Source organism: Schistocerca serialis, chromosome 4 (assembly GCF_023864345.2).
Source record: "Schistocerca serialis cubense isolate TAMUIC-IGC-003099 chromosome 4, iqSchSeri2.2, whole genome shotgun sequence".
NCBI classification, from domain to species: Eukaryota; Metazoa; Arthropoda; class Insecta; order Orthoptera; family Acrididae; genus Schistocerca; species Schistocerca serialis.
Genome location: NC_064641.1, coordinates 314,749,205 through 314,821,293, shown reverse-complemented (window position 1 = coordinate 314,821,293; position 72,089 = coordinate 314,749,205).

The following is a 72,089-nucleotide window of genomic DNA, read 5'->3' as shown; positions in this document are numbered from 1 at the left end:
ACTGAGGAGACCTCACGCCCCACGTGTTGAGCAATTCGGCGGTACGTCCACCCGGCCTCCCGCATGCCCACTATACGCCCTCGCTCAAAGTCCGTCAACTGCACATACGGTTCACGTCCACGCTGTCGCGGCATGCTACCAGTGTTAAAGACTGCGATGGAGCTCCGTATGCCACGGCAAACTGGCTGACACTGACGGCGGCGGTGCACAAATGCTGCGCAGCTAGCGCCATTCGACGGCCAACACCGCGGTTCCTGGTGTGTCCGCTGTGCCGTGCGTGTGATCATTGCTTGTACAGCCCTCTCGCAGTGTCCGGAGCAAGTATGGTGGGTCTGACACACCGGTGTCAATGTGTTCTTTTTTCCATTTCCAGGAGTGTAGATCGTGCCACATCAAAAAACGCCAATGTTGTAATGATTCCCACTCCAACTCCTGTATAATTTCCGCGACACTCTTTCCCCTGTTCCACGATAATACCAAACCAGCTGCCCTTCTTTAGACTCTTTCGACCTCTTCTATCAATCGTACCAGAAAAGGCTCTCCAACTGCGTAGCAATGCTCCAAAAGAGCGTTTTTTCATTAAAACGCCTACAACATTTTCTGTGTGACCATTCCTATTTAACTAGGTCGTAATTGTGATCAGAGGTATTAGGTAGAATCTACAGCCTTTAGATTTGACTGGTTGAACTTGTGAACGAAGTTTAACGGACTTAGTTTAGTACACACACAGATAACCTCGCTCTTTTCATTATTTATTGCCAAATGCTAATTTTCTCACCAAAAATATATACGGTATTTAAATCATCCTGCAGTTAGTTTTGATCTTCGGTTGACTTTATTGGACGATAAAGGATAGCATCATCTAAAAACTATTATAATTTCAACTATGTGTAGTACGATCTTCACATTATTCTGCAAATATTGATTGGAACCTGTATAGTTTCAGTATAAGTGCCCAATCACACCACCCAAGAAACAAATCCAGGGTCGTACAAAATGGCGAAATTTGAGGACTGGCAGAAGAGTCCCCTCTCCTACATGAGGAAGTCAGCAGATACTTGCAATAACACTGTGTGAACGAGGGAGATATTCTACAGTGGTGGAAAAATAGCTCCCAACAACTTCCTCGACTTGCGTGTGTGGCAAGAAAAACATTAAATATACCAGCCACTAGTGCCTCTGGTTAAAGAATTTTTAGTTGCGCTGGAAACCTAATTAGCGAGAATGATCACGTCTTAATGCAGACAGACTTAACGATCTCGTCATAATTAATTCAAACACTAATCAGCAGACACATTTAGAATAAAGTAGAACATTAAACAGGAAACTACGAGTTTGAGTGCAAATTTACTAATGAAGAGTGTAGATTCCTTTCTTGTGCTTTCTGGCGTCAATTTCTGAGATAGAAATTTTTTAATGTATACAGTTCATTTTTATTTCAGACTAAACTTTTACATTTCAATCCTCCCAAGTGACATTTATTATTGTTTGTAAACCATTTTCTGTTACTTGTGTTTGCAAAAGTAGCCAAATATTTTTAGGAGTATCTGGTTTGGCTTAAATAATACTTTCCGGGGGAACTGAAGGAAATTTGTAAATATTTTATATTGAAAAGTGTTCTGCAAAATAAAATATTCATATGTGGATTAAGGCAATACACATTATGAGTTTAAATTACAATTTATTTTGTTGAGTTCCACACACATTGCGGAATGTAATTTTATTCTAGTATTTCTATATTAAGGGGAATCCCACATGCAGGGTCAATATGCTGAAGACCTAGACACTACAAATGCTTTTAAAATGAAGCGCGTCTTTTTCCACGAATGTATTGTAGAAGAATGTAATGGAAACTCTGAGCCACTCTCCACAGCGACTACATCTGCGTCATGAGAATTCAGACTCGTCGTTTAGGTCTGTGTTATGGGGGTCTACAGTCGTCGTTTAGGTATGCATCATGCAAGTAAACACTCGTCGTCTAAGTCTGCATCATGAGCGTCCGAACTATGGTCCCTCATGACGCAGACCTAGACTACAAGTGTGGACTCTCATGACGCAAACGTAGGTGCCGCGAAAAATGGCTTAGGGTCGCCATTGTATTCCCAGTACTATAGCTTAGACGAACTGGATACGAAACAAGTGCTTCGATTTTGTTAAAATGCATTTTGGCAATTTAGAATGATTTTGCCAACTTCGAATGAATTCAAAGAACAAGTAAAATACATCCAATTATATAATTGGTGTCATACTTGGCTGAAACATACTAAAGTTAAAGAATCTAGACTTCCAAAATCTTAATTTGGTTCTAATTGTAACACAGTGGTTATCAGGGGCGTAGATAATTTATTCATCTGGGGAGGGGACCAATCTCCTTTTTGGGGGTGGAGGTTCACTTCTTTAGTACAAATATCTATCCGTTTCAGTATTGAAAATTTCAACACAGACTGCATTGCGTTGCCTGGGCATTTATTTATTCCATACTCGCTTAGTCACTCTTCCCTCCCCTATTTTCTCTCTATCCATTTATTCCTCTCTCACCGTCTGTTCACCTCCCACCCACCCCCTCTCCATCCCTTGGCCGGCCGGAGTGGCCAAGCGGTTCTAGGCGCTATAGTCTGGAACCGCGCGACCGCTACGGTCGCAGGTTCGAAGCCTGCCTCGGGCATGGATGTGTGTGATGGCCTTGGGTTAGTTAGGTTTAAGTAGTTCTAAGTTCTAGGGGACTGATGACCTCAGAAATTAAGTCCCATATTGCTCAGAGCCATTTGAACCATTTTTGAACCCATCCCTTGGCCCATCTCCCCCCCCACCCCTTCCACCCTCTATCCTTCCGCTCGTCCTCTCTATTGGACTCCGCCACCTCAGTTCATATCCTTTTCACCTATGTATGAAAACTTATATATATATATATATATATATATATATATATATATATATATATATATATGTCAACTTTTGTGGTATCAGTGAATCAGTGTCAAAGTTTATTGCTAGGTAGCATTTATTGTAATACATTTTGATACGCAGAATTGATGGTTTTGTTTTCTGGTGTGTAAACAAATGATGTTGCAGGTGTCCCGACAGGGGAATATGCGGCATACAATTGACCAGGAGATAAACGTGATTTTCAAGACTGATGCCACAAACATAACGACTGCCCTTGCGATTTATCTATCGACATGGCAAATGTAAGCTGCACTGGAAATTATAACCGTTTAAAGTCGAATGGCATGTCGGTCGGAATCATAGTGATACGTGGAATCAAACTGTCTTCGCCTTTGTACTTTCCTTTTTAAATTGTGGCTTCGATTACGTTCTTCTTTAATTTCTTCACCGCAAGCCGGGTGCCATTACAAAGACGTGGCTGGTTTACCTTTCGCAACATGATTGCCGATCCGAGTTAATTATAGATTGGGAGGCGGTAATCCGGGGAAATCGAGCGAATTTAAAAATTTCGTAGTATAGTTGACTACATCATCTTGGTTAGTAACAGAATAAACCGACTTGTATGTCATCAATTCGCCAGGTGTCACATTTTGAATCTGAAATTTCATTTCGTTAACATCATGGTTTTTTGCAGCCAATATAACACATTCGCTCAACCAAAAATGGTTTGCAACTGTTAAACGACATTTGCTGTGCGCGAATTGACAAACACGATGACTGTGAATGTGTCAGAAATCTCTCAAATTTCAAAAAGATCATAGACGTTTCGTTTACAAGAAATGTATGTATATATACATGTATATACGTATACATGTATATACGTGTATATACTTATACATGCACATGGAAATATTCAAAAACCTTCACCATGGAAACATGCATACATGAGAACTTTCACGGTAACCCGCAAACGATGTCAAAATCTTTTGTAAGGTACTCTATTCGATGTAATGTCGGAAATATTATGTAGACAGTGATGTTCCTCTTGATGGTCAAGTGTGCCAAATTTCATCAAGATCGGAATAAAAACGTACAATTTGTCGAATTCCGTTAGGTAAAGTAACCTCTGCCATGCACCATACGAAATTTTATGTAGACTTCCTCTTGGTTTCAAGGTATAGTGTGCAAAATGTCATCCAGATTGTATACAATACAAACACACGGACACAATGAAAACGCACTTTCAGTTTTTCTCAAATTTTCCTATTTTTCGGTCGATTTTCCAAAAATTTTATTTCATAAAAACCTTGTCCTGAGAATTACAAACTTAGCAAAAAAAGTTTGCCGAATAAGTCCAGCCGTTCTCGAGTTTTACGCTTATCAACACATTTGGCAATTAATTTTTATTTATATTGGGCTTCTGCCTTTAAAGGTCTATGGTCATATATTCTAAATTTTTAGAAATTGTGGCCCTCAGCGATTTGTATTTCACTCGGGTATGTTGTTTTTCAATTATTTTATTGCTATCTTAATTGGATTTTTATCTTGTTAAGATTTCTTGCTGGAGGACTTCAGCCGTGAAAGAGTTGCTAGATTACAATAAATGACAATTAGAAGCAGAAAATGACCCCAACCCTAGGCCTTTCAACGATCCTATTACTTGTTCTGCCCAACGGGTTTAGTGTGGTGGTGTACATGTTCTGCTTTTAACCCGCCCATGCTTGCCCGGTGGCCAGGCGGGCAGGCCGTCGCTCATTGTCAACAGAACGGGCAGGCTGCTTCACTCCCAGCCAAGCCAAGCAGAACCCAACGGCAGGCTGCGGGAAACTTGCTTGTTGCCCATATTTTAAACCCAAAAGGCAACAACATATGCATGGCTGAGGGCTACAATCAAACTTCAAAATTTCAAAATATATTACAATAATCCTTTAAGGCAGAAGTCCGCAGTGTTTAAGCTTGAAAAATAAATTTAAAAATTAATTTCGTTAAATATTAAGAAACCAATAATCATAAGCCTAAAATTTAAAATAGCTGACACAGATAATGAAACACCGGTGGCACCCAGAAGGCCTCCAGGGAGGTCGGTCTGCCCTCGTTCACTTAGGTGAGTCAGGTGGTGAGCCCAAAGTGAGGACACTCACGGATCGACCGACAAACCGCTTGCTTGCCACGAAAGAGTACATGAGTATTCAGACCAAAAGTTACGAGCGTCACTACCCATAATCAAATACATGTGTGTACTAAGCTGCCAAAACTACACACCTTGTTCGACAGCAGCTCAGGTGAGGAAAGGACACTCCCTAAAATTACGTTAGCGGCCAGGGCAGGTAACCAGAACACTAACGGCCACAAGGCAGAAAGAAATTCTGCTGATGCACTTGAACAATAGTAAATTTAATTCCATCCTATGGCTGCTATTTCGACCACTTCAAACACTCGTTGTTGCTCACAGGAAAACTCCGCAGCAACCGACCGACTAGCCCCAGAATGCCGACAACATCTAAAATAGTCGTCAGGAGAAATAAGGACAACTTCACACACAACCTGACAAACACTTGCACGAAGACCTGAACGATACCCAACAGTAAATAACATACACAAAAACAAATCGGGAGTCGATGCAAACTTGCACGCACGCGCACACACACACACACACACACACACACACACACACACACACACTCTCACACACACAGCCAACTCATGAACGATCGGCGAGCCAAAACGCGTCTCCGGTAGGGCGACCGACCGACGATTCACAAAGACCTAGGCTCGGCTCAAGTAATCCACGGCGGCAATGGTCGGGCGAGCAATGTCGATGCAGACCTCACTGCTGCTCCAACCCGACTGCACTAGTGCCCCATTGCAACTCCCCGACTGGCAGGTCCGGACTGCGCTCCAGACACGATCCAACCGACTAGCAGGAACTCGCCACCCGAACTCCCTATCCGATCTCGTGACGAACCCGTCTACGATAGAATTTTTTCTTTTTTTTTTCCTTTATTGAGTTTCGATTCCCCCTAAAGGTGGCGGGCTGGCAGCAGCTTATTACGCCGCTCTTCAGTCTACAGAATTTGTTTTAAAAAGATGAAGAGAAGAAAAAATAACAGTTGGCAATAAAATCTGTAACTTAAAGGTAAAATGGCAGAAAATTCTGGGACATAAAACATAAAACACAGGCTTGATTATGCTAATAAAATACACAGAAGCAGAAAAATAATATACAGACAATTAAAAAACACGGCGACAGTCTGGTTTCTGTTCGCAAGAGATATAAAATGCACACCCAGCGACAGCATGATTTCTGTTCACAACACTGTGGAAAGACGCACAACACTGAACACTCACTTAAACACTGCACAAAAAGGTGGCACAAATACGACATACCACACCGAGAGCAGGTGGGGGGAAAATGGACAGATGACGGGAAAAAAAGGGGGGGAACGAGAGGAAAAGTGAAAGGGGGGAGGGAGGAAAGGAGCCAATGGAAGATGAGGATCCATAAGAGGGGTGGAGGTTGCTGAGCAGACGTGGCAGGGAGTGGGGAAGGCAGAGGAGGGGAATACAAAAGGACTCAGGGGGGCGGGAGAAAGGAGATATGGAGAGGTTAGGTGGGGAGAAAACACAGGATGGAAGGGGGGAGGAAGAGGGAGCCCAGGGAAAGGACGGAGGAAAGGAGGGGGGTGTGGATCAGAGTTGATAGGAGGGATAAATGCAGGGAGAGAGGGCATCATTTGGGAGGGGGAAGTGATGGAAGCCACCTTGGGAAAGGAGATGTCGGGTGTAGAGATGGTGGGTAGGGGGGATACAACAGTAAAGACGTGGCAGGTGGCGGGGATGGGAGAGGAGAGGAGCAACCAGGGGGTGAGGGGGTTCAAGGCGGCGGGAGGTGTAGAGGATGTGGATATGTTCGAGGAATAGGAGCAGATGGGGAAAGGAATGAGATCATAGAGGATCCGCGTGGCGGACGGGAGGCGTATACGGAAGGTGAGGCGGAGTGCATGACACTCAAGGATCTGGAGGGACTTATAGAATTTGGGGGGGGGGGGGCAGACATCCAGGCTGGACTGGCATATCAGAGGATGGGATGGATTAAGGATTTATAGATGTGGAGGATGGTAGAGGGGTGCAACCCCCATGTCCGTCCAGAGAGGAGTTTGAGGAGTCAGAGGCGGTTGTGGGCTTTGGATTGGATGGAGTGGAGATGAGGGATCCAGGTGAGGTGACGGTCAATGGTGAGGCCAAGGTAGGTGAGGGTGGGGGTGAGGCAGACAGGACGGGCGCAGAGAGTAAGGGAAAAATCCAGGAGCCGGAAGGAGCGAGTGGTACGACCTACAATGATTGCTTGGGTCTTGGAAGGATTGATTTTCAGAAGCCTCTGGTTACACATGCAGCAAAAAGGTCAAGGTGATTCTGGAGAAGGCGCTCGGACCATTGGAGGGTAGGAGCGAGGGCGAGGAATGCGGTGTCATCAGCATATTGCATGAGGTGTTCTGGAGTGGGGGGGGGGGATGTCTGCCGTGTACAGGAGGTAGAGGAGAGGGGTGAGGACAGAGCCCTGGGGCATACCTGCAGAGGGGTAGAAGGTGTGGGAATTGGCATTATGGATGGTAACATAGGAGGGGCGGTGGGAGAGGAAGGAGGCCATCAGATGGATGTAGTTGACAGGAAGGGCGTAGGTTTGGAGTATAAACAGGAGACCGGGATGCCAGACACAGTCTTAGGCCTTTTCGAGGTCAAGGGAGAGAAAAATGGCGGAGCGACGGAGTTAAGCTGGAGGGAGAGGAGATGAGTGAGGCTGATGAGTTGGTCATCAGCAGGGAAGGAAGGTCGAAAGCCAAATTGGGTGTTGGGGAGGAGGTGGTTTTGGCGGAGGTGGTGATGGATGCGCTGGGAAAGGAGGGATTCCAAAAGCTTGCTGAACACCGATGTGAGACATATAGGACGATAGGAAGAGGCATCAGATGGAGGCTTCTTGGGTTTGGAGAACATCAGGATACGGGAGGTTTTCCACAGGTCGGGATAGAAGCCAGTGGCAAGGATGACATTGTAGAGGGTGGCAAGGATTGAAAGGAAGGAGGGAGGGCAGTGTTAGAGGTGGCAGTTGGTAATGCAGTCGTGGCCGGGAGCAGTGTTGCGTTTAGTGTGGAGTGTGTGGCTGATGTCCTGTGTAGTGATGACAGTGTTAAGTTCAGATGGTGGTTTGTGGCCCAATTACTGGAAGCTAGGAGCAAGGGGAGGAACAGAGGTATTCGTGCAGTCCATGATGTCGGGGAAGAGGGAATAATCAAAGTGGGGATCATCTGGAATGGAAAAAACATTGGAGAGGTGAGAGGCAAAGTGGTTGGCCTTACTGAGGTTGTCAGAAAAGTGACGGTCATTATGGAGGAGAGGGTACTGGGGGGTGGGGCGGTTCCCAGTAAGGCGGTGGAAAGCAGACAAATACTTGGAAGAGTTTATGGGGAGTGTGGTGTTGAGTTGTGTACTTATCTGGCGCCAGGCAAGGTGTTTCTTCGCTGTAAGCAGGTTGTGGATGTGTCGTTGTAATTGCCAGTGGCAGGTAAGTGTATCCCGGTCACGAGTGTGGAGAAAAGAGCGGTATAGGCAGTGCGACTCTCGAAGAAGGAGGACAGCCTGTGGAGGCAGGGTGGGGCAGTGAGGGTGGATGGCTTTGGTGGGGTTATGGGTGGCGACGGCGTCAGACAAGGTCTGGTGCAGGAAGGCAGCAGTGCAAGAGACGTCATCAGAAGATTGGAGGGTAAGGTCGTGGCCGGCAACCTGGGTGTGAATGGAGTCCCAGTAGGCATCCCAGTTGGCGCCGGAGTAATCATAGACAAGTTTAGGAGGAACGTCAGGGTGAGGAGCATTGTGGGGATGGCGACCATTAGAGATAGTGAGGAGAACATGTGCATGGTCACTGCCAATGACGTCAAGGACATCTGCAGTGATGCCCCCAAGGAGGTTGGCAGAGGCAAGGACCTCATCGGGAGTGGTGTTGGATTCGGGTCGGGTGTGCTGAGGTGGGGGAACCAGGTCTCCCTGGAGGGTGGTGAGAAACTGATGCCACTGCTGGATGTCGGCAGGATCACGTCTGTGGATATTGAGGTCGGCGGCAATCGCGTAGGTGGAGAAGGTGCAGTCAATAAGGGCTAGGAAATCATACGGGATGGGGGTGCGAGGGCGGACGTAAATGGTGGCACAGGTGATGGTAAGGGTGAGGAAGAAGAGGCTGTGGGTGAGATGCTCAGCAAGATTGTTAAGGAGAGGTTGGGGCCAGACAGGGAGGTGCATGAGGTGGCCTATAGCAACTCCGCCACTTGCCAGAAGGTACGGGTTATCGGTGTGGTGAAGGGTGTAAGGAGTCGTGGAGATGGAGATACGGGGTTGAAGGAAGGTTTCGTTTAGGACGAAGGCATCCATGCGGTGCTGACAGAGGGTGTGGAGGAAGAGGATTTTGTGTGGGCAGGGAGCGAATGTTGTGGTACAGGATATGGTAGGGTTGTTGTACCGTGGGAGGGGAGAGTTAAACGAGGATAGTGAGGGGGTGAAGGTGAAGGGGGCCTGATTGTGGGAGTATGTGGCATAGGTGGTAAGATGGAAGATGGAATGGGCAGCGAGGGCGATTTGGGAAAGGGTGTGGGAGCGCTGGAAGGGATGGATGTTTTGGAGCACAATGGTGATGAAACGGATGATGTCCTCTGCAGTAGGTGGAGGGCAGAGCGAGTTGTTGGGGTGGATGGGGTCATCAACAGGACGGACAGGGACGGTGAGCTCAGGGGTGACTGGAGGAGGTTTAGCTTTACACTTCGAGGAGTAGGTAGAATGTGGTTCGTTGCAAGTGTTGCAGGAGGGGGGAGAGGTGAGGTTGGGGCAATTCTTGAGGAAGTGTGAAGCTTTGCAGTGGGGACAAGTAGGGGGGTTCTTGCAGGCAGAGGTAACATGGTCGTTTTACGTGAGACAGTGTTGGCAGCGGTAGGATTCGACTGGGGAACGAGAGGGGTCCACCTTATGATGGCGATTGTAGATGAGGACTCCCTCGGTGTGCTGGTGGTCAACAGAGGAGGAGGATTAGGTGAATATCCGCATGAGAAAAGTCGGCCCGGCATCATTGAAGATGTGACGGGCCGAGCTGATTTCAATGTCGGGCTGGGAGATGAGTTCCGCCAACACCTCAGCCTCCGTGATCACGGGGCTATGCTTTGTGGTCACAGCAGTGAAGGTTGGCGGACGTCGGCAAGGCTCAGGCTGACAGGAAGAGGACGGGGTGTGGTAGGGGGTGAGGGTTGCACGTCGGCCGAATTGGATACAGGGGATGTGGGAGAGGAGATCAGTGTGGAAGGAAGCATTGGGGGATTTAATGAGGACCAAGTCCTTGCGAGGAATCAGAACGAGATGGGGGCATTGGAGTAGTATTTCCGGATAGCGAGGGTGAGGGAGCGGGGGTCACGGAATTGAGGGTCAGGATTGAAGAGGACAAAGGTGTGGGTGGCTGGCGTGGCGGGGTCGGGGAGCGGGGTCGTGTCCATGGGGGTGGGTGGGTCATGGGGATTGGGGTTCCTTTGGAGGAGATTGCAGGGTAAGGGTCCACATTTGGGCGCTTTGAAGGTTTCGTGGTCACGACTGGGTGAGGAGGGGCTGGGGAACGGGTTGCAGGGGGAGATGGCGAGGGGCAGGACCACCCTGAGCAGCGGATGACGCAGAGGGAGGGGGCGCGGGTGTCACAGAGGCAGTGGAACGTCGAGCCGAAATCGGCGCTGGCTTGGAGCCTGTCGGAGGCGTTGCAGGGAGCGGCGGAAAGTCAGTAGCGGTCGATGGGGCGACAGTGATAGGGGAGGGGGAGTTGGGGGTGGTTACAGCCGAAAGTGGCGCAGGGGTGGGGTGGGCAGGGGGAGAAGGAAGTACGGGAAGAAGGGTGGAGGGTGAGCTCCATGTGATGGTGGTTGGAGCAGCGGAGGGAGAGGTGAAAATGATAGTGGTGGTGGGTTGTGACATGGTGGCGGCGCGCGAGAAGGGCGGCGGCGGCTGCGGCGGCAGTCGGAGGTGGCGGCGGTGGCGTCGGCGAGCACCGGCACGCGGCGACCGAGTGGCGGCGGCGGCGGCGCGGCGGCAGGCGGCGACGATGGCGGCGACCAGGCAGCGGCAGCAGGCAGTGACCGAACGGCGGCGGCGGCGGCGGCGGCGAGGAAGACCGGACGGCGAGCAGTAGTGACGGCGAGCAGACGACACGGCAAGGAAATAATGGGGCTCTTCCACGTCGAAGATACACCCTGAGAGTAGCCCAGGCAGTGCGAGTCCTCGATGAAGAAGTGAGGGAATCCAACCCTCGAATCGTAAGATAGACAACGACCGGGAAGTAAATGGTAGTCGAGCAAAGACACTACGAGTGGGGATATATCGATACCCGCTGCTAACGCCGCTCACGGTCAGGCAAAGCAGCAACTCAGTGACAGTAGTAACTAAAATTAACGTAGTGAGGTGGAAGTACGTTAAAAACAGGGTGTAAAGACACATGACGGCGGGAACACAAGCCGAGCACGGCTCAATCTGCATAGGTCAGTACAGTGTTTTAATATGACAATTTACAGTTCAAGCTGTCCATTCCATTTCCAACTGCCTTGTGGCCACTATGTTATGCAGGTGGAGCACACATACAATACTTGAGTTTTTTCTTAATCAAGTCGCAGGTAATTTTCTTCATAGTATTTCCCGAAGGCATCCAACGCCTCTATCAGTTTCCTTCTGGAAGCAGAGTGACAATCTGCCAACCATACAACATGCCGTGTTGTTTTCAGTCGAGTCTTCAGCTTCTGCCACAATCCCGTGTGGTGGCCAAGCTCGCCGCCACAAGAGTACGCCACGACGCAAACGGTGCTGCTATTACGGGACAATCTCACTTCTCCGAGATCACGAACACATCGAGTACTAGGCCAGTATAGTTGCACCTGCTGAGCAATCAGGTCGCCGCGAATCCCACCATTCCAAATCGTCAAACCTAATGAAGAACGTCGCACCTCACTGTAAAATTCTGAAGCAACCTATCGCTCACTGCCGATCACAGCCTCATGGATTTTGTCCATCTTCGAGCGTCTTACCAATCTCCGCCGACCGCCGCCTCATGGACCTCGTCAGTGGAAAACCAGTCCATTGCAGTCGTCAATTAGTAACTTCTCTGTCCGGAGCCATTTCCCACGAAACAGTGGTACTGTATTCTGTTCATTACACTTAATGAACATAGATTGCTTTTCGCTATCTGGGGGTTCATTTTATAGTGCAGCGTTTCCCCTATGGACGCCGGCCGCTGTGGTCGAGCGGTTCTAGGCGCTTCAGTCCGGAACCGCGCTGCTGCTACGGTCGCAGGTTCGAATCCTACCTCGGGCATGGATGAGTGTGATATCCTTAGGTTAGTTAGGTTTAAGTAGTTCTAAGTTCTAGGGGACTGATGAACACAAATGTTATTCCCATAGTGCTCAGAATCATCTGAACCACTTTTTACTCCCAATGCTGTAGATCTCTTAGCCTGCCTTCCTACTTCTCATATTTTCAAGCTCAGCCCCACACCAAACAATCAACAGCACTCCTTAGGTTCTGGGTGGACCTAATTCCTAATTACCAAGTCACCAACAACGTCGACCACCTGCCCATCCGCGTCCGGATTGTCCGATTCGAGCCTTGCCCAAGCTGCTTGCGACCTCATCCTTGTTGAGAGTCGTCTGCATCATGCTGTGAGATGTTGCATGCCCCTCCTCTCATCTCAATGACGTTCCACCCACAAAGGTAACACCCCTTATTCTTTCACGTTGTTTACAGACGAGCGGCATGGCGGAACACACTACACTTACCATTGGTCTACGCTTTGTGCACCCCTGATTGGTCACCTCTCCAGTAGTGCTCCAGTATGTGGCAGTAGAAATCTCTTGTGCCGCACAGGGTTAAAGTGGTGCACGAAACGTATGTAACTAGCTGGACTTCTCCAGTCCCTAGTTGTGAACTCCTGGAAATTTCAACAGAAACCCCGGCCAACCTAGGTCACACCTTTGTCAGTGCCTCCAGTATGTGTACAGGCCTTTCAAGAAAACGACAGTCTACCTCTGTTACCTCCAGTGGCCCCATCGTCCTTTGTTGATACCGAAAAAACATCTGTTTCAGAATCACCTTCGCTGTCACTGATAATTCACGCAGGAAAAGATTCTCCTATCCTGAGGAGCCTCCTCGCTTCGCCTACCACTTCGAGATGGCTCCGCCATTTCTCCCTTGTGGGGAGGAGGTTGGAGAAATATTGTGTCCCTACCCCAATGCCCCACGACAAATCCACTGACGTTACAATTATGTACCATGAGTTGCTGAAACTCCGGCCCGCAAATGACGCTATTTCTGAACGAAAAGATGCTAATAGTCACAAAAAAGCGTGAGGCTCTTTTCCATCGAATCTCCATCCCCCGTTGTGGTATCGTTTTGCACAAGCCTCGATACTAGTTGCGCGAGCATCACCGCACACACTGCTGCCAACGTGGCACTATCGAACTTCCTTGATTCACGAACCCTCAGAGTGCTGAATGGAGATTTAGGACAGGTACCCAGATCATTGATCGATCACTCTGCAGTCATTTTACACTCCAGGCTTACGGAGGCCGAGCGTAGTAGTCCATCAACCGGAGTTTGCGTCAAGCCAAACGGGGAACGTCACACAATGTCCGTCCTCGAGCACCCTACCGCTCACTGCCGACCAAGGCCTAATGGATTTGGCCCATCCTCTAGCACTGTACTGCTCACTGCCGACATGGCCTCAGGAACTTTGTCCATCCTCAAGCACCCTATTGCTCAGGCCCGAGCATGGCCTCATGGACTTCGTCAGTTCTCGAATAACCAAGCCATAACAGCCGCCCAAGACCTCACCGATCTCATTAGCGTAAGAGCACTCCGACGCAATCGTAAGTATTTGAGCTTTCAGACTCAAACAAGTAGTGCGACTCATGTTCCAAGAAACTTTGCTACTATATTTTTTTCATTAGTCTTAATAACCCTACATTTGATTTTTGCTACCTAGGGATTTTGTGTTGGAGTGTGTTGTTCCCCCGGTCATAAACACCAAAAATTCTTATTCCTCTCTCTTCTCGTTTAAAGGAAAACAACTTATAAAAATATGAGGCACAAATCGATTGCAACCTACCATGCCAAAATCTACACATGATTACTGAATTGATTTACTCTTTTTCAGGGAAGTTTTACCATGCAACATCAGTGAGAGAGCTGGGAAAATAGTGTCACTTTGTACAAGGGCCTATTTTTTCAGCCTGATCTGATTCCTGGAGAAGCTAGTGTAAGCATTCACTGAACGATTTTATGCTGTAAATCATATCAATAAAGATGTAATGCTACATTACATTGTGACTCAAAATACTAACTGTTCTGATGAGTGATTCATCTCAAAGGCTGCAGCGGGAGTGAAAACAATCACGTTTAGTTTTCAGATGAGATAGGATTTGAATAAAACTCCCTGGTGAAGCTGATCTGTGCTTTGTTACCTTATTTTTCTAGTTATGATGAAACGAGGCACAGAAATCGCTGTAGGAGTGCGATATGTCGTGTAATAGTTGACTATGTTAAAACGCAGCACAATGCGATGACATATGTCACAGTGCACAGAAAGAATAATCGGACTTCCATAACGAATTAATTAGACTCCTTGTTCAAAGAGAAAGGATGCAGACGTTATAGCACGCCGATGGCACGTAGTCGTCCCATCACTGAATTTTCGCTTCCCAGTGGTGTTGAACAGCTGTAACATGTACCGAACTTGTACGGGGAATTTATGATATTTAAGGTACGTATTCAACAAGTAGCAAGTCATTTACCTCAGCATTAAGAATATTATTCATATTTAACTTAGGACTAAAGACATGGCGATTTTACATCCACCTAATCAGAGGAAAGGGTGTGTAGCAGATAGGAATTTAAGGAAATTCGTTTTTTCACACAAACAATGACAAAATTCTAGCGCATCGAGTTCAAGGATATACTCTGCATGGTACTTAATCAAAAGATAAAAATTAATTTGTTATAACGTGATAGTTTTCCATTTATACTTGAATGCTTAAACAGGAAATATACTGCTTCATATGCGGGTACCAAATTAACTTATTTAACGTTTAAATAATAACGCAGAATTTCGTGTTCAAGAAGGCAGAAGTAATTTGTAATTAACACAGGCATTGTATTTTCGGTTTTTTAGTAATCTCTACTGTCAGTAATATTTTTTCCTTTATTTCCAACGGTGCAAAAGCTACACCATGCGATGTGTTTTGACTTCCTTCTGAACAAAAATTGTTATGTTTAAAATTTCAAATGTGGATTTTCTTGTTTCTCTGCTTCAAAATTGGTAAACGCCCGAGTATGTTGTCTTTTCTTACAATGTAATTGAATAGACTATTATTCGTTAGTCGCATTCAAAGCGTTTTAACTGTCAAAGATGTGAGGGCGCTGTTAATTTCGAATGCAGCTCTCTCAACATTGCCATTAGTTTCGGAACCAAGAGGACGTTGTCTCACGAATTCAGAGCTACAATAATTATGTCACGAATGCAGTGAACAGCACTGAATTGTCAGTGGAGATACGTAGTATACGTCGGTCCGAACAATGTCGAAGTTCATAACTAAACTCAGATTGAGGAAGCTTATTTTCTACCAGAGCCAAGTGCTTTAACTGTATAACGTGGCCACAACAAACAAAAACCAGATAAACAGATTAAGAAACTTGGAATATACCGAATAAAACGTTTTACGGTGTAAACAGTATCTCTTTAATATGTAATGGGAACAAAAATCCGTAATATCAATGAAAATTACCTCCTGTAAGTGGTGCTTCCGCTACATTCGGTGCATTGACAACATTACAAAATGCGCACTCGGTGTAAGAATATCAGCTCTTTGGTTCTAAAATTACAAGAATTAACCTTGGCAGCTGCATGGTCAGCACAGCGTATTGTCGAGCGAATGGCCCGGTTCCAATATCCAGCAGGGTCGGAGATTTTCTCCGCTCGGGGCCTGGTTGTTGTATTGCCATTACGCTCGTATCGTCATAATTGACATTCCGCTCTTGAGATGGCTGCATGGGCACGTTCCGAAAGACAGAGATAATGAAGCTGAGCGACGAAACTTCGTACCGTGTAAACGGGGTTAGTCTTCTTGTCGTGTGGCTCTCTGATCATTACAGGGTGGGCGACATTTAGCTGCCATATTAAAAATTGTTTACAACTTTTTCTCACTTAACCAGTTTTCATGAAAAATAAATATTTTGCTTCTTACTGGCGGAATTGTTATGCACTACTAAAATTCAACATAAGGAGCACCATTATTCACTTTTTTTTTTCTTTTTTGGTCATCAGTCTACTGACTGGTTTGATGCGGCCCGCCACGTAATCCTTTCCTGTGCTAACCTCTTCATCTCAGAGTAGCACTTGCAACCTACGTCCTCAATTATTTGCTTGACGTTTTCCAATCTCTGTCTTCCTCTACAGTTTTTGCCCTCTACAGCTCCCTCTAGTACCATGGAAGTCATTCCTTCATGTCTTAGCAGAGGTCCTATCATCCTGTCCCTTCTCCAGTGTTTTCCACATATTCCTTTCCTCTCCACTAGTGTTCGTAAACGGATGTGGGTGTTTGCAAATTATTTCTGCATATAATTTAGCGATACTTTTCCATAATTTGGTGAATTCGCTCCTCCAATTCATTAAGAGTTTTTTGATTTTTTGCGATAAACTTCGTCCTTCGCCCACCTGCAGAGAAAAAAAACCAGCAAGGAATTAGGATTCCTTGCTAACAGTTCAAGGATCCAGCTGTCCCAACCAGCGTCCTGGGAAATAGGTGTCTAGCCACTGGCTCACAGGACATGCGAAGTGAGGCTAGGCCCCATCTTACATAAAGATTAGGTCATTGTCCCATTTGGACGCAGTACCCCGGACATAACCTTGAAGCATATCAAGGTACCGTTCTGCGTTCACTGTGTACCGAATGACACATGGACCCACATCTTTCGTTGATATCATGCTGTATCACTTTATGATCGTTGGGTTGATATTGGCTTTGTTCAACAATCACGGTCGGGTCATCTGCTGCTCAAATAACACACTCCCCAACATGAAACACCACTTAACCTGACCATAGGATATTGCCGAAAATATGGGACCAGTCTCCATACCAAGAAAGCATCATTTCCCCATATTCCAACCGATGATCACAATCCTCCGGCGATAATACCTGGAAGTAATGTGCTTTCTGTTACCGAAAGCTGAATCCTTTCTTCAGAATAGTTCGGATTGTGTATCTGGTTAAACCACATCAGTGAGATGCCTGTCCTTTTTATTTCTGGGGACTATGAGAGAATATTTCCTGAATCACAGGAACATTTTCGTCCGTCCTTGGTTATGAGAGCAGATCGCTTCCTTTAACATCTGATACAGAATCTGTGCCCACTATGTTTCGTTGGCAACTGCTAATGTTCTTTGCATCTACCGAGGAACCAGGTCCTTTAACACTTCGCCACCATCTCTATACTTGTACCACCATACTTCACATCGGGGTGCAAGCTGAACCCGCTCAAGTAAGCTTTCACGCAGCGCCATGGCCTGTCTCTGATGTCTGCAATAACATTAATGAGATATAATGTAATAAAGAGAATTTTTTTGTTTCAATAAAACTAGTGAAACATTCAGAAAGCTATAAACAATTTTCAGTTGTGAGTTATCTCGCACATCCTGTATGTCTGCGCGTACACATGTGAGACGACAGTGCAAGTGGAGTGCTCATCACAGCAGATGATCGTTTTCCATTTTGTACGATCTAATTTAGGCCTTTTTTAAACCATGACACCTTAATTTAGGTATGAAATTCGGAATTCAGACAAACTAAGTAGAGATTACTCACCGGTGGTAAATTGTTCTTACCGTGTATTTATTATCCAACACGTGCGTAACTTCCTACAGTAGGGTAGTACTGCTGAGAATTGCTCACCAAATGATTACGTGGGTTGTGTAATTTTACTCTTGTTAGTTATAATTCATCAAATGAAAAATATTTCTGTCTCATGGAATCTTAGACCTGCGACCTTCCCGAAGACTTGCACTTATTTGCACTTTCTTAATATCTACAACTTCACGGAGTAACCAACTTTCTTGTTACTACACATCTCTCCTCGATAAGTCACTGCAATAATTTATGCTCGTTAGTCATCATTGGAAAGTACTGCATTAAAGACACGTAACGTATATCCACAGGACATGCGTCTTGTAATTGAAGAAGTGTCACGATGATCTCTCCATTGGAAAAAGAGTCTGGAATAGTCCCCCATTCGGGTCTCCTTTAGGGGACTACAAAGGAATAGTTGATCGTGAGAAAAAGACGGAAAAGCCAACGATGGGATAGCGTTCTACGAGTCGGGGCGTGGAATGTCAGAAGCTAGAATGTGGCAGGATAGCTAGAAAATCTGAAAATGGAAATGCAAAGGCTCATTCTATATATAATAGGAGTCAGTAAAGTGAAATGGAAAGTTGAGAAGAATTTCTGGTCAAATGAGTATAGGGTAATATCAACAGCAGCAGAAAATTGTATGACGGGAGTAGGATTCGTTCAAAGTAGGAAGGTAGGGCAGAGAGTGTGTTACTGTGAACAATTCAGTGATAGGGTTGTTCTTATCAGAAATTACAACAAACCAACACTGACAACGATGGTTCGGGTATACAGGCCGACGTTACAAGCTGAAGAAGAAGAGATAGAGAAAGTATAAGAGGTTATTAAAGGGTAATACACTACGTAAAGGGAGAAATAAATCTAACAGTAATGGGGGACCGGAATGCAGTTGTAGCGGAAGGTAAAGAAGAAAAGGTTACAGGAGAATATGGCCTTGAGACAAGGAATGAGAGAGGAGAAAGACTGAGTTCTGTAATAAATTTCAGCCAGTCATGGCGGATACTCTGTTCATGAATCACAAGAGGAGGAGATACACTTGGAAAAGGCCGGGTGAAGTAGCAAGATTTCAGTTAGATTACATCATTGTCAGGCAGAGATTCCGAAATTGGATACTGGATTGTAAGGCGTACCGAAGAGCAGATTTAGACTCATATCTCAATTTAGTTGTGATGAAGAATAGGTTGAAGTTTAAGAGAAGAGTCAGGAAGAATCAATACGAAACGAAGTGGGATACGGAAGTACTAAGGAATGATCAGATACGCCTGAAGTTCTCTGAGATTATGGATACATAAATAACCAATAGCTCAGCAAGCAGTACAGTTGAAGAGGAATGGACACTCTAAAAAGGGTGATCACGGAAATTGGAAAGAAAAACATAGGTACACAGAAGGTATCTGCAAAAAAACCATGGGTAACAGAAGAAATACAACAGCTAATCGATGAAAGGAGGAAATACTAAATGTTAAGGAAAATTCTCCTGAATTACAAGTCTCTCAGGAATGAAATATATTGGAAATTCAGGGAAGCTACCGCGAAATGGTTGCAGGAAAAGTGTGAAGAAATCGAAAAAGACATGATTATAAGAAACAATTGACTCAGCATATAGGTAAGCCAAAACACCATTCGGTGAAATTAAAACCAAGGTGGTAACATTAATACCGCAACGAGAATTCCACTGTTAAATGTGGAGGATAGAGCGAATACGCGCAAAGAGTGCATCGAAAGGTGCAATGAGGGGGAAAATTTGTCTAATAGGGTAGAACAAGAAACAGGAGTCGATTTAGAAGAGATAGGGGATCCAGTATTAGAATCCGAATTTAAAAGAGCTTTGAAGGATTTAAAATGAAATAAGACAGAAGGGCTAGATAACATTCCATCGGAATTTTTAAAATACTCCCAGCAAGTGGCAAAAAAAGACTGTTCATGTTGGGGTGTAGATTGTATGAGGCAGGCTTTCGGAAAAACATCATCCACATAGTTCGAAGACCGCAAGAGCAGACATGTGCGAGAACTATCGCAAAATCAGCTTAACAGTTTATGCAAACAAGTTGTTGACAAAAATAAAATACAGAAGAATGGAAAAGAAAACTGAGGATGTGTTACATGGGGGCTAGTTTGGCCCTAGGAAGGCTAAAGCTGACAGAGAGGCAATCCTGACATCGCGGTTGATAATGGAGGCAAGACTAAAGAAAATCAAGACACGTTAATAGGACTTTTCGAATCGGACAAAAGCAAGATGTTCGAAATTCTGAAAAAGTAAGGGGAGAGGTGGCTAATATACTATATGTATAAGAGTAAAAAGGGAATAACAAGAGTGCACAGCCAAGAACGAAGTGGTCGGATTAAAAAGGGTGTAATACAGGAATGTAGTCATTCGCCCCTACTGTTCAATTAATACACTGAAGAAGCCATGATGGATATAAAAAAAGGTTCAGTAGTGGAATTAAAATTCAAGGTGAAAGGATATCAATGACGCGATTCGCTGATTATATTGCTATCCTGAATGAAAGTCAAAAAGAATTACAGGATCTGATGAATGGAATGAGTAGTCTAATAGGTGCAGAATATGGATTGAGAGTAAATCGAAGAGAGACGAAAGTAATGAGAAGTAGAAGAAATGAGAATAGCGAAAAAGTTAACGTCAGGATTGATAGTTACGTAGTAGATGAAGTTCAGGAATTCTGGTTCCAGTTCTAAATTATCTCCTTGCCTCGGCGCTGTACTTCGGTCATAATCTCCGGTAATTTCTTACTAAGGTTCACTCTACCTTCTTCACGTATCAGGCACATTCTACGTCCACTAGCTTTATGAGTATCCCTAACTGTTTAATAATTGAAAACACTCTCCCAGGTACTATAGCCAAATGCCTTATTAGAATCAACGACCAATGCAGGCAAATCCCCATATGGCCTCACGTCTATTCAACAAGCTGCCACACTATATGATCTACAGTGCATTGTTCCTCCCCTAATCCTGAAGTCAGTCCACAGGTCTTGTCGGCCCGTCGGTAGCAACCAGCCGTCGTGACATCCTGCGCCAATAGCGTCGTTGGATGCGATATGGAGGGGCGTGGTTTCAGCAGACCTCTCTCCTGGACGTTGGCAGTTTTTATGATGTGGAGCCGCTACTAATCGGTGAAGTAGCTCCTCAACTGGCCGTACGAGGCTCAGTGCAGCCCGTTCCAACCCACCCACCATGGAAAACTCCCTGACAGTACCGAAAATAAATCCCGGGTCCTTCGCATGACGGTGAGACACGCTCACCACTCAGCTATGGAGGCCCACTCCTCCCAGGAAATCACGTTTAATTTCCTCAGATACACGTTTTGTGGAAGATACACTTTGATAATATCTTGTATTAACCACTGAGGAGAGAAATTCAATGTTAGTAATTGTTTTCGAGAATTCAGCAATCAGTGCAGCCTTCCAATTCTCTGGGATCTTATCCGTAATCCAAATCATTTTAGTGGAGAAATCTTTTGAAGCATTCTTCTTTTTCTTGCATAACTTCCATCGGATTTCCATTCTACCTTGGGTTTTAGGTTTCAATTAGTCACTATATCTGTTTCTCAATGTTTTTAAGATCAGGTTGTATACATTCTGGATTGGAAACACGAACATCTCCTTAGATTTTCACCGTTTGACAAATATCTGAAGCAGTCTCTCCATCTATCACCTATGTTACTGTCATTAGTCAGTATTACTCTAACATTAGTCTTTATATAAATCAGGCGCAGTGTATTTCCGTTCATTTGCAACTACTTCGCTTGAAACACGGTTCATTTCATTCGAATCAGGCGGCTCCTTATGGGTTTCAGGTGAGTCGGCAGTCGGTGTCTAGGCGACTACAAACATACGTGGAAAGCTGATTGATTACATGGCAAAGTCTTTTTCACTGCCATCTATCGCTTATTAGCACTGTGACCATTAAGCCTCTCATACATCTGAACCTCGTCATAGCTTGTAAAAAATTTTACGTTTCGGCTGTTGAATTTTGGACTCTTTGGTCAGTTTTATTCGTTATTCTGACGTGTTGTATAATTTAGCAAGCATATGGCTCCATTTTATACGTTCACAAAGTAATGTTGTGGAACAATAACTTATATCACTGAATACGAAACATTCTATTGTTATCGGATGAGGTGTTTCCCTGTGCAACCATCGTTCTAACTCGTGCAGGAGAATTTTGATCGTTTCATGTAAATCTGATAGCAATTTGGGGGATTGTTCCGACATTGCTGTAAACATATGCCATAAAATACGAGGGAACCAGAACCAGATGCTGTTATCGCAGCGTATCGATTGTTAATCCGCCCATGCGTGGCCCTTCGTATGTGTCACAACGACGAAGAGAAGAAGTTCACACTTTACCGCGTCACTACATATGTGAAATACACGATTGCATGTATGACCCTTTGCATGTGAATTAATAGGAACGTCTAGGAACCAATGTTTTAGGCTGCTTGGCTGCATGGCACGCCATTCACATAGTACCAATAAACAGTACACATCAATTGTAGTAGACGCCAGTAATTACAATTAGCATATTCAGTTAACGTTTTATGGCTATAAAGCGACAACACGCCACTGCACGATAAAATTTTTTGTAGTACTTTAAACGACCTATCTTAACATGATTTTTAAGACACTGAATTTCTAAAGAACGGCCTATGAAAACCATGTATTTTGAGATGCTTAATTTATAAGTAAGTAATTCATTCCTTTACACCAAAATCGAAGCATGATTACGTTACGTAGTACGCAGATTATCTTGTAAGACAGTTACCAGATGGTCTACAGCGTATCGAGACTGAAGTACTCTGTGATGCAGTGATCCTAGCAGACAAGAAAGATGACCTACATAAAGGAATCTACTTGCTGAAACAAGTTAGTGCAAAATGTTACACGGAACTTTCAAAAGAAAAAAAAAAACTAAAGACAAAGGCCTTTCATGGGGAAAGAACCAATCAGAACCAAAATAGTGACAGATCAAAAGCTTTTACAGCAAGTAAACAGTTTCAGTTACCTCGGATGTGAAGTGACATATGGCTACGGAAGAGATGTTGATATTAAGCTTCGTAAATTCAGCCAGGTATGCCAAACAATAAACAGAAACAAAAAAAAAGAACAGGAAATACACTCAAATTAAATTTTACAAAATGTTGAAATTCCCACACTGCTCTATGGAAGTAAGACCTGGGTGATTACCCAGAAGTATGAAAGCCTGATTCAGGCACAAGAAATTAAATTCCTTAGAGATGTTAAAGGTTGCACAACAGAAGACAAGCTAAGAAATCAAGAATTAGAGAAGAACTGCAAATCTTTAGCCTCAATAGTAAAATTCTATATAACAGAAGAAAATGAAACGAACATCTACAAAGAATGGAGAGTGAGAGACTTCCCTTAGAGGCAAAAAATTGTAAGTGCCATAGGAGAAGAGAAAGAGGAAGACCGGCAGAGATGGGTACCCTAACAGGCAATTCCTGCCAAATACCTGAAGAGAAGTCCGCGCCCAGTAGCTGACTTGCCGGCACGGTAGCTCAGCGTGTTCGGTCAGAGAACTGGTTGGCCTCTGTAATAAAAAAACTGAGTGGAAGGATCGACAAACGAACTTGAACGGATGTCATGTGACGTCCGCAAGGATCAAACACAACAACAACAACAACAACAAAAAAGTGGTCAGCGAGACAGAATGTCAATCAAGGGCCCGAGTTCGATTCCCGGCTCCGCTCAGGGACAGGGTGTTGTGTTGTCCTCATCATCATCATTTCATCCCCATCGACGCGCAAGTCGCCGAAGTGGCGTCAAATCGAAAGACTTGCACCCGGCGAATGGTCTGCCCAACGGGAGGCCCTAGTCACACGACAGTTACATTACCTGGAGAGAAGATGAAGTTGAACTAAGGTCACACATTCACAACCTAATGAATTTTTAAAGCTGGAAATATTTTTCATGTGAATAAACGGTTATAAATGTAAAATTAAACAGCGGTAATGTAAGTTTTTGGCTGCAAGAAACGTACCCTGACTGATAACGATTATTTACTTTTGTTTGATATGATCTTCCGTGCCTCAGTGGTGTAAACGGCCATACCGTACGTGCAACAACAACGGAAGGGTATCTATTAAACCAGATAAACGTGTGGTTCCTGTAGAGTGGCAGCAGCCTTTTCAATAGTTCCGCGAGCAATAGGATGATTGACTGACCTCAACTAGTAACATAAGCCAATATGGCCTTGCTGTTGTGGTACTGCGAACAGCTGAAAGCAAGGGGGATGTGCAGCAGTAATTTTTCCCGAGAACATGCAGTTCTATTGTTAGGTTAAATGATGATGGTATCATATTAGATACAAATTGCTACAGAAGAATGCTGAAGATTAGATGGATAGATCACATAACTAATGAGGAGGTACTGAATAGAATTGGGGAGAAGAGGAGCTTGTGGCACAACTTGACTAGAAGAAGGGATCGGCTGGTAGGACATGTTCTGAGACATCGAGGGATCACCAATTTAGTATTGGAGGGCAGCGTGGAGGGTAAAAATCGTAGAGGGAGACCAAGAGATGAATACGCTAAGCAAATTCAGAAGGATGTAGGCTGCAGTAGGTACTGGGAGATGAAGAAGCTTGCACAGGATAGAGTAGCATGGAGAGCTGCATCAAACTAGTCTCAGGACTGAAGACCACAACAACAACAACAACAACAACAACAACAACATCCTATTTTTATTCAGGAGGTAAAGTAGTCCCCTCACTCGGATCTCCAGCAGCGATAACTGAGAAGGATGTTGACATCAGGATGAAAAGAAAACAAAAGAGAACTGACATTTTACGAATCATTATGTGTTGGAGGTATTAATACGGCATAAAACTTTTTGAAGTTAGGTATCGGGGAATTATCGACGTTTGGTGACGAGAGGAACATGTCTTTTGTTCAGGTGACTAAAGGGTTATAAATGTAAAATCAAACAGCGGTAACGTAAGAGGAGATCTAGGACCAGTACTAAAAACATGGATGAGGATAAACTACTGTGAACGCATCATCGTAGCCAAGGTAGATGTGGAGCAAACACCTACTCCAGTAGTACAAGTTCATATGACAACTAGCTCCGCAGAAGATGAAGAGGTTGACGAAATGTGTGTTGAGATACAAGAGATTATTCGGATATTTAAGGTAGAGGGACTGGAATTCGGTTTTAGTAAGAGGTCTCGGAGAAGGAATGAAAGAGACATCCGCCTGGTACAATTTTACACAGAGTGTAATTTAATCGTCGGTAATACTTGGCTTGATAATCATGAAAAAAGGCTGTATACGTGGAAGAGACCTGGAGACACCGGCTATAATGGACATAACTATTGCTGACTGCAGACGGTATGAAACTTCCTGGCAGATTAAAACTGCGTGCCGGACCGAGACCCGAGTTCGAGTCTCGGGCCGGCACACATTTTTAATGTGCCAGGAAGTTTTATATCAGAGCACACGCCGCTGCAGAATGAAAATCTCATTCTGTGGACGGTATGCTCAAAACATTAAGTATTTACGCTATTTGCAGGCTAATAAATATAGCCATTACAAATCGCTTGTTTTAGATTGGCTAGTATCTCCTAGTACACTTCACAAGAGCAAACCATTAATGCATGTTTGCCATGGGCAGCAGGTCAGCAGTTGAAGTGTGAACGCGTGGGCGCAAAACGGGTAGTCTATACTCACAGGAATAGTCCACTTAGTAGTGCAGTGCGACTAGGCAGGAAACATGAGGTTGTAAAGTTTATGACGTGTTTGTGGGAAGTCTGTTGGACGCAAAGAAAGAAACATCGAGCACACTGATGTGTGTACATAATCGGTTACCACAAATAAAAATAATTGCTCCTACATCCTTTGCACCCCATGTAATGGTAAGACACACATTTCTGAACTATATAGGTAATTAAGGAGGTGGAACCTGAGTCAGTTGAAAGCACCAGAGGTTGTTGGGAGTTTCAGAGGGACCATTTGGCAAAGACTGCCTGCAACAGGGGAAAAGAATACAGTAGAAGACGAATTGGCAACTCTGATAGATGAAATGGAGAAAGCAGCAGAGGATCGACTAGATTAAGGAACAAAATCTACTAGAAATTACAGGAGATATTGAGTTTAGTTGATGGAAGGAGAAAATATAAAAATGCAGCAAATGAAACGCGAAAGGGAATTTTCTCTTTTTTTAGTCATCAATCTTCTGAGTGGTTTGTTGCAGCCCGCCATGAATTCCTCTTCTTTACCAACCTCTTCATCTCAGAGTAGAACTTGAAACTACGTCCTCAATCATTTGTGGCTGTATTCCAATCTCCGTCTTCCTACACAGTTTTTAACCTCTACAGCGCCCTCTAATACGATGGAAGTTCTGATATCGCTGGACAAGAGTCGTACAATAAATTTGGAGGAACACACCGCCATTTGACTATTTTATTGTTTATTTAAGTACAACCAAGGATTTCAGGTACTTGATTTTTTGTCTTTAACATATGATCAACTTTGAGCTTGACGACATGTTAGATGCCTGCAATACATGTTACAGACATAAAATCTAATACGTGAAAATGGCATAAAAGGCCAGAACCTGAGTTGTACTTCAATAAACAATAGAACAGTCAAATGTCAGTGTGATCCTTTGAAAAACGATGGAAGTTTTTCCCTGCTGTCTTAACAGATATGCAACCATTTTGTCTCTTCATCTAGTCAGTTTTTACCACACATTCCTTTTCTTGCAGATTCTGCGGATGACCACCTCATTCCTTATCTTATCAGTCCACTTCATTTTCAACATTCCTCTCTAGCACTACTTCTCAAACGCTACGATTCTCTTGTGTTCCGGCTTTCCCACAGTCCATATTCTACTACGATACAACTCTGTACTCCAAATTTACCTTCTCAGAAATTTTTTCGTCACATTAAGGCCTATTTTTGATATCAGTAGATGTCTGTTAGATGGGAAAGTTCTTTATGCCAGTGCTAATGTGCTTCTTACGTCCTCCTCGCTCCGTTCGTCATGGGTTATTTTGCTGGATAGACAGCAGAATTCCTTAATATCATGTATTTCGTCATCGTCTATCCTGATGTAAATCGTGTCTGCTACTTCTCGTTACTTTCGCCTTTCTTCGATTTACATTCAAACCACATTCTTTACTCATTACTGAATTAACCGTTCAGTATCCTTGTATACTTCCGCTGTCTTTACATCAAACGACTTCTGTATGAATACTGGAACTGCTGTTGTCAATGTTGGTCTGGTGTGGATCCTGATGAGAACAACCTTGTCACTGAACTGTTGTCAGTAAATCACTCTCTGCCCCACCTTCCTATTCATAGCGAACAGTACTCCTATTATGCTTTATTCTGATGATGTTGGTATTACCCTATACTTGTCTGAGCAGAAATCCTTATCGTCTTTCCATTTCACTTCACCGTCGTCCACTTTATCTAGATAGAGCCTCATCATTTCCCTTTCTAGATTTTCTATCTTCTCTACCACTTTGACGGCCGGTGTGGCCGAGCGGTTCTAGGCGCTACAGTCTGGAACCGCGCGACCACTACGGTCGCAGGTTCGAATCCTGCCTCGGGCATGAATGTGTGTGATGTCCTTAGGTTATTTAGGTTTAAGTAGTTCTAAGTTCTAGGGGACTGATGACCTCAGATGTTAAGTCCCATAGTGCTCAGAGCCATTTGAACCATCTACCACTTTCAAACATCTGACATTGCACTCCCCGACCCGTAGAAGGTTACCCTTTCGTTGGTTATTCAATCTTCCTCTCGTAGTCATGTTCCCCTTAGCAGACCCCTTCAGGAGATCCGAATGGGGGACTAGTCCGGAATCTTTTTCCTTCGTGACACTTTTTCAATTACAAGCCACATGCCCTGGATGCACATTATGTGGCTTTAATGCTGTGGATTCTATTTTCTTCTGCATCCTCTTGTATCTGACCATTGTTGATTGTTCCGCCTTGTACGGGCAATTTCTTACTTCAAAGACAATAAAGTGCCATGAAATTCTGTCCTTTCCTCCACCCTCCTTCTCAAGGCCGTTTTCGGAAGAAGGAGGACTTCTTACGACAGATGCCTTCCGTCGCTATTGCTGATGACTTTTATTCAAAATTTTAGAAGCTGCAAAATTCTAACCCAGGGTTCAGAGTCAGAGACGCTACCCCTAGACTACAGATACGCTACGGAAATTATAATAAAATACGAGTATAAGTATCGGTGATACCTCTCAGATACACTGTGGATTGTCTCTGCATTTACACTTACATGACTCTTCCAGCCGTAGTATTGATCTAAAGACACGAATGAACCTCTCTTCTTTAGTTAACTATCACGATTTTTACATCGCGTGTATGTCCCAATTTGTTCTCCACACCTCGCTATCCTACCGGTAAATTTAAATGTATCGCTACGGTCGAATAGCAAAACAGCGGTATGCTTTGTAGTGTTAATAAGGAAAACGAATGTGTTACTTTCATGTATACTTGTTTATTTCTGTTCCATCTGTCATTACAATTATTGAGAAGTACACATGGTTTCAAAATTCACGTGATTGCTTTATCTATGAACACAGAAACCTTCGCCATGTTAGGAGAACAACATTTCGCGCATTTTTTATATGTAAGAAACGACCAAGCCTTTTTATCTCTTCATTACACGTTGACCTGCAATCACATAATCGCTTTAGCGCTTGTAGAAAGAGTTTTATGGGTTAAATGATCAATCTTACTTCCTTTCTTGTGTCTGATAAACACGTACATACCATTCAGAGGTTAAACGTTTTTGGTGCTTTTGAAATCGGAACACAGTGGCGTTTTATTGCATTTGGTGTGAAGCGTCATCGCAATGACGTGGAATCAAATAGCATCGACAACGTCATGCAACTGGAATGTAATTACTGATGGCGTCGAACAGGCAAATTCACGCCCACGGCTAAATTTCGCCAGCCACAATTATCACTTTCAAAGCGCTAGGTCCGTTTTTCGGCAAAGAGGTATTAGGCGAATGGAAGTAATCAAACATTTCGAATATGTGAAGGAGACAAGCACTCTGCTTAGATTAAATTACCTCGCTCCTTTGAGTATTTTTGCTCCAAATAGCAATTTCCTTCAACCGTGAGATTTATCAAAATAAACTACACCACGTCAGTCGCACATAATATGTATTACAAGTTTTCAAGGAATCATCATGCTGTTCGCAAAATTGTTATTTTTTAAATATTTAATTTTAATCTAACTTGTTTCTGTCTTGACGATCGTCATCCGTCAATTATATGTATTTGAAATGCAAGTAACATTCTACTTAGAGAGAATCAGGAACAAGGAAGACGTGAATGATAATAACATGTAAAGTTAAAGTTATAATAACGTACAAAAGGATTTACGCCATACGTGGGATGCAGAGACGCCAAAGGACCAACCAACACACCTATATCAAGACACACAGTCATCGAATGCTAATTAGTGCAGGAACGCTATGCGTTAAGTAGGTGAACCTCCACCCATCAACTACTGAATTACATGGCAGGAACCTATAAGACTACTACGACGATAATGTGTTAAAAGGCTCAGAATGTACAGTCTGGGAGCATTACAAAAGAAGAAGAATAAAATAGCAGTTTAAAATAATTCAAAATTACCAGCTGTAAGAATCTGTATATTTTTAAACGGAAACTGTTAAAATTAAATGGACAACCAATAAGAAGAGTTACAGGAATCGTAACTGCAACATGAGTGCAAACCGTGGAAGTAAAAAAAAATATCGTGGAAGCGTGATCGATGCAAAGATGACTGCAGAGGATGCTATCAGTGGTCATGGAGAATGGATACTAGGACCTTGTAGATACATCGCGTCTGTGGTAAGCCAGACGACAAGCCAAAGATATGTCGTTGACGAATGCCGTCGGTCACCGTGGAGGCAGAAAAATCAATGACTCGACAAGTATCTTTGTACTGAGGTGTTTCTGAAATTACTTTCTATCTGTCGATTCCGTTCCTTTAAGTATGAAGCTGTAGAGTTTATCTGCAAGGAAGCCCTGATTTTAGTCATAAATCTAATTATGTACTCGGTAAGCTTGTATTTTGCTCATTAATCAAAGGTGGAGATCTGCATCAAATGCCTTCCTGAAGTCAACTTCGGCGTCTTTGCCTACGACGCATTGGATCTCATGGACGAACAGAGCGGACTGAGTTACGTCAGAACTCTGGCTGCACTCTAGATCTGCCTCATTTCTGGTTTTAAATTTGTACGAATGATATTACTATATATAAGTTCACTTCGCAAGCATTACAACGCAATGGCAACATGTGATGTTCTCGTGACCTGCCAATGACAGTTGAGAATGGAGACTAAATGATTTTGTTACAATGGATTGTTTTATAGAATTAGCAGGATAAATATCTATTGTTTTACGGAAGGCATAGGCAGCGGTATATTACATGATCCAACAACTGTAGTCAGATCAGCTTTTTCTCTGTGCAGCGAAATTATTAGTGGATGTATTGGAGGTCCGTGAGATTCAGTCGCTGTTTTTGCTGGTGGTAAGAGAACTTTCATTTGAGAATCGAAATATAAAATAATTATTTTTCTCTAGCAGCACGAGTGGTAGCCTTAAACCCAACAGAGATTCATCAACAGAGGAAACAGAAAATAATATGCACAAAAGACTTATTGATTAATTTTCTTCAGTCCCTCTCCAAATTGTAGACCAAATTTCACAATATTCAGTTCTGTACAACAGTGTGGACCAAAACCGCTGATGAAATTAAACCAAATTAAACATTTCATGAAAAATCGAAATCGGCACCCTTAGCCGAACGTATTCAATCTATACTGATAATGGAAGAAAATTTATTTTTGCCTTTACACAACTTGAGCCAGTCGCTATTGCACTTGATTGATTCTAAGTCTTGTAAAAAATCAAAAGAAAGTAATAATGTACATTCTCACTTTAATTCAATCATGTTTTTATAGATACAGTTCTGAGGCATATTATTTATTTATTTTATTTATTTATGCATTTATTTTACCTGGCAAGATTAGGGCCTTCAGGCCCTCTCTTACACCTAACCAGGCATACTCAGATTCAACAAATTTCAGTGTCTACAGAAAATTAGGACATATAACATGTTATACAATATTAATGTTAAAGAAAAAAATAGAGATTATAAAAGTAGTACAATGATAATTATAACAATCAAAAAATAATTATAACAATCAAGAATAATAAAAATAATAATAATAATGATAATAATAATAATAATAATGACTATGTATATGAAAGTAAACATGTTTTTCTTTTATGAGTGTCAGTCCTATTGCTACTTGGGAATTTTCTCGTTATATTCTTGCAGCTTGTGAGTTATTCTCATCAAGCAGAGACATAAGACGATGGAATGGGGTGAAAGAGATATAGAAGAGGTAGACAGGTTACAGGAAGAGAAATAGAATGGTAAAATTCGAAGCTATGATGGAGAGGAGAAAGAAAAAGATGAGGGGGGGGCACAACAATGGTGGCTATACCGTCCCTAATATGTAAGTCTTAAGTTCCCTCTTGAATGTTGAGTGGCTTTGGATAAGACGCAGATCACAGGGGAGCGCGTTCCATAGTCGTATGGCTGAGATGGAGAATGACACGGAGAAAGATTTTGTGTTATGTAAAGGTACAGCCAAGATGCTAGACGTATCCGATCTGGTATTGCGGTTGTGGAATGATGATAGGTGTTTAATGTGAGAAGATAAGTATTGGGGGCACCAGTGGCTAAGAAATCGATGAAGTAAGCACATCGTGTGGAGATCGCGTGCCTTATGTGGGCGTATCCAACCAAGCTGGGAGTATGAAGGACTGATATGATCATACAACCGTATGTTGCATACGTATCTAACACAAGCATTCATCACTAGCTCCAGGCATCTCGAATTTTCATTATTTGTGCCATGTTGAACTACATCACAGTAGTAAAGATTAGGCAAGACTAGTGTTTGGACTAATTTTTGTTTAACATGGGTTGGAAATATTTTTCTAAATTTTTGAATTGCATGTAGGGAGGAGAGCGATTTCCGGCAAGCTGTGACTGTTTGTTCTTCCCAGTTTAGGTGTTCATCCAAGATTATTCCAAGGTCTTTTACTGTTTTTTGGTATGGTAGTTGGGTACCATTGAGGAGTATTTGAGGGACTGTTTCGCGAAAGTACCGACTGATTAACTTTGGATGAGATATAAGTATGACCTGGGATTTCTTGGGGTTTAGTTTCAGACCTAGATTCTGTGCCCATCGAGAAACAGAGCAAAGATCTGCGTTCATACTCGCTACTGCGTCAGCAATGTTCTTGGGGCTTGCACTTATGTACAGTTGGATGTCGTCGGCATATAGATGGTAGTTGCAGGAGTGAATCACTGAAGAAATATCATTAATGTACAGTGAGAAGAGTAATGGACCAAGGACGGAGCCTTGGGGAACTCCAGAGCGCACGTTTTTCCATGATGACTTTTCCGACCCACAAATGACTTGTTGACTTCTGTTTTTGAGGTAGCTGTCGAACCAGTGTATTGCGCTGTTTGAGAAATTCAGCTGCTTCATTTTAATTAGTAATATATCAAAGTCAACTGTATCAAAAGCCTTATCAATAATACTTGCATTGCGCCCACGCAAGCAGTAAAAGTGTTATACGGTGTTCTCTCCCGATCGTCGTGCTTGGAGATAGGTATATGAAGAAAATTCTCCCTGCAACTACTATAACTAAGTCATTACAGTCTAGAAAGTATAACCACGTCCAAAGGCAAAATATTAAAAGGCAAAAAGATAGGCGTGCATTGTAGTTAATAGACATAATCTAATATTACTGGTACTCAAATTCTTCGGCACTTGCCTAATGTAAAGAAATAGTTCAGTGATAAAGTGAAATTTAAAGGGATACTAAAAATTTCATTCTGGAAACTACTTCGATTCTACTTTGATCTTATATAGCGTCAAATACTGTTACTAAACTAGATAACATTTCTTTATTGCGTCTACTTATCTACAAACCGTCGGTATTCCATCAACATTAAAAATAGATGTAGTTAGTAATTTGCATCTTAAAAATTAAAGGAATTACAAAAAGGTAGGACATTAAGGAGATGGGACCTGGATAAGTTGAAAGAACCAGTCGTTGTGGGGAGTTTTAGAGTAAGCATTAGGCAATCTTTGACAAGAACCGGGGAAACAAATACAATAGAAGACGATTGGCTAGCTTTGAGAGATGAAATAGTGAAGGCAGCAGAGGATGAAGTAGTTAAAAAGCAGAAATACTTGGATCGTACAGGAAACACTGAATTTAACTGATGAAGGTAGAAGATATAAAAATGCAGTAAATGAATCAGGCCAAAAGAAATACAAACATCTAATAAGTGAGACTGACAGAAAGTGCAAAACGGCTAAGCCAGAATGGCTAGAGGACAAATGTAAGGATTTTGAAGCACATATCACTAGGAGAAAGATGAATACCGCCGGCAGGAGAAAAGAGAAGCAGCTGTATGAACGTCAAGAGCTCAGATGGAAGTTCAGTCCTAACGGAAGAAGGAAAGCTGAAAGGTGGAAGGGCTATATAGAGAGTCTATAGAAGGGAGATGAACTTGTGGGCAAAATTATAGAAACAGAAGAGGACTTAGATGAGGATGAGCTGGGAGAAATGATACTGAAATGATACGAGAAGAATTTGACAAAGCACTGAAAGGCCTAAATCGAAACAAAGCCCCGTGTAGATGACATTCCGTCAGAACAACTCATAGCCTTGGGAGAGCCAGTCAGGTCAAAACTCATTCATCTGGTGTGCAAGAAGTATGACACACAGGCGAAATACCCTCAGACTTAAAGAAAAATGTAAAGTTGCAATTATAAAGGAAGCAAGTGCTGAGAGGTGTGAAATTACCGACCGGAATGGTTAGCGTCTTGAAAAGAGGATATAAGATGAAATCAACAAAAGAAAAACGAAGATAATGGAATGTAGTCGAATTAAATCAGGCGATGCTGAGGGAATTACATTAAAAATGAGACATGTTTTGCTACTTGCGCAGCAGTTAGGATATAAAGAAGAAGAAGAATTTGTTAATGCCGTGTATAGATTTAAGTGTCTGGAAGCCTTTTCTAAAGGTATTTGTACCGATATAGTATTTATGGAAGGGAAACAGTTTAGACAAAGAAAAGAAGCTCTTGAAATAATGTGGTGCTACATAAAAATGCTGAAGATTTCACTGGCAGACAATGTACTGAATAGAATTGGGGCGAAAAAAAACTTGGGCCGCAACCTGACTAGGAGAAGGGATTGGTTGATGGGACACATTCTGACAGTCAAGGGTACACCCGTTTAGAGCTGGAGGGAAGTGTGTGTGGGGGGGGGGGGGGAGCGGGGGGTGATCGTAGAGAGAGACCAAGAGGCAGATGCAGTAAGCTGATTCAGAAGGATGTTGGTTGAGTGGTTATTCGAAGATGAAGAGGCTTGCGCAGGGTAGACTAGAATGGAGAGCTGCATCAAACCAGTCTTAGGAATGAAGACCCCGACAACAACAATCTGCACCTTTACCCTATCCACGTCTTTAAAAAATATCGCTTTAGATAACTCACGAAGTACGTAACTAACTTTGATATTATTACCCAGATTAGCTGCAACATGAAACGTCATTTTTGTGAAACAGTGATGCCCACTCAAGACACCTGTTGCCGCTGTGAATTCATCGTTCCCTTCTATATGAGTAGCTATTTGATTCAGACTTAACTTGGTTTAAAAGTACCATCACTTAAGAATTCACTAGAGGAGTAACACTGGCTGTTTTAATAGAACCTTACCGACTTTGAATGCAAAATATTTGACAAAGCCAGGAATAAAATACATATGAAGACCCCCATGGGGGTTGTAATTCCGCTGTCCTCTCACCCATTACCCACGCGTTCGTTAGTTGTCAAATATCCTCCGGATAACTTGGTAGGTTGATAATAACAGGAAACCTGTATCCTCTGTTTTTATACTGAAACGATGTGCTATTTTATATATAATATTCACCTATATCAATTTGCTTTTTCGTTTCTAACTTCAGTGTTGTATTCCATCTTGGCACAATCTGATAACAGAAGGGTACCAGCTAAACGCCATGCAATTACCTGCCGGCTCATCGAATCTAAATCATGCAAGATGACAGAAAGGGCAATAACGTTCTAAAAATTGTATGTCAGTTACGCGAATTGGCAGAAATGTGGATACGGAACTAAGAGCTTCAGGCAACCTCGACTTGCAGATAGAATATTGAGGCATATACACAATGTTTCCTTTAAAAAAAGGTGTAATGGTTGCAGAATGAAGAAACAATATACAATGATAGTTTTGAAATTAATGGAGAGTACACAGTAGCATCTAAGTAAGCGCTTCATGATAGATAGTCACAGAATAATGTGTTGAATGTATAGTAAAGCTTATAACATTTCTCATCAGCTTTAGAACAGGAGTCTGTAGGCGATGGAGAAATTTCGTTGTACAGCTGAATGCTTTAGCTGCCAGTTTTTCAAATAGCCCACGGCCTTCAGTTCATAAGTAAACACCCGCGATCTGTTCGCCGAATTCTCTGTGTTGATTTAAACTGTATTTTTTAAATTGTCAAACATTTGCTGCTTCCAGTCAGACGTTTTGTTTGTGTAATATATCCTACGCACGAGGCGTTTCGGAAAATAATTTCCGTTATCACAAGCGCTTATTATATATTAATTGCAGTGCTTTCTGACTGACAACCATTCTATAACTGATTAAATTAAGATTTGATCTGTTAGCCTGCAAGGATGGCATTAACGATACCCTCACACGCGAGCTCGCTTCCAGGCATGTAGCCGGCCGGTGTGGCCGAGCGGTTGTAGGCGCTTCAGTCTGGAACCGCGCGATCGCTACGGTCGCAAGTTCGAATCCTACCTCTGGCATGGATGTGCGTGATGTCCTTAGGTTAGTTAGGTTTAAGTAGTTCTAAGTTCTAGGGGACTGATGACCTCAGATGTTAAGTCCCATAGTGCTCAGAGCCATTTGAACTAGGCCTGCGAATATCGTTCCTTTTCTAGAAAATTCTTCTGGCCAATGGCTGTCGTCGTCAGTTGTGTGCTCTGGACGTCGTACAGGTTTCAACCAGGTAGAGTCAGTGATACGAACTTGTCGAGCATAGACACGTATCGTCTGTCAGTAACGCGACGACGTTTTATTTATTTATTTTCTTTTTCGGTCGTCAGTCTTCTGACTGGTTTGACGCGGCCCGCCACGAACTCCTCTCCTGTGCCAACCTCTTCATCTCAGACCAGCACTCGCAACCTACGACCTCAACTGTTTGCTGGAGTATTCCAATCCCTGTCTTCCTGTACTGTGACTGACCTCTACAGCTCCCTCTAGTACCATGGAAGTCATTCCTTGATGTCTTAACAGATGTCCTTTGATTCAGTCCTTTCTTCTTGCCAGTGTTTTCCACATATTCCTTTCCTCTCTGATTCTGCCCAGAACCTCCACAACTTTACCCTATTAATCCATCTAATTTTCAACATTCGTGTGTAGCACCACATCTCAAATGCGTCGATACTCTTCTGTTACGGTTTTCCCACAGTCCATGTTTCACTACTATACAACGCTGTGTTCCAAACGTACATTCTGAGAAATTTATCCTCAAATTAAGGCCAATGTTTGGTACTAGTAAACTTCTCTCGGCCAGGAATTCACTTTTTGCCAATGCTAGTCTGCTTTTGATGTCTTCCTCACTCCGTCCGTCATTGGTTATTTTGATGCCTGAAACCAGCCCTTCCCCGCCCCCTCCCTCCCCCCCCTCCCACCGCCACCCCACGCGGAAGTTTACTGGAACAAGTATAAGGCCTGAAAACAACATGTGCTTCGCATTTCGGGGAATGTGAGCTTATTATCAGGTTGAGATAGTAGGTGACACAAATGAATATAGCTAACAAGATTGGATTTCTGTTAAAGGAAGGAAAGAGTGAATACCTCTTAATCAGACGAGGATAAGACAATGATGTGGGACAACTCTAGACTTGGCTATCGGGAAATGGTCGTATGCAGAACTCTCAGAATAAGAATAACTGAACATGATGTCCAGGAGTGATACAAGACACTAATCAAATCCAAATTGTCGTATGAAATTATTCGAAGAGTGCTTTACAGCTGTTTACTTATTTCATAACGGAATGAAGGGAATTAAACTCTGTGCCATGGAGAATTGTCCTCATCCCATGGTGGCATCATCGGGAGTCGTAAGGGGAAGAACTGCGCAGGCAGTGTGAAGTCGAGAGGTGGAGGGCGGTGAAGCAGCACATGATGTCCCGGTATAAACGAGTACTGCTGACTAGTTAAAATAATTGTCTGGCGAACAGCATGGGTTTGAGTTTTGGACTATGGCAGGGCTTACCTGGATTGGTGGCTTAATGTGCATATGGAGATGTCTTACAGTTGTTAACTAAGACGATGTGGATTGTAGATTACTGGGCTTGTTCATTGGGAAGAATCCGGATTGCATGTTAACATGATGACTCACCACTGCTTTTTTATTTAATATGTTTTAATTTTAGTTAAAGTTCGTCAGTTTATGATATTTTATATCCTGTATTAGCGTATACTTTTTATGACACGTGATGAATAACAGAAATAACAATCTCTAACCACACACGAATACTCAGATAATGACGCTTAATACTAATAATGCGCACCAAGGACCAATATTTCCAGTCATAAGGAGAGTACGTCAGCTTTTAGTCCAGTAATTTGTCTGCCACTACTACAGCCATCAAAGGGTGATGATATCGGCACCTCTACGCAAAAGTCTTAACGAATGTGGAACATGCTAGTGGCGGGTGCCACTAGTTGGACTTTCACCGCTATTGACTGGCTGGAGCGATTAGCAGGCGGCAGAGCAGCACCTGTAAAAGGATTGTAGGTCAATTGCGGACATTTTGCTGTACGGCTTACTGCTCGTTTATTCTCGCAATGGGCAGCTGGAAAGCGTTATCGTGCCTCGTACGTGAAAAGGGGAGGCAGTTAAATTGATGGTACGTCTTTCACTGGCCTCACACTTTCATGTGTTTCCAGGTTTAACTTTGCGTGTTCGTATCAATGGAATTAATTCCCCTTACGCTTATCTACGGCCTTGTATATGATTGTGTATGATTCTTCCCTCCGTGTCACTGTCGATCGATATAACCGCAAATTTCTAAATGTTTACAATATTCAGACGGCTCTATCGGCATCCTGATCCCATAAAACATGTCTGGTGTCAAAACGAGCGAGGTAGCACATTGGTGATAAAGTGATCTCAGATTAGGGGGATCAGGATTGTATTCCTTGCACTGGGGTTAATTGTATATATTCCGTGGGTTTTTTCAACTAAGAGGATTAAGGAGACTACCAAGACGACGGTCGGAATAATTTCCTTCCCTACACCTACCCAATTTTTTTCGTGTTCATTGTTTAATTACTTCGTCATAGAGTAATTATGAGATACTATTTTCATTCCTTCCTTTCCCCAGTAGCCAGTTCATATTCCAGAAAGCATCTTCTTAGAATGCTGACGTCAGAATACAATGCTGGAAAAAACTGATTTGGAATAATGAAATTTTGGGAATATTTCTTTGTGACCTATTTAATTGATTGACATTGCAAAATCCGAGTGCAAGATAAGCTGCTGCAAATGTGAATGCTGGTACGTTAATAACTGTTGTAGAATCCATGAGGTTGAATGTAAGCATGCAAACGTGCGTGCGTTCTGTTGCACACATGCCGGATGTCAGTGTTTGGAATGGAGTTCCATGTATGTTCCTCCTGGTCTGGGCGGTTAATGCTGGCTGTGGATGACGCTGGAGTTATCCGATGATGCATCATACGTGCTCGATTGGAGACAAATCCGGTGATCGAGCAGGCCAAGGCAACATGTGGACACTCTGTAGAGCACGTTGGGCTACAACAGCGGTGTATGGATGGGGGTTATCCTGGTGGAAATCGTTGTCTGGAATGCTGTTCATAAATGATCGTCAACATTGGTAGTGCCACGTACCCATTCAGATTCCCGTTTACTTGCGACCGTACACTCTCGTATGACCGCTGCCAGCTTCATGTACAGGGGCAATGTTCCTGCCAAGTATTTCTGAAATATAGCAGAAGGAACATTCGTTTTCTCGCAGACCTGTTACACGAGCACTTTCAAACTCAGTGAGGTGTTAGTAATGGTGTCTTTATCACTTTAAAAGCATTCTTACTTGCATAAACTCACCACGTCCAATCTCAAAGAAAACTAACGCTCACAGCCATTATAGTATGTACTTTTAACAAGCCTGATTTGCATCCTCTTAAGCTACTGGCGTGAAGTTTGAATGGACATAATGTTCCAGATGTAGAAAACCGCCTAACAACTTTCGTTTATGTCGAAAATCTTGATATTGTAATTTTTTTTCGTTAGTGTAATATAAGTGCATCATGACTGAGATTCGCTTTTTATGGCTTTATAAGTGACTATTATAGACCACATCTTGCATTGCTTTATATGCTACTGAGGTCTATCGAGCTCTCTGTGGTCGTAACCCTCTGTTGGACGAAACTGCCACGTCTACTAATTCTGACTTTATGTTACACATCTAATGTGTCATGTTACCATATCTTGTCACTTTAACTTATTTAGATACTCTAGATTAAAATAGTTAGCGTTCGCATGTCATTGTCGGGGGCATCATGGAAATGGTTTGAAAGAGTGTGAAACCAGGACTAAATATCCCTCACTGTCTAGTGTTCGACTATAATGACTTGTCTGGAAACTAGAAATCTACTCTGTAGGAATCAGCATGGGTTTCGAAAAAGACGATCGTGTGAAACCCAGCTAGCGCTATTCGTCCACGAGACTCAGAGGGCCATAGACACGGGTTCCCAGGTAGATGCCGTGTTTCTTGACTTCCGCAAGACGTTCGATACAGTTCCCCACAGTCGTTTAATGAACAAAGTAAGAGCATATGGACTGTCTGACCAACTGTGTGATTGGATTGAAGAGTTCCTAGATAACAGAACGCAGCATGTCATTCTCAATGGAGAGAAGTCTTCCGAAGTAAGAGTGATTTCAGGTGTGCCGTAGGGGAGTGTCGTAGCACCGTTGCTATTCACAATATACATAAATGACATTGTGAATGACATCGGAAGTTCACTGAGGCTTTTTGCGGTTCATGCTGTGGTATATCGAGAGGTTGTAACAATGGAAAATTGTACTGAAATGCAGGAGGATCTGCAGCGAATTGACGCATGCTGCAGGGAATGGCAATTGAATCTCAATGTAGACAAGTGTAATGTGCTGCGAATACATAGAAAGGAAGATCCCATATCATTTAGCTACAATATAGCAGGTCAGCAACTGGAAGCAGTTACATCTATATCTACATCTACATGATTACCCTGCAATTCAAATTTAAGTGCTTGGCAGAGGGTTCATCGAACCACAATCATACTATCTCTCTACCATTCCACTCCGAAACAGCGGGAGGGGGGGGGGGTGAAAGAACACCTAAGCCTTTCTGTTGGAGCTCTGATTTCTCTTATTTTATTTTGATGATCATTCCTGCCGATGTAGGTCAGGCTCAACAAAATATTTTCGCTTTCGGAAGAGAAAGTTGGTGACTGAAATTTCGTGAATAGATCTCGCCGCGTCGAAAAACGTCTTTGCTTTAATGACTTCCATCCCAACTCGCGTATCATATCTGCTACACACTCTCCCCTATTACGTGATAATACAAAACGAGCTGCCCTTTTTTTCACCCTTTCGATGCCCTCCGTCAATACCACCTGGTAAGGATCCCACCCACACCGCGCAGCAATATTCTAACAGAGGACGAACGGATGTAGTGTAAGCTGTCTCTTTATTGGACTTGTTGCATCTTCTAAGTGTCCTGCCAACGAAACGCAACCTTTGACTCGCCTTCCCCACAGTATTATCTATGTGGTCTTCCCAACTGAAGTTGTTCGTAATTTTAACACCCAGGTACTTAGTTAAATTGAAAGCGTTGAGAACTGTACTATTTATCGAGTAATCGAAATCAAACGGATTTCTTTTGGAACTCATGTGGTCACCTCACACTTTTCGTTATTTAGCGTCAACTGCCACCTGCCACACCATACAGCAATCTTTTCTAAATCGCTTTGCAACTGATACTGGTCTTCGGACGACCTTACTAGACGGTAAATTACAGCATCATCTGCGAACAACCCAAGAGAACTGCTCAGATTGTCACCTAGGTCATTTATATAGATCAGGAACAGCAGAGGTCCCAGGACGCTTCCCTGGGGAACACCTGATATCACTTCAGTTTTACTCGATGATTTGCCGTCTATTACTACGAACTGCGACCTTCCTGACAGAAAATCACGAATCCAGTCGCACAACTGAGACGATACCCCACAGGCCCGCAGCTTGATTAGAAGTCGCTTGTGAGGAACGGTGTCAAAAGCTTTCCGGAAATCTAGAAATACAGAATCAACTTGAGATCCCCTGTCGATAGCGGCCATTACTTCGTGCGAATAAAGAGCTAGCTGCGTTGCACAAGAACGATGTTTTCTGAAACCATGTTGATTACGTATCAATAGATCGTTCCCTTCGAGGTGATTTATAATGTTTGAACACAGTATATGCTCCAAAACCCTACTGCAAACCGACGTCAATGATATAGGTCTGTAGTTCGATCGATTACTCCTACTACCCTTCTTAAACACTGGTGCGACCTGCGCAATTTTCCAATTTGTAGGTACAGATCTATCGGTGAGCGAGCGGTTGTATATGATTGCTAAGTAAGGAGCTATTGTATCAGCGTAATCTGAAAGGAACTAAATCGGTATACAATCTGGACCTGTAGACTTGCCCGTATCAAGCGATTTGAGTTGCTTCGCAAGCCCTAAGGTATCTACTTCTAAGAAACTCCTGCTAGCAGCTGTTCGTGTTTCAAATTCTGGAATATTCCATTCGTCTTCCCTGGTGAAGGAATTTCGGAAAACTGCGTTCAATAACTCCGCTTTAGCGGCACAGTCGTCGGTAACAGTACGATCGGCACTACGCAGCGAAGGTATTGACTGCGTCTTGCCGCTTGTGTACTTTACATACGACCAAATTTCGAGACAATGTTTCGTTGTGGAGCCTATTAAAGGCATCTCACAATGAAGTACGTGCCAAATTTCGGGCGTCTGTAAATTTTAGCCAATGTTCGGGATTTCGCGTTCTTCTGAACTTTGCATGCTTTTTCCGTTGCCTCTGTATCAGCGTTCGGACCTGTTTTCTGTACCATGGGGGATCAGTTCCATCTCTTACCAGCTTATGAGATATGAATCTCTCAATTGCTGTTGCTAGTGTATCTTTGAATTTGAGCCACATCTCGTCTACATTTGCATAGTCAGTTCGGAAGGAATAGAGATTGTCTCTTAGGAAGGCTTCTGGTGACACTTTATCCGCTTTTTTACATAAAATTATTTTGCGTTTGTTTCTGGTGGATTTGGAAGAAACGGTATTGAGCCTAGCTACAACGACCTTGTGATCACTAATCCCTGTATCTGTCATGATGCTCTCTATTAGTTCCGGATTGTTTGTGGCTAAGAGGTCAAGTGTGTTTTCGCAACCATTTACAATTCGCGTGGGTTCGAGGACTACCTCCTCGAAATAATTTTCGGAGAAAGCGTTTAGGACAATCTCGGAGGATGTTTTCTGCCCACCACCGGTTTTGAACAAGTATTTTTGCCAACATATCGAGGGAAGGTTGAAGTCACCACCAGCTATATCGTATGAGTGGGGTATTTATTTGTTACGAAACTCAAATTTTCTCTGAGCTGTTCAGCAACTATATCATCGGAGTCTGGGAGTCGGCAGAAGCAGCCAATCATTAACTTAGTCCGGCTGTTAATTATAACCTCCACCCACACCAATTCGCACGCAGTATCTCCTTCGACTTCGCTACAAGATAAACCACTACTGACAGACACAAACACTCCACCACCATTTCTGCCTAATCTATCTTTCCTGAACACCGTCTGAGACTTCGTAAAAATTTCTGCAGAACTTACTTCAGGCTTTAGCCAGCTTTCTGTACCTATAACGATTTCAGCTTCTGTGCTTTCTATTAGCGCTTGAAGCTCAGGGACTTTCCCAGCACAACTACAACAATTTACAACTTGAATTCCGACTGTTCCTCGATCCAAGCACGTCCTGTGTTTGCCATGTACCTTTGAGAGTGCAGCCCACCCCGTACTTTCCCGAGCCCTTCTAACCTAAAAACCGCCCAGTCCACGCCACACAGCCTCAGATACCCGTGTAGCAGCCAGCTGAGTGTAGTGAACTCCAGACCTATTCAGCGGAACCCGAAACCCCACCACCCTTTGGCGTAAGTCAAGGAAACCGCAGCCAACACGGTCGCAGAACCGTCTCAGCCTCTGATTCAGGCCCTCCACCCGGCTCTGCACCAAAGGTCCGCAGTCGGTTCTGTCAACGATGCTGCAGATGGTGAGCTCTGCCTTCATCTCGTAAGCAAGACCGGCAGCCTTCACCAAATCAGATAGCCGCTGGAATCCAGAGAGAATTTCCTGAGATCCAAATGACACACGTCATTAGTGCCGACATGTGCCACCACCTGCAGCTGGCTGCACCCTGTGCTCTTCATGGTATCCGGAAGGACCCTTTCCACATCAGGAATAACTCCACCCAGAATGCACTCTGAGTGCACACTGGATTTCTTCCCCTCCTGAGCTTCCATATCCCTAAGCGGCCCCATTACGCGCCTAACATTGGAGCACTCAACCACCAATTATCCCACCCTCTGCGATTGCCCGGACCTTGAAGGCTGAGAATCATCCTCTGAAATGGGGCAGCCATCTGCATCTGGCTCAGCCAGAGACAGTATCTGAAACCTGATTGTCAGACGCACTGGGGAGGCTTTCTGATCAGCCTCCAGGGACGTCTTTTGCTGCCTGCCACGCCTTTGAACGACCTCCCAATCAACCAGAGGCGAGGGCTCAGCCCCACTGCGGGCAGTAACCGGGGTAACCACAGCGGCACACCGATCTGGGGACAGACGGGACGAGGTTGACATCCCCATGATCCCCAAGTCCGGCTGCCCACAGTGGTGCCCATTGGTAACAGCCTCAAGCTGCGCAACCGAAGTCAGCGCCGCCTGCAGCTGTGAGCGAAGGGATGCCAACTCAGCCCTCATCCGAACACAGCAATCACAGTCCTTGTCAATTCTAATCGATGTTGAACAACAGTTACTGAAACACGAGTGCCTAGATAACGCAAGGGAAACACGCAAAAAATGTATGAACTAACCTGTACAAATGCCCAACGACTGCGCTACAATCTGCCTGAATTTACGATTACAGTAACTAAAACTCGAAATAACACCTCCTATATGAAACTCACACGCAATTTAAGTAAGAATCTACGAAGTAAAGACAGAAAAGAAGCTATATACGTATCTTTCTGCGCTGTCGATGTGCACCAACTGGGAGCTCAGGCGGCAGGGAGCACACAGGCTGTGACCAACCGATACTGGCCGTTCAAAACAAAAACACAAGACAGGCGACTACGCGAATTTACACTATTCAGGTACTAAAGCGCGATGCTACAACTCACAAATACTACAATACGCCAGAAATTTATGAATTAAAGAATAGAAGTACCCCAAAACACGCAAAGAAATTAGGAATTTCACTGTGTAACAAATAAGTAAGCTGGGAGTATATGACTTGCTGCTGGCAGCTGCTTATCCAACGGCGGTAGGGAGCGCACTGGCTGTGACCAACCGACACTGGTCGTTAAAGACAAAACAGAAGACAGACGACTACGCGAATTTACACTATTCAGGTACTAAAGCGCGCTGCTACAACTCTCAAATACTATAATTCCATAAATTATCTGGGAGTACGCATTAGGAGTAATTTATAATGGATTGATCATATAAAGTTGATCGTCGGTAAAGCAGATGCCAGACTGAGATTCATTGGAAGAATCCTAAGGAAATGCAATCCGAAAACAACGGAAGTAGGTTACAGTACGCTTGTTCGCCCAATGCTTGAATACTGCTCAGCAGTGTGAGATCCGTACCAGATAGGGTAGATAGAAGAGATAGAGAAGATCCAACGGAGAGCAGTGCGCTTCGTTACAGGATCATTTAGTAATCGTGAAAGCGTTACGGAGATGATAGACAAACTCCAGTGGAAGCCTCTGCAGGAGAGACGCTCAGTAGCCCGGTACGGGCTTTTGTTGAAGTTTCGAGAACATACCTTCACCGAGGAGTCAAGCAGTATATTGCTCCCTCCTACGTGTATCTCGCGAAGAGACCATGAGGATAAAATCAGAGAGATTAGAGCCCACACAGAAGCATACCGACAATTCTTCTTTCCACAAACAATACGAGACTGGAATAGAAGGGAGAACCGACAGAGGTGCTCAAGGTACCCTCCGCCACACACCGTCAGGTGGCTTGCGGAGTATGGATGTAGATGTAGATGTAAGGCAGGATGGACAGAGATCTGTGGCAGATCTGACAGCAGAGTACAATGCTGAGGCAGCCACCGATTCTTCGGAGTATTCCGTTCAGCGCATATTTCTACCATGGGGCTCCGCTGCAGACGGTTCTAACGTGTTCCCATATTGGCCTAAGCACATCGTCATTTATAATTTCAACAGCACGGCAACATTGACGTTCAACTGTAAATCCATAGAAATGTGTCGCCTGGTCGGATGAATACACCAGGTCCACGATCGTAACCGGATACGTCGTTATCCAATCGAAGGGTTGGTCGAAGCGTACACTGTGCCACAGACGCAGGCCGGTGGGTGACGTACCATGCTGTGGGCAACATTCATCAGAGCGTCAGTGGGATCTATTGTAGTAATCAAATGCACAGCAACAAATCTAAAATGGCTCAAATGGCTTTGAGCACTATGGGACTTAACATCTATGGTCATCAGTCCCCTAGAACTTAGAACTACTTAAACCTAACTAACCTAAGGACATAACCCAACACCCATCAACAAATCTGAGATCTGTGAAAATTAGAGGTGACAAAAGACAATGGATATTTACAGATGGTTGGAGTATTGTGTAGTGCATTGGCGCAGCTGTCCTCCTTACTCAGGTGATTCATGTGAAAGATTTCATCGTGATTATGGCTGAACGACGGGAGTTAAAAGACTCTGAACGAGGAATAGTAGTTGGAGCTAGAAGCATGGAACATTTCATTTCGGAAAACGTTGGGGATTTCAATATTCCGAAATCCAAAAGTGTCAATAGTGTACCGAGTCCACTAAAATTCGGGAATCATCTCTCACCACGGACAATGCAGTGGCCGACGGCCTTAGCATAACGTTCGAGAGAAGGGGGTTTTGTGTAGCGTTGACAGTGCTAAAAGACAAGGAACACTGCGTGAAATAACTGCGGAAATAAATGTGGAACGTACGGCGAACGTAACCTTTTGCATAGTGCAGGGAAATTTGACGTTAATGGGCTATGTCAGCAGACGACTGACGCGAGTCCTTTGCTAAAAGCACGACTTCGCCGGCAGCTCGGGGCCAGCTAGTGAGTAGCTCTTGGCTCGTGACCATACGTATAAGTCGGACCACAGGCTGGAAAACAGTGTCCAGGTCAGACGACGCCCAAGTTCAGTTGGTAAGAAATGACGATATGGTTCGAGTGTTGCGCAGATCCCACGAAAGCATATATCCATGTTGCCAACAAGGCACTGTAGGCTGTGTTTACATGGAATGAACTGGATCCGTTGGTCTAACTGAACTGGTCACTGACTAGAAAGGGCTATGTCCGGCTACTTGGAGACCATTTGGAGCCATTCATGGACCTTATGTTCCCAACAACAATGGAATTTATATGGATAACAATGTGCCATATCACCCGACCACAAGTGTTTTCGATTGGTTTGGAGATTATTCTCGACATTTAGAATGAATGAATTGGCCATCCAGCCCGATACAAATCCCATCTAGATGCACAAAAACCTGCTCCGGCAACACTTTCGCAATTATGGACGACTAAATAAGCAGCACAGCTCAATATTTCTGCAGGGGACTTCCAATGACTTGTTGAGTACATGTCACGTCATGTTGTTGCTCTACAACACCTGAAAGGAGGTCCAACATGATATTAGGCTCTGTTCAGATGCAGGCTAAGTTGGCATCCCTTCGCGCCCAGCTTCAGGCAGTGTTGGCATAGGTCACACAGCTTGAGGCTGTTGCCAATGGGTATCACTGTGGGGGTCCGCATGGGGGTTTGCCGGGGACGGCCAGCTCGCCCCATGCATCCCCCGATCGGACTACGACTGTGGTTACCCGGGATACTGCCCGCATTGAGGCTGATCCCTCACCTGTGGTAGAGTGGGAGGTCGTCTCAAGGTGTGGCAGGGGGTGAAAGACATTTCGGAGGGCTGAACGGAAGGCCTCTCCAGTTTGTCTGACGAACCGGTTTCAGGCTCTGTCTCAGGCTGATACTGATCTTCGGCCTGACATGGCTGCTTGTCCTGTTCCAGAGGTTGCCCCTGAGTCTCTGCAAGATCCGGGCGGTCGCAGATGGTGGGTTTACTGGTAGTTGGGAGCTCCAACGTCAGGCACGTAATGGGGCCCCTTAGGGATATGGCAGCAAGAGTGGGGCAGAAAACCAATGTGCACTCGGTGTGCATACCGGGGGGAGTCATTCCAGAAGTGGAAAGGGTCCTTCGGATGCCATGAAGGGTACAGGGTGCACCCATCTGCAGGTGGTCGCTCATGTCGGCACCAATAATGTGTGTCGCTATGGATCAGAGGAAATCCTCTCTGGCTTCCGGCGGCTATCTGATTTGGTGAAGACTGCCAGTCTCGCTTGCGGGATGAAATCAGAGCTCACCATCTGCAGCATCGTCGACAAGACTGACTGCGGACCTTTGGTACAGAGCCGAGTGGAGAGTCTGAATCAGAGGCTGAGACGGTTCTGCGACCGTGTGGGCTGCAGATTCCTCGACTTGCGCCATAGGGTGGTGGGGTTTCGGGTTCCGTTGGATAGGTCAGGAGTCCACTACACGCAACAAGCGGCTACACGGGTGGCAGGGGTTGTGTGGCGTGGGCTGGGCGGTTGTTTAGGTCAGATGGCCTTGGGCAAGTACAGAAAGGGCAACAGCCTCAACGGGTGCGGGGCAAAGTCAGGACATACGGGGACCAAGCAGCAATCGGTATTGTAATTGTAAACTGTCGAAGCTGCGTTGGTAAAGTACCAGAACTTCAAGCGCTGATAGAAATCACGGAAGCTGAAATCGTTATAGGTACAGAAAGCTGGCTGAAGCCAGAGATAAATTCTGCCGAAATTTTTACAAAGATACAGACGGCGGTTATAAAGGATAGATTGCATGCAACCGGTGGTGGAGTGTTCGTCGCTGTTAGTAGTAGTTTATCCTGTAGTGAAGTAGTAGTGGATAGTTCCTGTGAATTATTATGGGTGGAGGTTATACTCAACAACCGAGCTAGATTAATAATTGGCTTCTTTTACCGACCACCCGACTCAGCAGCATTAGTGGCAGAACAACTGAGAGAAAATTTGGAATACATTTCACATAAATTTTCTCAGCATGTTATAGTCTTAGGTGGAGATTTCAATTTACCAGATATAGACTGGGACACTCAGATGTTTAGGACGGGTGGTAGGGACAGAGGATCGAGTGACATTTTACTGAGTGCACTAGCCGAAAATTACCTCGAGCAATTAAACAGAGAACCGACTCGTGGAGAAGACATCTTGGACCTACTGATAACAAACAAACCCGAACTTTTCGACTCTGTATGTGCAGAACAGGGAATCAGTGATCATACGGCCGTTGCAGCATCCCTGAATATGGAAGTTAATAGGAATATAAAAAAATGGAGGAAGGTTTATCTGTTTAGCAAGAGTAATAGAAGGCAGATTTCAGACTACCTAACAGATCAAAACGAAAATTTCTGCTCCGACACTGACAATGTTGAGTGCTTATGGCAAAGTTCAAGGCAATCGTAAAATGCGTTTTAGACAGGCACGAGCCGAGTAAAACTGTGAGGGACTGGAAAAACCCACCGTGGTACAACAACAAAGTTAGGAAACTACTGCGAATGCAAAGAGAGCTTCACTCCAAGTTTAAACGCAGCCAAAAGCTCTCAGACAAACAGAAGCTAAACGATGTCAAAGTTAGCGTAAGGAGGGCTATGCGTGAAGCGATCAGTGCATTCGAAAGTAAAATTCTATGTACCGACTTGACAGAAAATTCTCGGAAGTTCTAGTCTTACGTTAAATCAGTAAGTGGCTCGAAACAGCATATCCAGACACTCCGGGATGATGGAATTCAAACAGAGGATGACACGCGTAAAGCTGAAATACTAAACACTTTTTTCCAAAGCTGTTTCACAGAGGAAGACCGCACTGCAGTTCCTTCTCTAAATCCTCGCACAAACGGAAAAATGGCTGACATCGAAATAAGTGTCCAATGAATAGAAAAGCAACTGGAATCACTCAACAGAGGAAAGTCTACTGGACCTGACAGGATACCAATTCGATTCTACACAGAGTACGCGAATGAACTTGCCCCTCTTCTAACAGCCGTGTACCGTAAGCCTCTAAAGGAACGGAAGGTTCCAAATGATTGGAAAAGAGCACAGGTAGTCCCAGTCTTCAAGAAGGGTCGTCGAGCAGATGCGCAAAACTATAGACCTATATCTCTGACGTCGATCTGTTGTAGAATTTTAGAACATGTTTTTTGCTCGAGTATCATGTCGTTTTTGGAAATCCAGAATGTACTATGTAGGAATCAACATGGATTCCGGAAACAGCGATCGTGTGAGACCCAACTCGCTTTATTTGTTCATGAGACCCAGAAAATGTTAGATACAGGCTCCCAGGTAGATGCCATTTTTCTTGACTTCCGGAAGGCGTTCGATACAGTTTCGCACTGTCGCGTGATAAACAAAATAAGAGCCTAGGGAATATCAGATCAGCTGTATGGCTGGATTGAAGAGTTTTTAGCAAACAGAACACAGCATGTTGTTATCAATGGAGAGACGTCTACAGACGTTAAAGTAACCTCTGGCGTGCCACAGGGGAGTGTTATGGGACCACTGCTTTTCACAATATATATAAATGACCTAGTAGATAGTGTCGGAAGTTCCATGCGGCTTTTCGCAGATGATGCTGTAGTATACAGAGAAGTTGCAGCATTAGAAAATTGTAGCGAAATGCAGGAAGATCTGCGGCGGATAGGCACTTGGTGCAGGGAGTGGCAACTGACCCTTAACATAGACAAATGTAATGTATTGCGAATACATAGAAAGAAGGATCCTTTATTGTATGATTATATGATAGCGGATCAAACACTGGTAGCAGTTACTTCTGTAAAATATCTGGGAGTATGCGTGCGGAACGATTTAAAGTGGAATTATCATATAAAATTAATTGTTGGTAAGGCGGGTACCAAGTTGAGATTCATTGGGAGAGTCCTTAGAAAATGTAGTCCATCAACAAAGGAGGTGGCTTACAAAACACTCATTCGACCTATACTTGAGTATTGCTCATCAGTGTGGGATCCGTACCAGATCGGATTGACGGAGGAGATAGTGAAGATCCAAAGAAGAGCCGCGCGTTTCGTCACAGGGTTATTTGGTAACCGTTATAGCGTTAGGGAGATGTTTAACAAACTCAAGTGGCAGACTCTGCAAGAGAGGCGCCCTGCATCGCGGTGTAGCTTGCTCGCCAGGTTTCGAGAGGGTGCGTTTCTGGATGAGGTACCGAATATATTGCTTCCCCCTACTTATACCTCCCGAGGAGATCACGAATGTAAAATTAGAGGGATTAGAGCGCGCACGGAGGCTTTCAGACAGTCGTTCTTTCCGCGAACCATACGCGACTGGAACAGGAAAGGGAGGTAATGACAGTGGTACGTAAAGTGCCCTCCGCCACACACCGTTGGGTGGCTTGCGGAGTATAACTGTAGATGTAGATGTATCGTATGACGTTTGTCACGTTAGTGTGTAAGCAGACCAGTGAGGAGTGGTGAATCATTATAGCGGCTACACGGGAGTCCACTGATATAAGTAACTTCGCCGGATAGCAGATTGTTATATGCCGGCGTCTGGGAACCATCGTCTCGGTGCTCGCGTACCGCTGTCTTGAGCTTTTATGGAGAGTGTTAAACCACGACTCGACAACCAGCTCTAAAATGCAGTATAGATACAGTCCTGAGGCAGGCACCGATGCTTCTGAGTACTACGTTTAAAGCACAGTCTTGAACATGCTTGATGACTCACAACATTTGCACGGAAAAATGCTTTGATGATTTGTGGACAAACTGAAAGGAGCTACCAAAGTAATATTAATGATGTTGACGATAGAGAATTGCCACGGTGCGTTCTTCGCTCAGAAATGTTCTCTATACAGTGATTAAACTCGCTAACAGTATTTCACAACCGTCATTTTTCATATTTTTACTGATGAAATGAGAAGTTACGGGCTAATGTCGAACGAGTGAAAAGAAAAGAAAACCAAGGAGGAGCGTTATTGACTATCTCATTGTTTGCCTGGGTGTAAACAAACTTCAGTTTCTGAGAACATCTCTTTAAGACTTTCGTCCTTTGTTTCCAATAACCAGACACGGAACGAATGAAGCACTTGCTTTTCCCGGAAGTTTTATGACCTCCAGCACGGCTATCAATACCATCCTCCTGTAGGTTTGACAACTAAGAGTTTCACAAATAGAAACTACTGCAGTGCCTAAACACAGTGCCCTGTAAATCAATGGATGGCATCTCCTACAGTTGGGCATCACAGAATAGCAGATAATTAGAATTCAGTGTGGCGTAGAACATTTACTTGCTGACAAATGAGAGTTCCGGCTAAAATTAGAAGAGGAGCTGGAACGATCGCCATTTCTTAGTGGATGACAAGTTTTAAAGTGCTTCTTGCAGTGGTAGGGAAGAGTTTCGAGAACACCAGAATGAAGCGGAGATTTAAGTTCATGAGGACCTTGAAAAATCAAAAAATTTCAAGGCAGCCGGTTGTGGAGGTATGCTAATGCAATTATTGAAATACAGAGGAACTGAAGTAGTAGCAGCACTATTAACTCTTGATTAAGTGCTTCAAGGGGATAAAGTGCCCCACGAATGGAAGATACACATTGCCGCCATATATGAGAAAGAGAGCAGGAGAGATCTGATTAATTAGAGAGGAATAATTGTAAGGACTTCGGTGAGTAGTTACGTCGGTAGTGTAGCTAAGGTCAGATTTGAAAAGACTGGGCACGTAGTTGTTTCGCAAGAACAGTTTGGTTTTACTGCGGGAAAATCTGTGTTGATAACGTCTTTCGTGTACGTCAGATGTGTCAGAATATGAACGCAAAAAATCAAGATCTCCATTTAGAATTTGTCTGATCAGAAAAGGAGCATAATTCTGTACCAAGAAGATTACTGACCGCTCTGAAAAAGGTTGGAGTGGATGGTGCATTAATGCCATGGGTGAAAAGAATTTACCACCAATTTGACACAGCTATGATGGTTGGCTATAAGATATCGGAAAGTTCTAATACGATTGAAAGTTTAAGTCAAGGATAATATATGTCACGAACATTAATTATGATGTATGTGGAAGATATTCCTGGTTACTGGAATAGATAGTGCACAAGTTTGGGTGTGACAGTACAGCATCAAAGTTTACATTCGTTACTGTTTGCCGACGATCAAGTATTTAAGGCTCCGAATAAGGATGATGCACTGTTTCAAATGAGAAAATTAGCAGATACTCTTTAACAATGGGGACTAACATTGAATGTTGTTGTTGGAAGTGGACAAGGTGAGGATTTGGATTTTGAATTAGGCCGAGTAAGTGATGTGGAAGTGTTCAAGTACGTGTTCACTAATCGATACGACAGTGTGACCTGGGCATATTCCACCGCATAAGTTAAGCGAGGGTTACTATTATATAATTAAATCGTGTCTTTTGGAGTCGCCACATATCCAGACGAACAAAGAAAGTAGTGTTACGAGATATAGTTGAAAGCACTCTGACATATGGCTGAGGGTGTTGGACATAGAACGAGAGACAACGGGAGAAAATTGAGATTGTCGAATTGGACGGGTTACGGCTCAGCATGAGTGAGAACGCAGTGCTATGAGAGAAGGCCACTGCAACTCTCCCGAACCATCTGTTTAATTAGTATTTTAAATATATTGTAAAGTGAAATGGCAGTATACCCACAATATAATGAAACCGCCCGTGGAAACATCCGCATTAGTGATGGCATTGTAGGAACAATTATAAAGACATTACGTTTTACTGGGCAACTGACAGGTCAGTGTTGCAATGCCGAATACTTGGTGTTTCAAAATGAATGTCGGACTTTCGAAGCTTTGTAGCATTTATTACATTCAACTTAAAATTGCAAATAACATCTTAAATAGAAGATCATCTGAATCACTTCTTACTGCAAGTCTTCAATGTGAGCACTATTCTTTACAAGGAATACCTTCAGTCGATAGGCGAGTTCTTCGTAAACCTTGACCAATGTCTCTGGCGTAATTGCTGCGTCTTCAGTCCTGTTTCCTAAGTTCGGTAGATCAGCTGGTACGGATCATCTTTTCTGAATCCTCAAAGGCAAAAACTGCATGGCGCCAGATCAGTTGAGAGAGGAGGCCATGAGGAACAAGCTCTGTCTTCCAACCTCTTGCGGGCAACCCAGCAGTCGGGAACAACGTCATTTAACCAGTCAGGTGCTGAGATATGCCAGTGAAGCGGTGCACCATCTTGGTGCCAAATAAATTTCTCTAGTTCAGCTACTTCCAGTTGAGGAAAGAGCCACCGTTCTAGCGCACTAACGTGAGAAACACCAGTTAACAGTTGCTTCGTAGAAAACGAAATCCCTTTAAACTTTCCTCTGGGACCCTCCACAAAAAACATTTAATTTAGGGGAGTCTCGTGGAGATTTGCTGATCCTCAGACGTGCACATTATGCGTGTTAACATTTACACTTACGTAAAATGTCGATTCATCATTGAAGACGATAGTATCCAGAAAGTCTTCATCTCGGGCAAAAACATTTCGTTTGCAAAGTCGGCACGTAAATCGTAGTCTGTAGTCTTTAGAGCTTGTAGCAACTGTAAACGATAAAAACGTAGTTGTCAGGATTTCTTTCAAAGTCTACACAAAGACGTCACTGGAACTGCTAATTCGCGAAGAGGCTTCCGAACTGATTTCTTGGAACTATGCGTGAAAAACTCACTTACTCGTTTAATACATTTTTCAGTCACTCCTCGCCGTCGCGGACGCGCTCAGGTATACAAATAAAACTGTATAAGTTGCTCTTTCATTTGATGTATTATTACAATTATAAACTGAACGTAAGAAACACCATAACCCAATACTCATTTTCATAACAACGTCTGCAGAAACAAAATAATGTAAGTAATAAATCCTTCGACTCTGTGGTCATGGTGCAGCAACCGTGATACATTTTCAACAGAAAAAAAGAGTGTAGGTTACAATGACAGCAGAAGTTCTGTTGATGCGTTTCTCCTTTTTGAGGCAATTTTAGGGTTTTTACGTGGGAAAAATACGTAAAGACAAATTAGGAGTATGGTCCTATTTAGCATGAGAAAGTGATAAAAACTTTTTTAAAAATACTGCATAAACACTAAAAATAAGTGGACTTACATCTACAAAATGTGCGTAATGCGTTAGTCGTAAGTACCCAATACTTATCGTATGCAACTAAAATGCAAGCGTGAAAAAATTTAAAGGAAAAGAAAGGAACATCGCCCAAGATTGTCAACGAAAAGTCAGTCGTAGTGGAACCGTGAAGAGACGACGATGCTTATCTTCGGCGCAGGCATTCAGCTGTGCTACGATAGGGCCATACTTCTAATCTAGACACGTAAATATTGGAATGGCAATTATAGCATCCGTGAATGCATGACCGCATATGCGGACGCTTCGTGAAACTGGCAGGCAGGAACGTGCCAACTCAGAGAACGGAAATTTTCCAGGCGGTAGTTAATTGTTCGTAAGTACAATGCATAAGAATAAAGTAAGACACTTAGTGGTAGTTAAGATCAATGCTGACGAACAATGATTAAAATAAGTAATAGAAGTAAAAACAATACTCAAGGAATGAAATATCCGACACATGGAGCCATCTATAGGTGCCAGGTGTAAAAACAAGACGAACGTAAGAAGTACACAGATATTACAGCTCATTTAAAAACCAGACATAAATATGTACAAAAAATTTCCGTAAGCCAAATATAAAATATAGGATATAGAAACAAATAATATCTTAGTGAGGAGAGTTAAGGCAGCACTTAGCTTCAATCTTTCAAAAATTATCACCATTGAATCACAAAACGCCTGATTCTTGATAATCTGTCGGTTATTGAAACTTACATCTCTAGCTACATAGAATTGCTTTTCAGTCTCCTTTCCTCTAGAAAAGTGCATTTTTAGTTCTTGGGTGCACGACGTAAAATTTGGAGTGATTCCGACACAGGTTTTGGGTGTCCGTTAGCTTCCAAATACTAATCGAAAGTTTTGCTGCAAATAATACGCAGATGTACCGTAGGGCAGTGAGACTGTTCTCCATAAACGTGAAAGGTGTTCAGTGGTCCCACGAAGCGCCACACCACATGGCACCTTATTTCATCTGTGGGACACAGTGCTGGAGACTGATATTGCCGGTTAGTCTCCAGACTCGTTATCTGTGATTGACAGTGTACGAAGAGATCCGAGTTTCGTTTGTAAACAACATCCGAAGCTAATCCTGGGGCGTCCGTCTTGCATGATTTCTTGCCAATCTCTAACGGAGTCCTTTGAGTTGTGGTGTACCATGTAGTGTTCGTCATGATTGTCAGGAGTGGAGATTTGCTTCGTGGAGTCTTTTCTTAAATCTCTGATTCGATACATGTCATCACTCTCAGAATTCATTCTGGAACATTCAGCTCACGTTTCCTTCGACTCAGAAGTCGTAGATGTCGGTTACCCTGTGTACCTGTCTAACGCGGAAGGCCTATGTGGTGTAAGTCCTCACAATACATGTCAACTGGTACAGACTGCATGTACACACCACATCACTTCGACTCTTGCGCACAAGTCGAGCAACTTCCCTAGCTGACAAGCCTTCCGTATGCAGGGTGATGATGTGGACCTGATCTTTGGTCGCGATTCTCCTTCGTGGCTAGGTAGATATTCACTCTACTGTTCTACAGACGTCTGTAATGCCCCCCTAAGGGTGCTTTACTTTCAAATAAAATGCAATCCATTCGAGTGCGGTATTCTACCCGTAGGTGTACCTGTCGAATGCGGACGGCCTATGTGGTTTAAGTCATGGTCACTGCAAGTATGTTTACCAACAACGTTAGTGGTGACCTTCGGATCAGTAAAGCAACAGTCACAACTTCCACACACTTGCACTACACTTCTGGACGGTACAATTATTTTTGACGTATGTAATATGTTTTGTAGAACCACCTCAGAAATGGTATACTAATGAACTTTCATTTGCGCAAGAAATATCTAATTGAGGCTGGCATCTCTCTCTGTCTCACTCTTTTTCTCATTTTACTTATGGCTGTAAATTTACTTTTGTAGTTTCGTTGTATTGATTGCGCAGTGTTGTTTCTAAGTAGCAATCATACGAATCATCTCGTGTGATGAGAATCTATCATGTTTGTTTTGTAACAAACTCTTTATAACCACTGTGGTTGAATATCAGAAATGTTCAAATGTTTTCCACATTTCTTATGATGTGTTCTCGCCACTTTTTTTGACTAGGCTCTACATGTAAAATTTAGTCAAACATTCGACTACAAACTTATTGGTGGCATTATTGAATGACATCTATGTTGATTCTGGGAGTAATGTGCTCTTTTCAGAGAAGGCGGCATGAACGAACTGCTAAAAGTATTTTGATGGTATTAACATATGGCGTCAGCCTACTGGATGAAAAAGACCCATAAAGGATGGTAGTTTCCTTTACAATTCAACATTAACTTTTTTTTTAAATGCAGCTCTAATTTCATGTTACTACAAACCCGATGCATTAAATGTCACACTACATCACTGGCGTTAGGATGGATTCACACGACCTCCTTATTTGGTGGTTCAAAACCATACCTGTTTCACTTCTGTAAGCGTTTACCTGCAACAGCTGCAACAGCTGCAACAACCTATAATCGCTACACATTCTGAGCAATTCCATAGCTCTGATTCTGAAGGAAAAGTGTTCAAATCTCGGTCCATATTTAGGGTTTCAGTATTGTCGTATGTCACGTAAGGAGATTACCGTGACTATTCCGTTAAACAGCCAATTCCTTTTGTCTTTCCTTAACTCCAGCCTGATTCCCATTTCCAACGAAATTGTGGTGTACGAAATGTAAGACCCTAATCCAGTTTTCACCTTTTCTACCTTTCTTACATGCAACTAATTGGAGTCAGTCGGGAAATCATTTTCCAGCTCTGGTGTTATTCGTTCAGCATAACTGCGATACATATTATGTCTGTGTTTGCATTCGAGCTGCCGAACTGTGGACAATATTTTGTTAATGTGTGTACACGCAGCAGCATTGTCATGTACTTCGGGGATGAAAATTGCTGCCGTGAGAAGTGCTTGCACAAATTCTGAGAATGTCTGATTACACAGTAATATGGTCGATTCAAATAAGATAATTGCGAAGGCGTAAACTCACATTTCGGTGACAGAACGTTGGATATTTTGTAGAATGGACTTTATATTGTCTTTACTGCATAGGAAGTCACGAATAAACGTATTTGAATAGAATAAGAAAATTCAAACACATCTAGGACACTTAAACGGCACTCACGTAGTAGAGCAGTTTGTCCAATAAAAGATAATTTTACAATCTGAAGTCATCGCGACAGAGAGAACATTGTTGATTTCTTATCTGTGGAGAAGATTTATTCACTGGCCTGTTGTGTATAAACGAAAGCACGGAAAATGTAAAATAGGCCTGCTCCTCGAGAAAACTAGTTTTGTGTCGTTGAAAGATTGCCACGTTCAGTGATACCAAACATCTCTTACTTATTTTGCGTCCGCATGAGGCAAAATAAGAATACAAATAATACAGTGTAATGGGAAATTAAGATTGCACGGCAGTATTGTCTATTATGGATGTTTTCTTTATTCATACCCTCGGAAATATTGGTTAGGGGAGGGTGTTGTACTTACAGGAGAGTGTACCTAGGTATGCACAATGTTTCTTGGTCGGTGTTTCAATCTAGTGGATAATTTTAGAATCACGTGTAGGAATGCGCACTAAAATCCACCATAAAAAGTTTCCAGTATTTGCTATTGTTTTTGTTGTTGGGAAAGATGAGGGTGTGTTTTGAACAGCGTTTGTAAATATTACGCGTACTACATATTTAAGTGCTATGTAGTATAAGCTATTCAAGATATTCCGTGGATATTGTTAATTCTTCAATTCCAGAGTTTAATGGTGAGTAAAATTCCGAACCTTTTTAAAATAAGTTACGTAATGTGTGGACTGTGTGAGCCATACTTCGTCGGTTGTATCCCATGTTGCACGTTGAAATGAAAGAAGGTCCTGAACCATGGAGCACATGATATTTGCCAAGTAACTGAGTTTCTTTAATCTCTTAACAATTTTTGTGTCTTGAATGTGGAAATTTATGTTCTCAGTACGTTCTACTTCAAAATTATTTTGTACACTGGAATAGTTTTCACGTATGGAAAAAACTTACTTTGCCGTAGTAATGCAGTGAGTGCTAGCATTACAAAATGGATTAATCAAATACCGTAAATTCGTATTACAGGGCAAGGTAGAGGCGAAAGTTTGCAAAGTGTTCCATGGTGAAACAGCCTTTCTTCTTGAGACGTTAGTACTTCGTTCAAGAAAAGAATTACCTTCACAAAAAAGTGACCCTACGACAAATGTAGAAAATCTTATCAGCCTAATAAATGTGCACTTTCGGCAGCTGACTCCATTTGGGGAGCTATTATTCAGTGAGAGCTTGAATTCAAAGACTTTTTTCCCTTCCTTCTAACATGAGTAAATATGAAATTCTATCAGCGTAAATACCCCTGTGGCGTGGTCAACACAGTGAGTAATGGTTACGACGCTGGTGCCGTGCCAGCTTCTCCTAGACGATAAAGATAAAACAGGCTACGAAGTTTGGCCTTTCGCGAAATGCTGAACCAAGATGCTTTGAGAATAAATCTTGAAGAGAAATTTTGTAACCGAGCTACACAGCACAATCGGAAGATAAACAAGAGTGCAAAAATATCGAAAAGTGAATGTACTTTGAATTGCATAAAATTCACCTTTACCTGTCTATTTTGCTATGAATCCATAAGAATTCGAGCAGGTCTAACCACAAACCATACCGTGATGAGTTGGCGTATGTGGCCCTGGAATACAGATAGCAACTAAAAGGAAGGAGGAACAGAACATCCAGTCGGTAGAACATCATAAATGTCACATGAAATTGGGATAATGCAGGAGCAGGTCTAAGGTATTCATTGAAAATGTGAAGATAAGATAGCGGGTTATGAATATGTACTAGTAACAATTAAAGATCACTCAACTCAATCAATCAACTCCTAGCAATAACAACAACTTATGCATCAGATTAAGAAAAATTGAAGATTTCAGGGTCTTTAAAAACGGTTACAAGTGATCTAAAACAGATACAATAAAAATGATATTTTACTTATGGCAGATTTGAGAGCTAGAATTGGAAATATAACAATTCCAAAAGTAGTAGACACGTATGGCAAAAAAAAAAAAAAAAATGTCGTCACGTAAATGGAATCATAGAGATATTTCTGTCTTTAATCGTTCAAAAACTAGAATATTTTCTTTACGAAGAAAGAAATACACAATTTACCCAGTCAGCAAGAGGATATTTACTGTAGATTATATAATAATAAATGAGGGGTGTCCTGGACGGACTAGAGATTCCAGAGTTTGTTGAGGAGTGGGTATTGCATGACATCACTTCCTGCTTGTGTCAATAACTGACGTCTATGCAAAACAGAGGAAACTGAAGAAACCAGTTAAGGATCAAAAGCAAGAAAAAGTTCTTATAGCTTCTTTAGAAGACAGCAGCACAAGAGATGTACTCCAAGCGCACGATAAAAACATTAGAAAATTTAGGACGACTTGAAAGAAGAGTTGAATAACTTGAAACCAGCCGTATCAGACACAGCTAATGAGATTGACGGGAGTAAAATAAAATACAAGAAACGTAGAGAAATGAAAACCGTAATGAATATAAAGAAAAGAGACACAATGCGAAACACATAACTCGGAAAGTGCATGCAGAATCACGGGAACGCTTTATTAACAGTACAGAACATAATTTATGTGACAGATAGACTACTACTTGTAAAGTGATGAAATTACTTGAAGACAAGAAAATGATCGTATACACGTTAATCAATAATGTAGGAGATGATGAATGAATAACTCACTATAAAAAATTGTGGTATGATGATACTTTAATTCAGATGTTACCTGAACTGAATGACTCAAAAGGCCTGGATGATACTGGTATGAGAGGAATGACGGAAGCTGTAAGTGCTACACAAACTAGGAAAGCCATTGATTTGGACGGTATTAATAGGCAACTGCGGAAATATGGAGGGCTATTCCTACATCAAAGACTTCTTCACATATTGAATCAATGTTTGAGAAACAAGAAGACTGGCTGACATCCAAAGTAATATCTATCTTTAGAAGGGCAATAAAAATAAATGTAGTAACTATCGAGGTATGAGCCTCCTGGATTCAGCCGATAAATTATATGCCAAAATCCTGAAAGCAAGACTTAAGAAAACGGGAAAGCCCTTATCTAACGATATATCAGGTTTTCCGAAACGACGATCACTGTTGACAACACTTTTACACTCTAACAATGTATAGAAAATAGATGACAGTTCAACATAAAAACTTACCTTGCTTCTCTCGATTTTGATAAAGCATTCGATAACGTGAATATCTAAATGCTATGAAGTATTCTGGCTCAATGTCATCCATTTTACCCCAATGATACTATTGGTCGTCTGTGTACAAACACCGAAATTGTTACAGATATGGGAAATATAACGACAATGTCAATGAACACAAAGAAAGTCATATGCCAAGGATTTTGTATTTCTCCAATACTTTTCAATATATGAATTTATAAACAAACGAAAAATGTTGAACGTAAATGGAGTTTCTTAGTTAGTGAAACTATAGTAAATTTAAGTTTATAAGCAGATGACCTAACTCTGATAACAGGGAATGAAGATGAACTTCAGCTGGGAACCTGTAAGTTGCAGTAGACAGCCTCGTATTACAACCTAACATTATCGGTTCGTAAAATGAAAGTGATGGCATTTCAGGGAAGACTACCAGGAAGACCTAAAATAGTCTTGAACAATAAAATCTTGTAACAAGTAAAACATTTTAAACATATAGACTGCGACGTTAATTACGAATATAACCATGATGCGGACAAAGAATTAAATAAATTTGGTTCCATTTGTGGAACCATCGTAAAACGTTTTGAGAATGAAGCCAGGAAAAGACAACTATCAGAAATTTCATACTACAATAACAGTACCAAGCCTTACTTATAGAACTGCCTCAAGGTCAACAAGACGCCAAGGAAGTAGAATACAGGCTCAGTAAAGGAGAGTGGAAAGTTGTACAAATGAAGATTGTTAAAGAAATGAAGATATAAAGAAAGGTTTAGGAATATATAACTTAAACGAAAGAAAGTGAAGGAAAGTAGGAGAAAATAGAAGGAATATGTAGACCATATGGGTGGAGAATGATTTCAGTTAAATGCTTTCAGTTATAAATGCACAAGGAAGAAGAAACGTACGAAGACCACACAAGTGATGGAGCACAATATCAGGAAATTTGCCTAATACATGAAGCGAAGAAGAAGAAGAAGAAGAAGAAGAAAGCCAATACCGAACAATAATTCAGGAATACGGGTGAACTACTATGAACAGAATATTTAATGAAGTATAATAGCCAAAATGGGAACACCTGCCACAGGAGTGGCTGCGCAGACGACGAAGAGGCTAAAACAACGTTGGATGAGATAAAATAAATAATTGAAATAGTTAAGAGAGACAAAGATAAAATTGTGATGGAGAAAGCGCTTCCTTTAGAAGGAAAGGAATAGAAGGTAAAACTGTAGGAGGACTTCGATTGGGGAAAAGGAATTATTAATGGTTGGTTTAAGAATAATTAATGCGGCTTGGAGACATGCGATGGTTTCATATAGACTATGCAGGGTTTAACTGGTATAGGTGCAGATATCTCCAGTGTTCACTGAGGACGGTTTACTGAACAACATTATATCAGTAATTACTTCATTTGCAGACTAACAATCATAGCTATTACAAGTCTTATGTATTTAGGTTGGACAGTACCTTCAGGTACATTTTGTAATAATCGGTGCAAAATTGTATGAGACGTCCCCATCCTCCCATTTCATTTCTTTCTCTTGCTTATTTTCCCCTGGGCAACAGGGCGGGTGTTGAAGTGTGCATGATTGGACGCAGAAAGGTTAATCTATACTGACAGGCGCATTTCAGTTTGTGATGCGGTTACGACCACGCAGATAGCATCAGGTTGTAAATTATGAAAACTGTTGCACTCAGAGAAAAATCACAGACATGTGTACATATTAAGGTAGCACATCAAAAAGTATAACGTAAGAAGCAAAACTGTAGAAAACAGAAGAAAATGAATTTAACATCTCTGAATGCACAATATCAGACTGCGTAACAAAGCCAGAAATTACAATCCGGTAGGCCAAAGAAGGTTTTGAAGGCGAAGAGAGGAATGGGCATCGTAAGAGGCAAAGACTTAAGGGGCTCTGGAAAGCCCTATCTTTCCAATGTTAAAATAGCGCTAATAAATTACATGTTTTCTCAGAAAGTATTTGAGTAGAAAATAGCAATTCTTACAGTACAGGGCTATTACAAATGATTGAAGCGATTTCATAAATTCACTGTAGCTCCATTCATTGACATATGGTCACGACACACTACAGATACGTAGAAAAACTCATAAAGTTTTGTTCGGCTGCAGCCGCACTTCAGGTTTCTGCCGCCAGAGCGCTCGAGAGCGCAGTGAGACAAAATGGCGACAGGAGCCGAGAAAGCGTATGTCGTGCTTGAAATGCACTCACATCAGTCAGTCATAACAGTGCAACGACACTTCAGGACGAAGTTCAACAAAGATCCACCAACTGCCAACTCCATTCGGCGATGGTATGCGCAGTTTAAAGCTTCTGGATGCCTCTGTAAGGGGAAATCAACGGGTCGGCCTGCAGTGAGCGAAGAAACGGTTGAACGCGTGCGGGCAAGTTTCACGCGTAGCCCACGGAAGTCGACGAATAAAGCAAGCAGGGAACTAAACGTACCACAGCCGACGGTTTGGAAAAGCTTACTGAAAAGGCTAAAGCAGAAGCCTTGCCGTTTACAATTGCTACAAGCCCTGACACCCGATGACAAAGTCAAACGCTTTGAATTTTCGGCGCGGTTGCAACAGCTTATGGAAGAGGATGCATTCAGTGCGAAACTTGTTTTCAGTGATGAAGCAACATTTTTTCTTAATGGTGAAGTGAACAGACACAATGTGCGAATCTGGGCGGTGGAGAATCCTCACGCATTCGTGCAGCAAATTCGCAATTCACCTAAAGCTAACGGTTTAAAGTTTACGGCCCCTTTTTCTTCTGCGAAAAAAACGTTACAGGACACGTGTATCTGGACATGCTGGAAAATTGGCTCATGCACAACTGGAGACCGACAGCGCCGACTTCATCTTTCAACAGGATGGTGCTCCACCGCACTTCCATCATGATGTTCGGCATTTCTTAAACAGGATATTGGAAAACCGATGGATCGGTCGTGGTGGAGATCATGATCAGCAATTCATGTCATGGCCTCCACGCTCTCCCGACTTAACCCAATGCGATTTCTTTCTGTGGAGTTATGTGAAAGATTCAGTGTTTAAACCTCCTCTACCAAGAAACGTGCCAGAACTGCGAGCTCGTATCAACGATGCTTTCGAACTCATTGATGGGGACATGCTGCGCCGAGTGTGGGAGTAATTTGATTATTGGCTTGATGTCTGCTGAATCACTAAAGGAGCACATATCGAACATTAGTGAATGCCTAAAAAAACTTTTTGAGTTTTTGTATGTGTGTGCAAAGCATTGTGAAAATATCTCAAATAATAAAGTTATTGTAGAGCTGTGAAATCGCTTCAATCATTTGTAATAACCCTGTATATTTGTTGGAGTATTGGCTACAACTTAACACTGGGATTTAAAAAAATTTAATTCAGTTGTTAGAGATAAGCTTTTCTCTTGTAATGAAAATTGATTATTTTTGTACTATTTTTTGTTTATTAATTCAACAATATACAGTTTCTTGGAAGAAACTGTGGTAAGTTTCGCAGAATGGATTTGTAACATTTCCTGAAAATGTTAAGCAGATTGGTTTGGTAGATCCTGAGAAAACACATAATTTGTTTGAAAACGTAAAACTTTTGGGAATCGAGCGACTAAGTTTGGATTACATATTTAGGGCATTCCAGGTCATAGGATGGATTATCTTCATCTTCTGCAAACTCCTCCTCCAGTTTCCTCTTTGTCCTCCTCCTGTTTACTCTGGCTTGTATTTATAGGTTATTTACAACCCTATCAGCAGCTCTAAGACGTTTCTTGTCTAAAGCAAGCATCGTTCGCGCAGTACTGAAAGCTATCTTAATTTCCATATTTCGAAATACTTAGCACCTTATAACATTGCCATCATTGAAACACTTTCATTGGAGTTTTCAGTTTTTCCATGAACACATATTTTTTTCAGCAGGTCATGTGGCTGCTAAGCCTCTGAAAATAGGTTTTATCACCTCCACTACCGCATTAGGCAGACAATGATTGCGTCTTGACATAAATCGCGCGGCTCCTTGCGTCGGAGGTTCGAGTCCTCCCTCGGGATGGGTGTATGTGTTGTCCTTAGCGCATATTAGTTTAAGTTATGTTAAGTAGTGCGTAAGCTTGGGGACCGATGACCTTAGCAGTTTGGTCCCATAAGATCTTACCACCAATTTCCAATTTTCCAGACCATGTTTATGAGTGCACACTACACCATTCAGCAACCTCTTTTTGTACCTACTCCAGCTGCTTTCTCCTTAGTTGAAAAGTATAACCCTTTACCACTACTGAATTTTTGTTTTTTGTATGAAGCTTTCAGTCAGCGAAGTCTTGATCCCATTAGTTTCTGTACGTGTCCAGGACACTCAAATTTCAGCACTACAACGTCATCACCATAGGGCTTCAGTTCTTGAATACGTTAAAAAACTTTTAGAATCACCGACCTTTGTGTATTCCGATGGAAACTGAATCTGCCTCGGTGCCAGTAATGACCGCGTGTTGATTAGAAGGAAGCTCGTTTGAGGGCTTGCAACCAACCGATTCACGCGCTGGACACAATGGATCTACACTTGGAGTTATGGTGTGGGATGCGATTTCGTATGACAGCATAATGCTCTCGCGGTTATTCTATGCACACTGAATACACAATTTTGTCAGTCTAATTATTCGACCTGTTTTGCTGCTATTCATGTACACTTTTCAAAGGGAGGGGGGAGTTTCAAGTGGATAACGGTCGCCCATATACTGTTATTGTAACCTAATATGCTCTACTGAGTGTCGACATGTTGCCTTGGCCTACTCGATACCCAGATCTGTCTCCAGTCGAGCACATATGGGAGACCATCGTTTAATAACTCCAATGTCATCTACAACCGGCATTACGCGCTCCTGTGTTGACCGACCTTGTGCAACAGGCATGAAACACCATCCCACAAACGGACATCCAGCACCTGTACAAGACAATGCATGCACGTTTTGTGTGCTTACATTTAACATTCTGTCCGCATACATACCTTCAATCAACATTCTGGCGGCTACAACAGTTATTAATGTACCAGCATGTCACTTATCTTTCGCTGACATTAGCCTATGATTCTGAAATGTTAATCACTTAACTGTGTTACCTAGACAAATATAGTTCCGATATTTTTTTACTCTGCATTAATTATCGTTGGGTGTTGCGATTTTTTCCGTAGAATGTCGCCAAAATCAATTGCATGCTCACTGAACAAAATATTAATAACCCTATATAAAAATCAAGAAACTTGTTTTTCAGGGGTGCAGATGATAAAGAACCATGAATGGAACTGTCACGTGACCATTCACTCTTGTCATCAAGTTTGCGTTCATGTGCTAGTCAATTGTAGTGAATCATTCCAATGAAATAGGTGACAGAGTTGCAGAATGGGACTACGAGGTTTGTACCTGGCCACTACCACACCGTGAATAAAGTTGTTCAGTTCGCTGCTGCTTCAGCGAAGAGTGCCCGGAGCGTGTGAAAGGAATGGTACTTCACTCCCAGCCATCTATAACGGCTAATCGTTTATTAAGATCCAACCAGTAGCGAAGTGGAGACCATGATGAGAACCATTATTTTTAATTTTATTTTCAGCAGTTAGCTACACTGTCCAACTATTTATCCACGTAGTCACCACACCAAAATAGACATTTCTTGTAGCGTTATATCAAGTTTTCACAACCTTCATTATAGAAGGCAGCCACCTTTGCTTTCCACCAATTCTGCACTTTGATCTGCGACTCATTGCCTGTGCCAAAATATTATCTTCATACCCAGCGGTTCGTATGAGCAGAGAGGAAAATCAGATGGAGGCAAGGCTGGGCTGTGTGGTGGGTGACCAAACACTTCCCATCGAAAAGGCTGCAGGACTCCACCGTGTGCCCAAGAACTCTTGCGAAAGAGGTAAATGGAAAAAAAACATGACACTTAAGTTCCATGGCCTGTATGAAATCAGGCGAAATCTCCCAGCAGGTACCTACACCTGGCGGGAGACATTATTTTGTAGGCATGTTTACTTGCTCACTATGAGTGCAGATCTAAAAATAGCGAACGCGATGCTATTGACGGGAATACTAGAGACAATTCTGAAAACGTCTACGCAAAGTTTCTTCGGGTCTTCACTGTGGTTTCAATTTTTGGGACCGATGGAACGTTGATATTAGAATAGCCCTCGTAACAAGGCGTAAGAACAGTGGTTATAGAACCACCAAAATCGACAGGATTCGGAGACGAGTCTCGCGCCTTCTGAATGGCCTTCTGATTCCTATGACAGGAAAGGAACCTGCTACAATCGGTAAATGTACATTCATTTCAACGAGGCTCCGAACATTATGAAAGGAACTACGTGGGTAGGTCAGGAGCCGGTTATTTGCAAAAAAAAAACATTGTTCATAGCGGGACGCATGTCTGCACGTCTTAAAGAGGCAAATAACACAGATGTGTAGCATGGTCCAGCGATAATCTTTTTTGCCTCATTTAAAGTGAAGCTTGACGTCGAGTCCAGCGACGTCTCAAATGGGCGTTTAACCGGCAGAAAATGGAGGGTGGGGTTCAGGCTGAAGTGCTTCTGTGATCTTTCGACGACTTTTTCGTACAATTGCTTGGACTCTCTCACTCAGGTTACCGCGAATGTGAGCCAACAAATTTGTTTCTTCTCGGTGACTAAATGCTCTGTTACCTCCTAAATCATCGTGATGAGCATGCTTTGGACATTCGTGTCTTCCACGATGACAACATCCGTTTTCCCTTGGCGGCATATATGCGTTCTTGTTTTGACGAACACTCAGGTCATCATGTCATATGACGATTGAGCTGCTGAATCACCCGCTCTTAGTTCTACAGAAAATGTTGATGATTAATGTTAAAAGCAGGTAAAACGTAGTAATCAACATTCCAGGAGTTTGGAAACTCCACGGTGTCATCAGTGGGTGGCTTCAGCTGCTTGTGACATTCTGAATATACTTGCGAGCTCTTCATCTGCTAATTGAGACCAATATCAACGCCAAAGGCGGTTTTACACGCTACTAGCACGGTGGGCACAGGATGTCACTAAATTTTTGTTTGGTGTTCGTGTTTAGTTTGATGTATCGGACGTTAGTAACTGCCGAAAGTACGGGTGGCGTGCAGTAAGTAAAGATAACACATTTTTTTTCTCTGCTAGTAACGATTGAAAAAATGATGAATTTGTCGATGGACAGCGTGAAATATTCCCGCTTCAACCGATATAGCTCCGACAGGTGGGGGAGTTATACGTCGCCCTCAAAATGGTGTCTGTAGCAGAGGTGTACTCCAACCAGAGAACTGTCATTGAGTTCCTTTTGGCGGAACACCAGAGTGTCGCAGATATTCATAGGCGCTTGCAAAATAGCTACGGAGACATGGCAATGCCCGAAAGCGTGGTAAGTCATCATCGCAACATAGTCTCGCAGACCTAACCGATCCCCTGCTGGCCGGCCAGTCGAACGTAGGTGCGACTTCCGCACGAACGGACATTCTCATTGAAGTTGATCAACGGATCACAATGAAATCCCCTCGTTGCTCAACTGACACACTCGTCCACCAATTGGGGTACTCAAAGGTGTGTGCCCGCTGAGTTTCTAGCCACCTAACAGAAGCCCATAAAGAGCAAGTAAGGACAATATGTGCGGAATTGCTTGAGCGACAATATTTTGTCAAACATCGTCACAGGCGATAAGTGGCTCCACAGCAACTCTCCTCGGAAGACAAAGGTCAAATACGGTAAAGTTATGGCGACGGTCTTCTGGGACTCAGAAAGGATTATTCTGTTTGACTTCGTCCTCACGGTGCAACGACCAACTCTGAAGTATCCTTCAGAATTTTGAAGTAACGACTTTAGCGTCTTCTTCGCCACAAAAATGCAAATAAACTTCTTCTTCTGTAAGACAACACGTGGCCTCAGACAACACTACGCACCCGGAAGGAGCCCACACAACCCAAGTGGACTGTTCTCCCTCATCCGCCCCACAGCACGGATCTAACACATTCTGAGTTCCATCTATTTGGCCCAATGAAGGATGCAGTCTGCGGGAGGCAGCACGTAGATGACGGGGAGGTTCTTGATAAGTAAGATTTTGGCTCCGACGTCGATTAGTAACAGGCCGCCCCAGTAATGTTGCGTAAGACAGTCGCACTGAACGTAGATTATGGTAAAAAAGAGATTTTTGCAACCAGAAGCGAGGGGAGTTGTACAGTTTACTGGAATCCTGAATAAAACCAATCTGCTTTCAGGAACAGAAAATGTGTTGCATTACTCGCTGAACGCCACTGATTATTTCAGCTACTAAAATATACTACAGGCTATCCGTTCAACGTCATATAGTGTGGCACTAAAGTGGGAGAATTCATCCTAAGGACCGAGAGCTGATACATTGAGTCCGTCCGCTAAAGCTTATCGGTTTTGCAATAATGGATTACAGATATTAATTTGCAGCACATTACAAAATAACAGGACGCTGTTTAATTACTTGGTATTTACAAATGAACGGCGTTTACGCATTCAGCTGTGAACATTTATTTACGTAGCTGCAATCTGAAATGCTAATATACTGACGTCAAAATTATAGAGGAGAGATTTTGGAAAGTCTACAGTTTTGTTATGTAACACGGTGTGGACAGGAGGGAGATAACCGTTTTACCGTCATTTCGCTACAGTAAACGTATCTCATCTCAATGCTAAATTTTGATTTACATACCTTGATGTCTGTAACATGCAGCTCTATTATAGTGCAAGAGACCCGCCCGCTATATATGTAGAATTACGTATCTGCTACTCAAAACAGCAAAAGTCTTTAGCGGAGGTTTCGTGCACGTTACGATCAGAACGTATGAGTTTGTAGATACGCTGCGTTGCCATGTTGTGACACAGCTTCTTTAACGGAAACCCGAAATCATAAATGTAATTGGATGACAGAGTGGCGACAACAAAAGAACGGGCGAGCTTTGTGGTGGCCGTGCGTCATCGGTCGCGGCATTCTACCGCCCTCTGGCCACGTCACGAGAGTTAATTATTTGCAAAATGTGCCGCCTTTGAGAGACAGCTTTCTCTCGTGCTGCCAAACACTATTCCATGGATTCGCACTTACTGCACATATCTTGTCATAAAAGGAAAGCTGTAACGATCTCTATTGTAGAGTTTTATTAAAACTTTTTCGTCACGCGTCTTTCGATAGGTAGGAAATGAAAGTCAAGGATTGTAGCTTCCTTACCAAGTTCTGTTATGTATCAGCTCCAAGGCAGTACTCAAGCGCTGTGAATTTATGTTGTTCGTAATATCTGTTTTCCTCAAGCTCCAAGTTCGAACTTTTCTCAAGTAGCAAATCATAAATCTAAACAGAATAAAGTCATTTCAATAGAAATATCACTGTTTACTATCACGACGTCAAACAGAAACACGGAAAAAGGAATAATTGTTTTCGTTATTATATTGAGATATTGAAAGCGGAAATATATTTTTATTGATAAAAATTAGCATCTGAAAGGCATATTCCTTAAATCACCTTGTTTTCCTCCCACCCTCAATGTAAATCAAAACTAAGGCTTGAAGAAGGAAACTTCTGCGAGAAACTACATAAACAAAGCGATTACTACCGCGTTTCGCCGACACTAAATGGTTTACTAGAAGGAAATGATATCTGAGAAACTGAAATTTGACAATGGAGATAGAGGTTTAAATGGGACGAAGTCTTTTCTGAAAGCATTTATACGCAGTAAATGTTTTTATTGAACTGAAACGTGGCCGATAAGCAGTGTGGACAAGAAGAGGTTGAAAGTTTTTGAAACATGGTGCTACTAAAGAATTATGAAATGTAGATGGTTGGTGTGATAGCTAATAAAGAGAAATTTATGGTACGACCTGAGTAAAATAAGTAGTCGTTTGCTAGGACGCATCTGAGGCTTCAAAGAAGGCTTCAAGGAACAGTAGAAACAAACAGTCCTGGTTGCAAAAACAGTATAAACTTTGGTGACTCGTTTCACCTTCTTGATGCATCTTCAGAATTTATATGGGAACAGTGAATAACGCATTAATCATAAGTAGTTTAAATTTTGGTGTACATTTTCGGTGAAGGCATATAACTATGCTTACATAGAGCTGCTAATATTGGTATACAGATTGTAGTGGCCTTGAATACATGACCGCATCTGCGCAAGCTGCGTGAGGCTGGCAGGCAGGATCAGTCTTACGTTCCTATACAAATTCTGAAGATGCCTCAAAAAAGCGAAACGCTTCAATAAAGCTTATGCTGTTTTTGAAACCTGTACTGTTTTCTTTCTACTGAAAATTCAACATGGTTGCTGAACCTTGGCCATATGGTACGAGGATTTATACTTCAAGGAACATTCGGTTTGCTGAAGGTTGGTACAAACTGTAGAAGGACACCAATAATTGACTGCACTTAACAGGTTCAACAGCATGTACGCTACAGCAGTTATACGGAGATGAATGGGCTTCCACAGGATAGAGTAGCATTTAGAGGCACATCGAAGCAGTCCTCAGGCGGAAGGCTACAAAAACAGCAGCAATTGTAAACTCTCTGTGTGTCGTCCAGGGTAGGGCCTACTTTTATTTATTTCTCATAATATCCTTCCCAAAGTGGATTTAAGCACATATGAGTCCAACGTCGCTGACTTGTTGTAGCAGTAATGCGAAGCGTTCGATGTTGTTTGATGTTTTGATTTTTTTTTTTAATTTCTACCTCCTGACTTGCTTCTGAGGGATAGTTGCAAAAGACAGACACGTCAAATGATGACGAGAGATCTACCAACCTTCAGGACCGAACACATTAACCAGTCCAGAAAGACTGTCCAAATTATAAAAAGCGTATAAGCTCACATGGAAACAATACAGCGAGAAATCTATTTCTGGCAACGCAAAACTAGGTTATTACAGCAAAGTAGTTCTACCAGGAGCAGTCTACGCTGCAGAAACTACGGTGATTCATGGTCCGAGACTGAAAAGCGGAAAGGAAAATTCTAAGGAAAAAATGCGGACCAGTTTTTCTTGAAGTAATCTAGATAAAGAGCCCACCAGGAGACATTTACAAACAGGTAGAAACAATATTAAAAAAATGTTCAAATGTGTGTGAAATCTTATGGGACTTAACTGCTAACGTCATCAGTCCCTAAGCTTACGCACTACTTAACCTAAATTATCCTAAGGACAAACACACACACCCATGCCTCAGGGAGGACTCAAACCTCCGCTGGGACCAGCCGCACAGTC